This window comes from Phocoena sinus, chromosome X, assembly GCF_008692025.1.
Source record: "Phocoena sinus isolate mPhoSin1 chromosome X, mPhoSin1.pri, whole genome shotgun sequence".
Lineage (NCBI taxonomy): Eukaryota > Metazoa > Chordata > Mammalia > Artiodactyla > Phocoenidae > Phocoena > Phocoena sinus.
The window spans coordinates 110,288,897-110,349,017 of NC_045784.1; the positions used below are offsets into that span (position 1 = coordinate 110,288,897).

Consider the following 60,121-nt stretch of genomic DNA (forward strand, 5'->3'; position numbering starts at 1 on the left):
ATTCTACGAGGCCACCATCACCCTGACACCAAAACTAGACAAAGATGTCACAAAAAAAGAAAACTACAGGCCAATATCACTGATGAACATAGACACAAAAATCCTCAACAAAATACTAGCAAACAGAATCCAACAGCACATTAAAAGGTTCATACACCATGATCAAGTGGGGTTTATCCCAGGAATGCAAGGATTCTTCAGTATACACAAAACAATCAATGTGATACACCATATTAACAAATGGAAGGAGGAAAACCATATGATCATCTCAATAGGTGCAGAAAATGCTTTTGACAAAATTCAACACCCATTTATGATAAAAACCCTCCAGAAAGTAGGCATAGAGGGAACTTACCGCAACATAATAAAGGCCATATATGACAAACCCACAGCCAACATCATTTTATTTATTTATTTATTTATGGCTGCATTGGGTCTTCATTGCTGCCCACAGGCTTTCTCTAGTTGTGTTGAGCGGGGGCTACTCTTGGTTGTGGTGCACGGGCTTCTTATTGTGGTGGCTTCTCTTGTTGCGGAGCGCGGGCTCTAGGTGCATGGGCTTCAGTAGTTGTGGCTCGCAGGCTCTAGAGCACAGGCTCGGTAGTTGTGGTGCATGGGCTTAGTTGCTCTGTGGCATGTGGGATCTTCCCGGACCAGGGCTCGAACCCGTGTCCCCTGCATTGGCAGGCAGATTCTTAACCACTGTGCCACCAGGGAAGTCCCAACATCGTTTTCGATGGTGAAAAACTGAAACCGTTTCCACTAAGGTCAGGAACAAGACAAGGTTGCCCGCTCTCACCACTATTATTCAACATAGTTTTGGAAGTTTTAGCCACAGCAATCAGAGAAGAAAAGGAAATAAAAGGAATCCAAATCTGAAAAGAAGTAAGACTGTCACTGTTTGCAAGTGACATGATACTATACATAGAGAATCCTAAGGATGATACCAGAAAACTGCTAGAGCTAATCAATGAACTTGGTAAAGTAGCAGGATACAAAATTAATGCACAGAAATCTCTTGCATTCCTATACACTAATGATGAAAAATCTGAAAGAGAAATTAAGGAAACGCTCCCATTTACCATTGCAACAAAAAGAATAAAATACCTAGGAATAAACACTCAGTAGGTGTGGCTCGCAGGCTTTAGAGCACAGACTCAGTAGTTGTGGCGCACGGGTTTAGTTGTTCCGTGGCACGTGGGATCTTCCTGGACCAAGGATTGAACCCGTGTTCCCTGCACTGGCAGGTGGATTCTCAAACACTGCACCACCAGGGAAGCCCCAAAGACCAGCTTCTATGAAACAAACTCTTACCTCCAGCCCTGTGGCCAACCCTACACAGGCATGCATGCGCACACACACACACACAACTGAGGCAGGGCTGGCTTTTTGTCAAAGTGGGGCAGATGTGATAGAAGGAGCACCCAAAAGCACCACAGCAGCCGTCTGGGGACTAGACAATTGCCCCCCCCCATCAAGGGCATTCCTTCCGGATTAGGGATGGGGGACTAGTCCCCACATTGTTGGGGTTTAGTGTCAATTCACCAAGCTTGTGTTGAGCCCACTCTTTGCTGGGCTCTGTCTTGGATTTTGCGGTGCATACAGCCATTTATAATAGCAAGCTCCTGCTCTCAGGGATGGGTGACCTAGGAGGGGAGAGTCAGGAAAGCAAAGGGTCACGGCAAGCTTTTAATATAGAAGCTCAAACAAAATGCTATGGAAGCCTCCAAAGTGGAGGGATGAACTTGAGATGGGGGTCAGGGCTTGGTGGACAAGGTCACTTTTGAACTAGACTCTGATGGTTGGAGAGAATGTGGGCAGGAAGAGATGGGTGATGGGACATATCAGGGAGGAAGGCCTTGACCGCTGAGCTATAGAGATTGAATTCTATCCTGAGGACAATGGGAGCCGTGGAGGAACCTCAGGTGGGGCGACAGTGAGGCCCAATGGAGGGAGCAGGGGCTTTGAAGCCCCCAAAACCAGGTTTGAGTCCCAGTTCTGCCACTGATAAGCTTGGACCTGGGCCACGCCACCATTCTTCTCCAGCCTGCCTCCTGTTCTGCAGGTGAGGACTGCCTGTCTCCCAGGATGGTTGACTAACCTGATGGAAGGGTAGAAAGGGGCTTTGGAAGCAGCAGACATGTGCTCTGCCCACATGGCAAAGGGGAGCTGATCTCTCAGCCTTTGAGGTCACATCAACAGCTAGATCTGAAGTCCCCTCCCACCTGCAGAACAGCAGGACCACCGGCTCCCTTTTGAGGTTTCATCCTTAGTATCTTGGGACATCCCCAGTGGGGTATTTCACAGTGCTCGGAGCACGCTTGGGTATCCAACTTTCCCGCTGCTACACACTGCTCCAGGCCGCGGTGCGACCTGCCCGTGCTCTCTCAGGCTTCTGTTTATGTCAACGCCACCAATCTGCCCCCAGCCCACCCCATGACCACTGCCTGCAGTGCCACTTCTGTGCCTCTCCTGCCAACGTTCGCCCCAATGCTACTCCCCGAGGCTGTCAGGATGCCCTCTGCGGCTCTGGCCTGCTGGCTCCCACTTCGCTCTCAGGCCGTCCTTGGCTTCTACTCTTCCAGAGGGTCCCACGGCAGGGCTGCCTGTGGCCCCGGTGCTAGAGCTCCTGGCATGCTGGTCGCTTTACATGCATTTTCTGTCATACACACGAGATGGGCTGTGATTGTGATCGGCACGGTGACTCAGGACATCCGTTTTCACCAAGTGGGAGAAAATGCAAGTTAGGTAGGTGCATTCTGATGAAGTCGGGCAGTCCTGGGTACCCAGAGTGGGCAGACCTAGGTCAGAAGGCAGGATGGCAAGCCTAAGATGGGATCAGGGTGCCAAAAAAGAGGCAGGGACAGCAGTGGCCCTGAAGAACAAATTCTCCAGTTTCAGAATTTGGCCTTTCGGCTGGCCTTGGAGAGATGGGCTGCCTGCACCACCACGGCCAGACTCCAGTGAGCGACAGTTCATCGAAACAACGTTGACACAAGGACTCTTGGCCATCCACCCTTCCCGCACTGAATCACTCCTTTCCACATCAGGCCTGTTACCAACCTGGGTTCAAGTCCCCCAGAGTGATGAGTAAAGACATTGGTTTTGAGATAAGAGAGGAGCTGAGGGTGAAGGGAGGTGAGGTCATCATCGCCACCAGGGCCAAGACAGGGACCCTGGGGACAGAACCAGAGGGCTGAGTCCTGTGTGCAGCCTCCGAGACCATCCCAGGGCAGAGTCCAGCAGATAGGGGAGGGATGCCTGCTCAGGTTACTTTTTTCCAAGGCTGGCACTTCAGCCCAGCTGATCTTTGCTAAAACATTAACTGTCATTTCAGCAGTGTTGGATGCCGGGCAGAAAGAACCAGGTACAGACGAGAATGGTTTGAGTTCTAGTTACGCATTGGATTTAACAAACTCACGCAGCCTTTACTCCTTGTGGCGAGCACGTTCTGAGAGCTTCACAAACATGAACGCATTTAACCCTCATCACATTCCTGAGAAGTCACCACAATTATCACCCATTTCACAGGTGAGGAAACTGTGGGCTCAGAGAAGTGACATCATTTTGAAACTGTGCAACTCAGATTGGGACTTGAACCCGTGGTCTTTTAATTGAGATCACACACCTGGTCTCAGGACGTAATGAAGCTCAGGTTCTTGATGTCTCATGGCAGAAAGAATTCAGTGAGAGACAAAATGATAGGTAAGAAGTGGATTTATTTAGAGAGAAACACACTCCCCAGAAAGAGTGTGGGCCCTCTCAGAAGGCGAGAGGCCTCGAAATATGGCGTGGTTAGTTTTTACCGGCTGGGTAATTTCACAGACTAATGAGCGAGAGGATTATTCCAAGTATTTTGGGGAAGGGGCAGAGATTTCCAGGAACTGGGCTACCGCCCACTTTTTGACCTTTGATGGTCAGCCTCGGAACTGTCTTGGCACCTGTGGGTGTGTCACTTAGCTTATGCTAATGTATAACAATGAGCTTATAATGAGGCTCAAGGTCCACTGGAAATCAAATCTTCCGCCATCTTGAACCTAGCTGGTTCTAACCAGTTTTTGTCATGTCCTATGGCTATGTCATTCTTTTAAAGGTTGTGTCCTGCCCCCTTCCCTCCTGTTTCAGTGTGCCCAAGACTGTGAGTTTAGTGGGTGACGGAGCTGGGATTGAAGCCCTGGCAGTCTGGCTCCCAGGTCACTGGTCAAGGCAGGGCTGTTTGTCCTAGAAGGCTGTCTTCCGGGTCCCTCCCCTGCGTGACCCCATCAAGTCTACCTGCTTGCGGTTGCGGATGGCTAATGCAGTGCACAGGGGAGGGAAAGGCCTTTGAGGGAACATTTCCCCGGTCCTTTGGTCTCTGGGCATAACTTCATCCCCAGTCCTGGGCTGTCCTCTGAGACTCTGGGCTCTGCCTCTACTTTTATTCCTGGAGGTGGAGCTCCCGGAACCTCCTCACTCATTTAGACACCCTTCCTTCAGGGAGTCCCACGAAGGCCCCCCTTCCCTCTTCGAAATGATCTATTTTATGATCCTTGGATGGATTACTTGAAAGCTGCCTTAAACTTGCTATGGATGTAACCCGAGTGTAAATACGTTAAAAATAAGATCAAAAGGAATGGGTGGTTTGCCTCTGGGGCCCTCCAGGCTAGGTGGAGTGCCTGTCCATTGGGTCTGTTTGTCTCTGGGAAGTATTCCTTTCTGGTCTAGGGGTGTAGACGGCTCTGACTGGGAGCTGCTTTGGCGCTGGTGCAGTGAGCTGCCCTCTGATGTAGGGGGTGGACACAGGGCTGGCCTCAGTTTGCCCACTTCCCCCAGAGGGGAGTCATGCCCGTTGGGAGTGACCCACACCACAGGGGAACAAAGACCTCTTCTAGAAGCTATGGTAGAAAGGGCATGTCCAGTTAACCAAATTTGTCTTCTGGGAGCCCCCAAACCTCCTTTCTGGGTCTTCTTCCCTCTTCAATGTCATCCCCCGATCCCTCCAGACAGGCCTTTGGGCCTTCATTCCCTCAGGTGTGTACGGCACTAACAGCTGCACGGACTCCACCATCCCCACCATCCCAAGAGAAGGGCAGTCTTCCCCTCTGCCAGTGACTGCTGCCACTTTTACAGAAGGGACTCTCCTGAGGGGACCCAGCCCTCAGTTCAGGAAAGTCAGTCTCCGGCTGTAATTAACTTCTCCGAGGGGTACAGTGGGGCTTCACAGGCACTGGGCAGAGAGGACACTGGCTTTTTCTGAGTCAGGCCAGCTCAGAAGAGGCGGAAGGATAAACATCCATCTCAAAGCAAAAGTGAGGCTGTAGCCAGAGCCTGGGGTGAGGCAGCTAATAGGAAACAGCTTGCTGGAGGGAGGGGGACAGAATTCGGGAATGGCCGAGGCTGGCTGCTGGAGAGGGGGCTGGGAGAAGCAGGCTGATTGAGACCAGCTGCTCCTCCTCTGTCTCAGAGTACTTTGGACTCTGCCCGGGGCAGGCTCACACCCTGCTCTGGGTGACAGGGAGCCAGCAGATGTTGCCTGGGGCAGTCGAGCCTTCTCCACCCAGCCTGACTCCTGGAACCCTCAGAAACCAAAGACCAGAGGACTCTCCATTCACCAGCTGGACACCTCTTCCCCATTGCCAGCCCCCAACCCTGGCTGCTCCTGCCCCAGAAAGGCCTGGAGGAAGAGGCCAAGGAAACAGCCCTGCCCACTCTCCCTTGACCCTCCATCCACCCAGCACCGGCATCTGAAGACCCCATGGCCCGGGCTCCCTGGGGCTGCTACCCCTGGCTTGTCCTCCTCTGTGGTATGTGCATCCCCCGTCTCTCCCTCCCACGCTGGGAGGGCAGGTCCAGCTGGAGAGCAGTTCTGGCCTCTCCCCTGTGGGCTCAGAAAGGGTTGGAGTGAAGTCTGGGCCTAGGTTGTCTCTTTTTTTCTTGGTCCCTCTCTCTGTCTTGAGGAAGAGGAACCCCAGGGCCAGTCCTGGGGACCCTCAAGACTCACCTCAAGTCTGATTTGGCCTGTTTCCATTCCCACCTGTTAAAGAAAAAATGATTCTGGCTCTTGTTAAAAGAGGAAGGAAGATTTTATTCAAGACTATTGCAATAGGGGCGCTGCAGTAGGGGAGAACGATCAGGCTCAACTCCGAATATAGCAAAGATGGCTGAGGACTTCTTGTCCATGAGCGGAGTGAGGGGGTCAGTGGATGGAAAATTGCCAAGAGGAGACATCAAGGGTGAGGAGATTCTTGCTAAACTGACTTAATAGGATCCTTGCTGAAGGCAGGGTGATCAAATATCAAGGATGGGAGATGAGGAATTTGATCAGATATCAAGGTTGATGAGATACTAAGGGTGGGGAATCCTCTCTAAACTGACTTAGCAGGATTCTTGCTCAAGACTGGGCGATGCAGGCCCAGTAAGGACAGGATGGACTTGGAAGTCAAGGCCTAATGGAGAAGAGGGCTTGATGGAGTCTAGCTAAGGTTTGGTCTTTGTCACCCTATGGTGTCCTGTTTGTACTCTTTAGTCACAGCTAAGTGCCCAGCTCAGCATCTTCCACATCCACTCCACCCTGGCCCTAGGGAGGCCTCCTTCCCTTTGCTCTGTGGCAGCAGGACCCTACTCATTCATTCAGTACCCAGTTCCTGACACCTCCCCAGTGTCAGGCCCCGTGCCAGGGACCACAGAGTGGTTCGGCTGCAGAGCCTGCCCTTGGGAGCCACAGCCCTGACCTCAGAAAACAGCAATTGGGGTGTCTAGAGGGACATGGGTTGGCTGTGTCTTGCTTCTTATGTTGGTGTTTTAGCGCCACCATTTTGCCAGAGATCTGTTCCTACAGAAATGAGCGTTCATTTTCTTAAATCAACAGGGTGGGTCTCATCTCTCCCTTGAGTTTATGTGACCAGGAGAGACAGTGAGGCAGGGCATTCATGGTGTTAGAACCCAGCGGTACTCCTTCCATCTGTAGCTCAACCCACTCAGAAAGGAAAAGTAGAGTGTCTCCCCAAACTCAGACCCCCATTACCTCTGGGGAGATTCCCCCCAAAAGGTGGGGTGCTGGAAGGAAGGCCTATCAGAGACCCCTGGACTTTCAGGGCGTGAAGACCCAGAGCCTGCAGGACTTAGCCCAGTGCGTGGCGCAGAGCAGGGGCTTAGGAAATGTTTGCTCAATGAATACTGGGCGACTCTTCTTGGGACACACCAAATTTGGGGCAGAGCCCCAACTGGAAACTGTCTCTATACATTCTGTCCCTTCTGGGCACCACCCTTCCATGGTTGGCTTTTTTGTACTCAGATGGCCTGGGTTCAAATTCCTGCTCTGCCACGGACTCACTGTGGTAAAACTTGGGCGAGTAACTAAACGTACCTGGGCCTCAGCTCCCGTTTCTGTAGAAAGCAGACAATAATCCCCATCTCCCAGGGTTGTTGCAAGTATCAAAAGAGATACTATAGGTAAATTGCTGAGTTCGGTGTCTAGCACATAGTAGGAGCTCTTTAGATGCTAACCCACCTTTCCCCACCAGGGGACGATGTCAGCCTGGGATTGCTGGCCTCTGTAGCCTGGAATGAGAGGCAGATATTTGGACTGTAAGAAATGGTAGAAGTGGGCCTTGAATTTAAGTAAACCCAATATATATATAATTAGATTTATAGAAGGGTAAAACGAAGATGGGGTTATTATTTAGCGAGATCCTCTAGAGCATTTAAGAGAAAATCTGATTACAAAAATTTAATTTACACACAACTTTTCCAGTTCGGTAGATCCTGAAAAGACCCAATTAGATTGGAAGGAAAAAAATTGATTTAATGAGCACTAAAACCCATCCAAAAGTGGCAATCACTTGTCGATGAAACAGGTTTCTTTGATTGTGACCCAGGGTGCCATCCAATTCAGCCTGATTTCCTATGAAATGTAATTATTTTTATCCTCAAGTAGAGTTGGACAGCATCTCCTGCTTCAAAGGATGGAGGCCCTGCGGGGACCAGGAAGGGGGTTAGGGGAACGTGTTCCCGTGCTCTCTAGGACCTATCCAGTCTCCAAGTGACCCTGGACTTTTCTCCGGTTTCTAGCTTGTGCCTGGGGCCGCCCAAAGTCACTGGACCTGAGAGAGGATGTGAGAAACTGTTCAATCAGCCCTCCGGTGAGGCACTGCCTCCGCCCCGCCCCCGCCCCGCCCCGCCCGGACCCACAGCTCCCACCTTCCTCCCCATCCCCCACGGGCCCAGCTGCTAGCCTCACCCTCTACCAGCCTTCCTCCTGATTTCCGGACTCTGGGGCCACTGTTTCTGATTAACCTCCCTCAGGGCGGGCGGCGCATTCTCAGGTGTCTGACATCCGCCCCCATCCCTCCCTCCCAGCCATTCCCACGGCAGGTCATCTCCTTCCCTCCAGGCCTGAGCCCAGGCAGCCCCTGCGAGCCGGAGGGAGGAGGGACAGCAAGGAGGGAGGAGGCCCCTAGCCAGCCTTTCGCTGAGGATAGCTAGGCAGAGGCCAGGAAGAGGATGGGAGGAAAGAAAACAACAATTCTAGAGGAACGGGGAGGAGGGCGGAAGACAGAGGGCTAGAAGAGCCAGCGCAAGGTCAAGAGGGGGAGGCCTCGGGTGTGAAGACTGTGAGAAGGCCCAGCATATTGGAGCTGGAAGGTCATCAGCTCCCTATGGAGACCAGAGGGGTTCTTTACACAACTAGATGAGAGTGTGAAAGAGCTTCTCCAGACAGGAGCAGGCCAGAAGGTGAGGGCTCATGGGAAGGTGAGGGCTCATGGGCCTGCCAGCAGGTCACTAAAGTCTCAGGACAAATGGGATACATCCGCTTGCCTCGTCCACTTTATGAGACCACTGGGGCAGGCAGGTAGGTGGGCAAACCACATTATTTTTATGTTAAAATAAACATGGATGTATCCTGTATTTTGATTTGCTAAACTGGCAACTCTACCCCAAGGTATCCAAAGAGGGGCCATCCCCTGGCCTGGCCCAGTGGCAGGGCTCAGAACCCTGCAGTTCTTACCCACCCCCTACCCCATCCCAGACTCAGGTCCCATTACTGTCACAAAAAGTCTCTCTCCAAGCTCTTAAACACCTCCATCTCCACTCAGGCCAGGCACCTTAATCTAGACTAATCCATAACATCAGCTTCTTCACCATCCCTCTCCAGGCTGGCCCAGCCTACCCAACCCCAATCCCTGCCTAAGGAGAGGATGGGGGCCCCGGCGACATTTTCTCTAAGCAATGTGTGTCTGTGTGTGTGTGTGTGTGTGTGTGTCTTGGTGTCTTCCTGTCACCTGTCAGTACCTTCCAGTTACTGTGGTCAATACCACAGCGCAGCTCACAGCCCTCCGCCAGCAGATGCACACCCAGAATGTCTCTGCCTACATCGTCCCCGACACGGATGCTCACATGGTGAGGGATGGCTCCTCCCACCAACCCCCCCCCCTCCCCGCCCCGAGCTGGGTCTGGCCTAAGAGAACAGGCCACAAACAGGACACTGTTAAGAATCAGAAGATGGAAGACAGAAAAAGGATTTGACAGGCAAAGGGAAGGAAGTGGGGAGCTTGGACACAGGCGTTTTAGGGCAACTGAAAGAATGTATTCCTTTACATAGGAGAGAAGACATTGCCAAATCTCCTTGACCTCAGGCAGTGAAACTATAAACAACTTCAGAACGATTTTGATCAATTCCTAGATGGTGGATCCAGAATGAATGTTTAGGATACCCCTGCCCTGGGAGGTTAGAATGTGGGATGGGAACTGAATTAGAAGAACCCTGAGCTCCCTTCTGTCTCAGCCCTTCCCATCAGCTGATGGATGGAGCGCTGAAACGATCCAGCATCCAAGATTCCACAAGTTTGGGGTGTAGGCTGGGAGAGGGGAACAGACAGGAAAGAAGATGGTCTGAGCCAGAACTGCTTTTCCCAAAGCAGCACCCCTGCCCACCCATCCCACCCTTTCCCACCCTGGCTCCACCTCCACCCCATCCACCTTCCCAGCAACAGCCCAGTTGGAAGAGAAGGCATTTTCAGTGTCAATACGATTACTTGAATTCATTTTCCCACCTGCCGAAAAGGGCTAAGAAGCTTGGGTAGGTAAGTGTCTGAACTTCTCTGAGCCTCAGTTTCCTCTACTGCGAAATGGGAATAATGAGATCTGTCTCCAAGGATTATGAGAACCCAAACCCAATAATGTGTAAAGCTCTCTGCACAAGTTATTTATGATGTACCCATTGGGCTTGTAGGACTGGTTGAAACTGACTAGACAGAAAGAACCGGGATGTGGTTGGGGGCCTTCCATGTGGGGTGTGACTCCATGAAGAAGGCTAATGACGGTGTTGTTGATTTCCTAGAGCGAGTACATCGGCGACTATGACAAGAGGCGTGCGTGGATTACAGGCTTTACAGGGTCTGCAGGTGACAGCCATTACCCAGCCCTCGTTGTTTCTGGTGGGAGACCCAGAGTGGTCAGAGAGGCCCTGGTGTGGCTAGTTCTCAGCAGCCAGGAGCCCAGGAGCGAGTGTCCAGAGGCCCCTGCTCCACTCTCTGCCTCCCCCTTCACCACTCCGAAAGGGGTCACCAGGGCACACATCTCATAGCCCAGCAGCCACGCTTCTGCATGAGGCAGATGGCCCTCCTGACTTCTTTCCTGTGCTCGCTGCCTCGGCCACAGCCAGGCCCAGACGGCGCTCCCTGGGCTCCATTTCTGGGACAGTTGCTACCTCTATATCTAGCCACTAGGAGCCCGCTGATTCCCTTCACACAATGGCTCGTTTGGGGACAAAGTTTTACTTTGCTGGTCCTTTTATGGATAACATCACTTCACGTGGCCAAATGAGACACAAACATAGAGACCATTTATGGGGTCCCAGTTTTGGAATCGGCCTCCCACCTTGATCCTGGCCCCTTGAATGAAACCTAAGCTTCCCTTGCTGATCCTTAAACATCCCTCCCCTGGGCTTCAAGCTGCCTGGCTTGCCCATCACGGGCCCTTCTTCTCTTTGCAGAAGTCACTGGGTTTGGCCTCTCTGCCTGTCCTCAGCTAAGCCCCTGGCTTAGTGTTCCCATCAGCCACCGCATCTTCATACTGACTGCCACACCATCTTTGCTGAGAGCACCTACATGTAGCATCGACTTTTTGGGATGGCCAAAAGCAGACCCCACTTGTCCTGCTCAATGCTCCCTTAGGAAAGGGCCTCAAGGCAAAGCAGAGATGCCCAACTCAGGACACACTTCCAGCTACCTTCCCCCCAACACTCTCTTTAACATCTCCTGCCTCACTCCCTTCCAAGGGAGGAGAGCAACTCTTTCCAGAGACCCCTTGTGACAACGTCAGAGCCAGCACCACATTGCTAAAGCGCTAACTAAGGCCACGCTCTACACCTTCACCCTCCCCTCCAAGTTTCTCTGTTCTGCCCCAGGAATCGCCGTGGTGACCATGGGGAAAGCCGCTCTCTGGACCGACAGCCGCTACTGGACCCAGGCTGAGCGGCAGATGGACTGCAACTGGGAGCTCCATAAGGAAGGTAAGAGGACGGCATGGATTTGTTCCCCAAGCCCTGGAACCCAGACTGGGTTTGGGAAGGTACAGGTGAGGGGGGTGCATGGAAGGCCGTGCTGGGCCCCTGTGGGAAGCTCAAGAAATTTGGAGCCATCCCTAATCTTTGAGGCGGATATCAAGGAGGACAGAGGTGGAAGAACTGTCACAGACAGAAGCCCAGCTGGAGGGCCTGGGCTAACCTCGGTGTCCCTTCTTGTCTTTTTCGCAGTTGGCACCACTCCTGTTGTCACCTGGCTCCTCACCGAGATTCCTGCTGGAGGGCGTGTGGGCTTCGACCCCTTCCTCTTCTCCATCAGTATGTTCTTCCCTCAGTCCCCGCGTTTATCCACACCAACGAGGGAGATTCAGGCCCTCAGGATGTAAAGAAGCACATCTTGGTAGAAGGAGGTGCAGGGTGACTCTAAAGATAGAGGGTTTGAACTTGTAGTTGCAAAATATTTTGCAACAAGGGTGTATTCCTGGATTGTGTAATGAAAATACACTTAAAAGAATAAACATAGATTTTTTTTTTTTAAGCCAGGAGTGCAGAGACCCAACCTAGAAGACTCAGGGAATCGTTAAGACCTAGCCAGTGGGTAGGCCGGGATGTTCTTAAACCTAGAACCATCCTCTGTGCCCTGGAACTCTAACAATCAGGGCAGTAGAAACACTTGGTAGCCCTCTTCTGGAAGGCAGCTTGGAAGGGTCAAAGGAGTCGAGAGGGTTTCTGAGTAAAGAAGCACAATCCCTGGGACTTCCCTGGTGGTCCAGTGGTTGAGACTCTGCGCTCCCACTGCAGGGGGTGTGGGTTTGATCCCTGGTCAGGGAACTAAGATCCCTCATGGCACACATGGCGTGGCCAAACAATTTTTTTACAAAAAGCAGCACAGTCCCCTCCCCTCCCATCCAGGAACACAGCTCCCTGAGCTCCCAGTGCCCCCCCCCCCCTCCGCAGCTGGCCAGCCTGCCCCCAAGGGTGCCGTCCTCATGAATATGCACTGAAAGGCTCCCACTTCAGATCTGGCTTCTTTGCCAGCCTTTCCAGTGGCCTGAACCTCACCATTCCTTTGGGCTGTGGCATTGAAGTTCAGTCGAACAGACAGGACCGAAAAGAGGGCCCCGCAGCCCTTGGCGCTTAAAAGGGCGAGCTTAGCTAATTGACCGTGGGCAGTACTGGGGCGGGCTCAGGGCAAGCTGAAGGAGGAAGGTGAGAGTGAAGGAGGAAGGCCCAGGCTGCTTGAGCGGAACAGGAGGCAGAGGGGACAAGAACGAGCTTTGCCTGCGTCACAATTTTCCCGGAGGCATACACAGGCCAGGGACAAGTGACTCCTTCCTGCCTCTGCAGATTCCTGGGAGAATTATAACGCGGCCCTCCGAGACTCTGACAGAGAGCTGGTGTCCATCACCGTCAACCTTGTGGACCTGCTGTGGGGGTCCGAGAGGCCTCCGGTGCCAAGTGAGCCCATCTATGCCCTGCAGGAGGCATTCACAGGTGATTCCTACGCCCGTTCTCTTTCCCACCTTGGAGCAACACAGGCCCCCGCTGGTGCTCTTTTGGCTGAAAAATTCGTCCTAAGAGGTCCCAAAGCAATGGTTCCACGTGCACCTGAATAGATTGGGATGCTTTCTTAAAACACAGGTTTCTAGGCCCCATCCCCTCGGAGAGTCTGAATCGGAAGTTCCTCGAAGCATATTTAGAAAATGCTGGAATAAAGAGTGTCAGGATTTGAAGCAAGAGGGAACAGGAAGGGGGGAAACAAGGGAGTCCGAAAAAGATGAAAAAAACCTACCCCTCTGAAGAGAGAAAAAAACATGATATGGGCTGCTTGTCTGGTAGTGAAGACTGGTTTGTATTGAATCATTCAGACCTTGACTTCGGGTCCTGCAGTGATGAGGAATTTAGATGTAAGATGGCTGGGGTCAGATGGGCTGGCATGGACAAAGGAAGCAAAAACTAAGTCAAGCTCAGTCTGTGGCACAGATTAGGGTTCAAGTGTTGGCCGGACCGCAAAGGAAAATTAACTGACCCTCAAAATTCTAACATCGATAATCTTGACCCCGTTGACGCCATCTAAATATGTCATAAAAGAAGTGTGCTCTATAATTCTTGTAAGTGGTAACTAAACTGACTGGACCCAGGCTACTGAGTATGAATCAATGTCTTGGCCACCACCAGCTTCTACCTCCCTAGGAATTCTGAACAAGCCCATAGACTTGGATTCCTAGAAATATTGGGCAATCTGAGAGGTCCCTTTCCACACACAGGTCTATGCACACTTCTTGTTTGGAAAGGAATCCCAAAAACAGGAGAGAAATTTCAAAATAGCGAGTCTGATGAAACAAGTCAAAATTGTGTCCAATTTTCTTTATCCATTCTGATGTAACTTGCAGAAACTTTCTGCATCTTGACGCAGTTTTTAAAGAAACTTGCTATCCAAGACATTTCCATTATAAATAAAACTCATTCCATTCTGTTAAAGAAGGGTGCAGTTATGTCAGGAAGAGGAGTGGATAAAGGGGAAAACCTTCCAGGGACTGGGAGAGAATTCACATGGGTTTTATCACTTCCCACAAGTGAGAGGAAGCCAAGCCATCACAGGCTGCTAGTCTTCAAGAAAAAGCCATCCAGAGCCAGAACTGGGCCTGGAAGCCCAAGAACGGAGTCTCTAAGCTCACAGAGACAAGAGAGACTTTCTCTCCAGCCACGCACAGGTTTTAAAGGGGGCAAAGAGCAAAGGGAAGAACGTGAAAAGTTCAAAGACACCTGTGTGTATCAGACAATTTAAATTGGCTTTCGTTTGTTGTCTCGAAAATGTATCACATCCATGAACCTTGAAAACATAATTCTAAGTGAAAGAAGTCAGTGAAGGCCCCATATTGTAGAATTCCATTTGTGTGAAACATCCAGCATAGGCAAATCCATGGAGACAGAAAGAGGATTAGTGGTGCCCGGGGGCGGGGGGCTGGGGAGAGAGGCAAACGGGGAGAGACTGCCTAATTGCTACAGGGTTTCCTTTTGGCATGATGGAAATGTTTCTGGAATTAGATAATGGTGGTAGTTGCACAATTTTGTGAGTGCTCTTTTTTTTTTTATAAATTTATTTATTTAATTTAATTTATTTTATTTTTGGCTGTGTTGTGTCTTCGTTGCTGCACGCGAGCTTTTCCTCTGGATGCGGCGAGCAGGGGCTACTCTTTTTTTTTTTTTTTTTTTTTCTGCGGTACGCGGGCCTCTCACTGCCGCGGCCCCTCCCGCCACGGAGCACAGGCTCCAGACGCGCAGGCCCAGCGGCCACGGCTCACGGGCCCAGCCGCTCCGCGGCATGTGGGATCTTCCCGAACCGGGTCACGAACCCGCGTCCCCCGCATCGGCAGGCGGACTCCCAACCACTGGGCCACCAGGGAAGCCCAGGAGCTACTTTTCATTGTGGTGCACAGGCTTCTCATTGCGGTGGCTTCTTTTGTTGCAGAGCACGGGCTCTAGCCGCACGGGCTTCAGTAGTTGTGGCACACAGGCTCAGTAGTTGAGGCTCGCGGGCTCTAGAGCACAGGCTCGGTAGTTGTGGCGCACGGGCTTAGTTGCTCCGCGGCATGTGGGATCTTCCCAGACCAGGGCTCGAACCCGTGTCTCCTGCATTGGCGGGTGGATTCTTTAACCACTGTGCCACCAGGGAAGCCCTGTGAATGTTCTTAAAGGCACTGAATTGTGCACTTTAAAATGGTTAAAATGATAACACTTTATGGTATGTGTATTTTACCACAATAAAATAAAATAAACCTAGAAGAAGTATCACACCCAAAGCTTTGGTTCTTGATGAACAGTTTCACCTGTTTGCATAAAGATTTTTTAAATTGAATTATGTTGTTTATGCTAATCTCTCAGCCCAACTAGGACCCTTAATGCTTATGATCTTCTGCCAGCAAATTCCTAGCCCTGCCTAAGGGCAGACTCTTTAGAGGGATTACAGGGAGCCGGGGAAAAAAAAGATGAAAACCAAAGTCCTAGAACCAGGATACAAGCATCCCAGAAAGGACAGCTCTGTGACACAGAGTTTAAGGACAAGGTTAGCAAGATAGTCCAATGTCTATACCGATTAAGAATGTGAGCCATGTAGTCAAACAGACCTGTGTTCAAGTCCCAGTTCCGCCCCTTGCCAGCTACGAAAACCATAGATAAGTCACTTTACCTCTCCGAAGGCTCAATTTCCTTATCTGTAAAATGGGTCAAGTAAGGATTAAAACAATGTACACAAAGTGCTTAGCCCAGACCCAAGTGGCTTTAGTAAGTGCTGGGGTTACTGTGAGGAAGAGGATTAAACATGGCCCAGCCCTATCCCTTTACCCTTCAACTAGGGCTGCTCTCCTGATCTCTGTTTTGCATGCTTATTTGTTAATCAGAAAGTTATACCAGATTTTCTATACACCAAGACACAATTCTACATACATTACAAATATTAGTTAATTCGGACCTCATAACAACTCTATTGAGGTAGACACTATTATTATAATCCATCCCCATTTTACAGATGTGCAGGATAGGACACAGAGGGGCTAATTTTCACAAGGTCAGCCAGCAAGTAATGACAGAGGTAGGATTTAAACCCAGACAGTCTGGGTCAAGAGCCCATGTCCTTAATGATTACACAAGTAAGAGTTTGGTTAAAGAAAGGGTTCTACTGCTTCTAAAGGAATGGAAAACCATTGCCCTAAGGGAGCCCTCTCAGGAACGGAGTGCCAAAGAGAAGGTAGATCACTTCTGCTTTCTTCTGGCTCTTTTGCTTCTAGGAAGCAGCTGGCAGGAGAAAGTATCTGGCATCCGAAGCCAGATGCAGAAGCATCGGGAGGCTCCAACTGCCGTGCTTCTGTCCGCACTTGATGAGACGGCCTGTGAGTAGAGATTTGTGGATGCAGGGGGGTACCTGCGTTCCCCCCAACCCCCAAGCCTCCTGGGCTCTACAGCACAGGACTCCTCCCCCAACGACCACTGACCCATGGGTTCTGAGAGCTCTGTGGTCATGGCCTGCGGGAACTAAGGTGAGGGCAGGAGCTCACGTCTGCTCACTAAGGAAACCAGGAAGCCCCGTGCAATCTGGGGCCAGCCCCCGGGCCATCAGAGGACCAGGAAACCACAGCAGCAAAGGCTTCTGTCTCATGAAGGGGAGGAGGCCCAGCAAACACCTCCCAACCTCCTGGCCACGAGCCCAGGGCACTCAGCTTCCCGGCTTTAGCACCCCGTGCAGCCCTGTTCTATCCCATCGTGGCTCAGCGCTTCTCACCTGACCCCAGCTCTGGGCTTCAGGTATTCTGGGAGCCCACTGACACCGTGTGCAGACTGCTGGCTGGGTATCTGCCTTTCTCTGGGAGAAAGTGCCCCTAGTGCTCATTAGTGCTTCAGAGACCCTCCCCGACTCCGGAAAGACTGAGAAACATTCAGGGGCAGAGGATGCCGGCGTGCGGCTGGGGATCCTTGGAGGCCAAAGCCAACAGTAGAGCAAAGGTGTCATGTGTACTTGCGTCGGGCAGGTCAGCCTCAAATAGTCCCCATCAATTCTCTTCCCCAGGGCTCTTCAACCTTCGCAGCAGTGACATCCCTTATAACCCCTTCTTCTATTCCTACACGCTGCTCACTGACTCCTCCATCAGGTAGGGCTTGTCCTTGGCTTGCGGTAACGGACTTCCTCTAACTCCTCACTGCCCCAACATGCAGCCGTCCCAGAAGCGGGGTGCCTGCCCCAGCAGGACCCTCGAGGAAGCCTCCGATCAGCTTTTCCTGACCCCCTTGACCTCTGTTCCCACGTACTCCAAATCTGGTCTGCTCAGCTGCCTGGCGCAGGCGCACTCTGACCTCCAGGAACAAAGGGCCGCTGGTCTTTTGCACTGTCCTTAGATTCTGTCTGGACCCTCCTGGTGTTCCCTCTCCACCTAGGTTATTTGCAAACAAGAGTCGCTTTAGCTCCGAGACCCTGCAGTACCTGAACTCTGGCTGCACGGATTCCATGTGTGTGCAACTCGAAGATTACGGCCAAGTCCGTGACAGCGTCCAGGCTTACACCTCAGGAGCCGTGAAGATCTGGATCGGGACCAGCTACACGTCGTATGGGCTCTATGAAGTGATACCCAAGGTGGGTTTGCCATGCACCGTCCTCCCCACCCCCCAACAGCCCTGATAAGTCTCAACCTAACGGGGGGTGGGGGGGGGACAGCCCCTGGACCATTCTGGAAGTTGGTCAGTCAGCAGTGGTGCAGTGAGTCCCCTTTCTAGGGTTTCCCGGGAAGAGACAGAACATCTGTCCACAGAGAGCTCAGAGATTGTCAAGGAGGCTGGGGGAGTACAGGCTGGTAGAGCAGAGGCTTTGAGGTCACCAAACCTGAGACTGAGAACTGGCTGTGCCGTGACCCTGGACAAGTGACTTAGTCAATCCGGCCTCCGTTTCCTCACCTGTAAAATGGCACTAAGAGTCACAACCTCAAAAGAGTCACTCTGAGGAGATTTAAAGGAGACAGTGCATGTAAAGCCCGGTGCCTAACGCATGGCAGGCGCTCAATAAGTGGTAGCTGTCATGATATGAGATGTGCAGGAAACACAGTGTCAGAACAGCCTGTGGCTGGCAGGGGCCAGGCTCGGATCCATCCCAGAGTGCTGCTGGGATCCAGGACCAGGGAGGGAGGGAGGGAGGGAGAGAGGGAAGGTTAGGCTGGAAGGGAAGACTAGGAAAGCCCTGCGTAGTCAGAAAGCGGGAAGGGCATTGCCACTCCAGGAGATGGCAAGTCTCATCTGAGCTGGAATTTCCCGCCAATCCTTTTCAAACACCACCGTGCCCTAGAGAGGGCTCCCAGACCGCTTCCTCTCTGCCCCTCACAGGAGAAACTCATAGCAGACACCTACTCCCCAGTGATGGTAACCAAGGCGGTGAAAAACAGCAAGGAGCAGACCCTCCTCAGGGCCAGCCATGTAAGTCCATGGGCAGGCAGACACACGAGCCTCTGGGGAGCTCCCGGTCTGATGGGTTAGAAAGGAGACCCTGCTGGAGGAGCCTGAAGAAGGCCCTCAGTGAATCAGAGACGTGGACGCCAAACTCCTGGGCACCCACTTGTGCTCCACCCTGTTGTTCCCAGGGTGGTTCAGTGGTTTAGAGCCTGGGCCCCGGAGCTATGGTATCTGAGTTCAAATCCTAGTTCCTCTACCCACCTCCTAGCTGGGTGACCTTAGGTAAGTCACTTCACCTCTCTGGGCCTCAGTTACCTCCTCTGTAAAATGAGGATCATAACTGTAACCCATAGCAGAGGGTTGTGAGGATTAAAGATATATATCTACATTGTATAGTTTAAATAATATATAATAAATAATGCATGTTTAAATATATTCATTGTAATACATAATATAAATATATATAGTGTACATATGTGCATTTATATATCTAATATGTACATATAAATATATAATAATTACATAAATATATGATACTTATATAATGATTATATAGTTCTATATGTATAAGTATAATTATGTAATTATATATTTTTAATATATTGCTTTGAGCACTGCCTGGCACATTCCAAGTCTTAAATAAGTGTTACTTATAATAATTCCTTCACCCCAGGGAGAGGATGGCTTGCCCCTTTGGATATTCCTGTTAAAATTAGGATACATTGCCTCATTTTTGAAAACTTTTCTTGTGGAAAATTTTAAGCATATACAAAAGTAGAGGAAGTAGCATAATGATCCCCATCACCATCACCCAGCTTCAATAATCATCAACTCAAGGCCAATCTCATTTCCTCTACAACCCGACATTCATTATCTCCGCTCCCCCGTGTCCTCGGCTGCTGGACGATTTTAAAGCAAATCCCATCTATCATATCGTTTCTTCTATCAACATTTCAGTATCTCTGACAAGAACTCTTTTCAAAACATGACCACACTCTGGTCATATATAAAAACATTAATAAGAATCCCTTAATATCATCGAATAGCGAGGAAGACCCTCGTGTTTTTAAAGCTCAGCTCCCAGAGCCGTCCCCCCATCTCCTTCATCCCTGAGCCCCGGCTGAGACCATTCCTCGGCCCGCCTCTCTGCCTGCCCTGCTCCAGGTGCGGGACGCTGTGGCTGTGATCCGATACTTGGTCTGGCTGGAGGAGAACGTGCCCAAAGGCACCGTGGATGAGTTCTCAGGGGCAGAGCTGCTGGAGAAGTTCCGAGGGTGAAGGACCACAGCCATCCTTTTCGGCTGACTGTCTTAACGTGGGGGTGGGGGCAGGGAGGGGGGATTGGTCTCCTTATGGGGGAAGGAAGACCCTCCTAGTATCTGAGGGCCCCACTGGAACAAGGAGTGACAGGTTCTTGGGTGGTCGTGGTCGGGAAGCGGGGCAGAGGTGTTGGATGACATTCCCCAGCTCTGCAGAAAGTGGGACAACTTGAAGGGCCACAACCCAACAGCGCCCCCTAGTGTCTGCTTCAGGCCAGCTCAGGCCAGGTAGGACCTTGGACCACTTGAGAATGTCAAGGTTGGGGAGGGAGGTTCCCTGAGGGCACACTTAGCCCAGGATGCTGCTCCGGAGTTGAGGGAGTTTTCGGATACAGGGAGCTAGGTTTCTTCACTCTTGCTTTACTAGGAACTCACTTTGGGACACAGGCCTTGGTTTCCCCATCTATAAAATGGAGGTAGAGGAGGAAAAATTGGCCTCTACGATCTCTGCTTCTCTGACCTTGAGTGGTCTATGAGTGACAGGTCAGGGCTTGGGAAGTGACAGGAGGTGGGACTGGGAAGGCCAAATGGAGCCTGGCTGAGGTAGAGGCAGCCGTCACCTTCACTTGCCCTTGTTGGACATCCTGGGCCCAGCCTAGTCCCTGAGCCCATTCATTGATCATTCCTGCCTTGTCCTTTCCAGAGAAGAAGAGTTCTTCTCCGGATCCAGTTTTGAAACCATCTCTGCTAGTGGCCTGAATGCTGCCCTGGCCCACTACAGGTACTTCAGAAGAAAGAATTTTCTGGGGCTCCGTGGAGGACCTGAGTCCACATTTAAGCTCTGAGGCCTTTAGCATTGTGGAGGCTGGAGGTGCGGAATGGAGCCCAGTCAGGCGTTGAGAGTCTCCTTTGAATTAAAAGACTTGATAATCTCCCTGCTCGAGAGGCTGGGACTTTGTGAGCACTCTGGGCAGAAGGATCTGGAAGGGAGATGGTGGGGCTGCTGCTGGATGTGTTTCCTTGGCTTCCTGTGAGTTATTTAATTCTTAAAGCTCACAAGCACATGGGGAGAAGGGCCCATTCACTCTGCCTGAACCAGCCAAGGTGGACCCAAGATGTAGGCTGGCCAGATGTTTGGCTCTGTACAAAACAAACAGCTGCAGGCCTGCCTGATGCAATTTGGGGGTGGGGAGTCGAGCCAACTAGAGGCCTCAGCCTGGCAAGGACAAAGCAGGGAGAGGGCAGACACCCTCCAGTGGCTGGCCTGACCCATCCCAGAATTCCCTCCTCCAGTGTCCCCAAGCCTTCAGCTGCCTTAGCCCAGCCCCTTCTCCCTACTAGAGAGTAACAGGGTAGGAACTCCTCAGCCCTACCAACTCCTGCTCTCCAGCTCCACCCTCGGGTACCCTCCCTTCCTGTGCCCTGGCTTCTTGGGGCCCTCTGCTCCCAGAGGTGGCAAGAAGTTAGAGAAAGCCCTAGACTCAGCATCTGGGTTCAGGCCCAGCTCCCTCACAGCTTTCCCTCGGGGCCTTCTGTAAGCCCTTGCTCTGCAAACCTGTTTCTCCTGATGTAAAAAGAGATAGCTCAGCTGGGTGCTCATTAAAGTTCTCCCGTCTCCCACACTCGGGGCTCTTTCCTTTCTCCCCTCCCTGGGGACCAGGGCCTTGCTCGGGGAGGTGCAGGATGAACAGATGTGCGCTGAGGACATTAGCAGCAGAAGCTCAGTAGTCTCCCAGGGCCCTTTGGGGGATGATGGCTTCCGCAAAGGAGTTAGCTAGAAGGCCGGCCCCCAGGGGGGAGGAGGTTCCTCTGCTTTAACTCAGGACCCCCACCTCACCCAGCTCAGGGTTAGGCTGCTCCTTTCTCAGCGTCTCTCCCCTTCCCAGCCCCACCAAGGAGCTGCACCGCAAGCTGTCCTCAGATGAGATGTACCTGCTGGATTCCGGGGGACAATACTGGTATGTACTCCCCACCCAGCCCTGGCCCGGCTGTCTCAGCTCAGCCAAGAGCCAGCCAAAGCTTTCCCTTCCTGGGCATGGATCCTTCATCTGAGAAAGGAGAGGCCTGGACTGAATGTGCCTGAGTATCCTTCCCATTTTCACACGTGGGGGTCCCTGCCCGGTGGGCAACAGACAGAGGCCAAAACAGTGGGGATGCCCACAGGTGCTGCCCTGTGAAAATCAGGAAGACTCCCCTTGTGAAAGTTAAATGTTTTTTAAGCCCGAACGTTATTACACAGTCCGAACAGCCACGCTCAGCAACCCCGCCTGGCTGCACAAACACAGCGCCCGTATTCTCACCGACTCATGCACACCCTGGACACGTCCCGCACGCCACCAGCGTGATGCATTGTCCTCACCACCTCTTTCCTCATTGTACGGTGAGGTGACCATGTCACGGGGAGTGGGGGCAGGATCAGGCCTTCAAGAGCAGTAGGCAGGTGAGTGAAGCAACCTCAGGGGACACCTGCAGCACAGTTGGGACAGGGCACACCCATCAGCACGCGGATGTGTCTGCGAGTAGACATGTGCATGTTCTTCTGAGTGTGTGCACAACCACAGATAGGGTTATGCGGTGGGGGGGCACTGTCCCGTGCTCCAGGACCCCACAACCTGTGTGTCCACTTGTGTGCTCTCATTGAAATTAGTATATACCCATTCAGTGAATGGCATTTCTTTAGATGTGGTACCTTTGTGCAGTGCACAACCCGAACACCTGGACATGACAGCCATGCAGAATAGACTAGTCCCATTCATTCACATGGGAGCTGAGCTGAGGTGGGCTGGAAGATTTTCCCTTCTCATCTAGGAAGCAGGTGGACTGTGGGAAATTTAGAGTGGGGGATAGAAAGGGGCACGCTGAACTGATGGAGGAGCAAGTTTCCCATCCTCTATCCTGCGGTGAATGTGCTAATGATAATAGCCCTACACTTAGCCTTAACGGGGCTCTGGGAGCCAGCCTGGCAGGCACTCAGCCTAGCAGCCTTCGCAGTCACTGGTGTGGCGCTGTGTATACTTGAGATGGCCAGTGTGGGAAGGGGAAGTGAATTCTTGGGGCGTTGCTGGATTTGGGGCATGCTTCAGCAGGGTGAGGCCGGGTAAATGGCCATCTCACTTCCTCTTCTCTCCTTCTGAAGAAGTCGGCCACGCCCTGTGACCTGCTCCCATGGAGGAGTCCCTAGGGCCCTGGGATCATTCCTCACTGCCCCCACCCCCGGGGGGTGGCCACAGCAGGCATCCTGAGGGAACGGCTGCAGCTGGCGGTTGGGAGTCAGACTATTTGGCTTCTGGCAGCTTTGGTTCACTGGGACTCTGAGCAAATCCCTGGGGCAGATTCATGTTTACAATGGAGAGAACTGTGTGGAGTCAGTGCTTGCCAGACCTGGCCTCACTGAGGCTCAGGGAGGGAGATAGCCTCATGGCCTCAATTGCCTCACCTGTGAAATGGAGATAATGACGTCTGCTCTGCCTCCCTCCCTTCTATAAATGGCAAATAAGTATATGAATGTGGGAGAGTGCTATGATCTTTCTGGACCTCAGTTTCCCCATCTGTAAGAATGGGACTGTCCATTCCTACCTCCTAGGAAGCCTGGAGGAAGCCTTGCTTTTAGAGCCAGCCTGGCCCAAGGAAACCCAGATTTACAAAACAACCAAAATGGCTGGTATGGGGGTAGAAGATGTATGTGGGGAATTGGGACTCTCAGAAAACATAGTGATTTTGAATGTGATAGCTTTGTAGAGCCCCTTCATGCATAGATGCTGAGTTTGGGAATTGCATGATGGCAGCCATCCTCTTCCTTTCACCTCCCTCCCCACCCCCATCCCAGCCCTGCCACTCAAACCCCAGTGGAAAGCACTCGGGAAGCACGTGGCCACGATCCCTACCCCAAGGTGTTCAGAAGAGTTGGACATGTTGATTGTCCTTCTCCACAGGGACGGGACAACAGACATCACCAGAACAGTCCACTGGGGCACCCCCTCTGCTTTCCAAAAGGTAGGCATTGGACCACATTTCCCTACCCACACTCACCCAACGGACACCCAAGCAACCACTCTGCCAAGAGCCATTTGATTGTACAGAGGCTGAAACTGAAGCCCAGGGAGGTTAAGTAGTTTGCCCAAGGTCACACAGCAAATTAGTACCAGAAAACCCAGTGCCCCCAACTACTTCCCCAGAGATATTTCAGGCCCCCAACAGGGCCTCAGCCCAAGCTTATCATCATCCCATTTCAGTAAGTCAATGAACAAATATTTTCTTAGTGCTGTCTGTGAGCCTAGCACTGTGCTGAACAGAAAAGAGGAAGACAGGCATTCCATTCCAGGGGGAGAGAAAGGCACCAGCAGAGTCTCAGAGGTGGAAAGGAGCTGGAGGTTTTCAGGAAGCAGCGAGGGCTGGTCCACTTGGGGTCGAGGCAGGGACATGGTCTGTGTGCCTCTGGGGGCCTCCGGGGGGCTGGAGAGCAGGGGGCCACATTTGTGCATTCAGCAAGGGGACTGTGGCTCAGACATTGTGCCAGAGACAGAGAGAGAGAGAAAACAAACACTGGTCAGGCCTCAAGGAGCTCAGTTTAGCTATTAGATCCAATGCCCCAGGCTATCATGCTCAAGATGACAAGCCTGTGTGTGGCGGGGGCGGTGAAGGGGACTCACCAGGTCGCCACAGGGAGTGACCAAGAGAAGAGGCCACTGTCAGCCCACCTCCCTCCCTCTTACCACAAGGTAACAGCCCCGACAGAGCAAGGCCGACCTGCCAATTATCAGGCCTCAACCCAACCATAAGGCCTTAAGAAAACTAAAGGGTGATCATGATCATGGCAATGAAGGGTGCTGACCTCTATTTGAGCATCTAGTCTGTTGGGAGCACCCGACATGCACGAGGCTACCTAGTCCTCCCAGCAACCTTATGAGCTGGTACTATGACCGTCCCATTACAGACCAGGAAACTGAGGCACAGAGCGGTTAAAATCACTTGCCCAAGGTCAAATTTGTGAGTGGCCACGTCAGGATTCCAGCCCAAGGAGTTTGCCTCCCCAATCCCTACTGTTGCAGCCTCAGCTCACCCCCACCTACAAGCATCCCTGTGGACCAGCCAAAGGGAACCGCATGGACCAAGCCCCAGCTTTGAGCAGGTCCCCCTCGGTCTCCTCCGGCCATCCTCCAGAACCTGGGTGACCACGCATGAACGTGCACTTCCCCCAAACATCCCCCAACCCAGGCCTGGGCCCACACACCGCATTCCCTCGCCCTCCCCCCATCAGGAGGCGTACACCCGCGTGTTGATAGGAAACATTGATCTCTCCAGACTCGTCTTCCCAGCTGCTACATCAGGTGGGTTTTGCAAACCAGGCTGGACCCAGAACCTCAGGCCCTGATTTCACTGCACTCAGACCCTGGGAGGCTAGTGGGGCAGGGATTATATCATCATCCCATCCACTGTATAGATAAAATCCAGACCGGAGAGAGAAAGTGACTTGCCCAAGGTCACACAGAGGGTTAGTGGGAGAGCCAGGCCTTGAGCCCAGGCCTCCTGTCTCCTAGTCCAACTCAGGAGCTGGAGCCGGAGCTCAGAGGTGGGGGCGGTCAGTGTGGGCTGCAGCGGTCATGGGAGGATTCCTGGAGGAAGCGGGTGTCTTCACAGATGGGGAGGTCCAGGTAGTGGGTACGACGTACAGTATACTGGAGATGGGGCATGGTTACCTGCCTCTCAGGGGGCCCTCTCCTCAGGCACCATCCTGGTGGTTGGTCTGGAAAAAGAGAGCAGGAAGGGGCAAAGCCAATAGTCTGGGGTCCAGCCAGCTGACCAGAGGTCACCTCTCTTCCAGGGCGAATGGTGGAGGCCTTTGCCCGCAGAGCCCTGTGGGATGTTGGCCTCAATTATGGTCATGGGACAGGCCACGGCATTGGCAACTTCCTGTGTGTGCACGAATGTAGGTATCTCCTCAGCACTCCCCTGGAGTCGCCCCTTATGAAAGAGGTGGAGCGTTTCACAGGTGTGGAAATGACCATGACCCACAGAGGTGCAGTGACCCATGCAAGGTTACCCAGCTGGTGGGGGGTTGGTGCTCCACAGGGTAAGTGAGAAATGCTGGCAGCTGGCCGCTCCGCTGGCATTTAGGACGGCCTCAGAGAGAGGAGAGGCAGGTCAAGGCCCAGTGGCTGACTGGCATAGACCCCAGAGAAATAAAAGCCAGAGCCAGTCTGGTCTGGACCAGTCGCAGGTAGACGGTGATGCGGTGGACACACGCTCCTAGGGATCCCAGTTACCTGCTCTTCCCCGGAACCTGCTAGTTTCCAAGCTGGTGACTGCAGGAGGGCTGACACTGTCCCTGACTCTCCCTTTCCAGGGCCAGTGGGATTCCAGTCTGGCAACATTGCCATGGCCAAGGGCATGTTCACTTCCATCGGTACGGCTCTCGGGGCTCCTCCAGGACTGCAGTCCAGGGAACGCCAGCCTTCAAGGAGCACAGCCCCACACAGGCCCGCCCCGGCTCCACCGCTGCACTCCCTCACCTCCCCACTCCCAGCCCCGAATGGGTTGTCCCACTCTAACCCCAAGCCCCTTCAGCCCGTACCCTCACTTTGCCCATGGGAGTTGGTTTCCAGCTGTACATCCAAACTCCAGAGTCTCCATTCAAGCGCCGGGGTAACAGGACAGTGGCACACAGGGAGAGGGGAGCACCTCCAGGACCCAAGTGGGCTCTTAAGTCTTCCCTGCTGGGTTACAAGGGAGGGTGGGGAATCTGAAGTCTGGCAGTGGCCTCCGAGTAGCCACGGAGCATCTAACAGGTGCTGGGTCTGCCCAAGCCAACAGCGGGGGGCAGCCGAGCCCTCCAGCCACTCCTCAGTCAGCGTAGGAAACCTGGGCTTGGGTCCCCTCCCCTACTTAATGTCACCAGCATCTCTTGTGCCCCCCAGAACCTGGTTACTATCAGGATGGAGAATTTGGGATCCGTCTTGAAGATGTGGCCCTTGTGGTAGAAGCAAAGACCAAGGTAAAGTGCCACTGAGGTGGGCTGGAGGCGTGGACAGCGTGGCAGTGACTCTGGGCTGCATGGGGGGTAAGGATGGTCAAAGGAGAATTTAATGTAGGGTCATGAATTTATTTGCAGTCTTCCTTAGTGTCAGAATAACTCCATAGATCAGTTTCTCAAACCTGTTTGCACATTAGAATATTAGAATCATCTGGAGATTTTTTTTTTTTTTTTTTGCTGTACGCGGGCCTCTCACTGCTGTGGCCTCTCCCGTTGCGGAGCACAGGCTCCGGACGTGCAGGCCCAGCAGCCATGGCCCACGGGCCCAGCCGCTCCGCGGTATGTGGGATCCTCCTGGACCGGGGCATGAACCCGTGTCCCCCGCATCGGCAGGGGGACTCCCAACCACTGCGCCACCAGGGAAGCCCGTGGAGATTTTTTTAATGCTAATGCCCAGGTCCCACTCCAAACCAAATGAATCAGTATCCTTGCCCTAAATCATTGGTTCTCAATGCACATAATAATCACCAGGGGAGCCTGTTAGGTATAAAGATTCTGTATAATAACAACCAACAAGATAAAATACCTAGATATAAACTTTAAAAGACTTACACGGAGAAAATCTCTACTGAGGGACATAAAAAAGATTTAAGTAGATGGCGGTCTCTGGAAATAAGCCTCAATATTATGAAGATGTCATTTCTCCCTAAGTTAATCTATAAATTCAAGGCAACCTCAATTTCAACACTTCACAAAATGATAGTAGAGTTTATTTGTAAAAATAAACATGCAAAGATAGCTAGATAGCTAGGAGGATTCTGGAAAAGAACAATAAGGGAAACTAGCCTTTGCAGATATTAGCCCACACTACGAAGCAGCCATCACTAAAACAGTAAGACACCAGAGATGGGAAAGACGGAACAGTGGAACAGAATAGTCCAGAAATGGACCCTCTAATTTCCATAAACAAGATGGGAATTTAGTTTACTATAAAGCTGGTGCTTCAAAACAGTAAAGAAGAGGAAGATTGTTTAATAAATGGGGGGGATTAAACTGAAGAACCTCACTGTTACACTAAAATAAAATTCCAAATGGATCGAGGTTTAAAGGTGAAACCATAAAAGATCTAGAAGGAAACCTATCTGAATTCATTTATAATCCCAAGGAGGAAAGGGGCCTTTCGATGTAAGACTCAGAAGTCATGAAGAAAAAGATTGATAACTCTGACTCAGTTAAATAAAAAACATCTATATGGGAACGATACCATATACAAACTCAAAAGATGTATGACGAGTGTAGCACGTGTGTCAGAGAAAGGGGGAATGTCCTTCTTTCACCACAAGCTTTTAAAAATCGAGTAAGACAGAAATAAGGAAAACGGGGGAAAATGGGCAAAAGACATAAAGAGACAATTCACTAAGATCAACACAAATGGTCCATAAATGTGAAAAGATGCTCAACTTTATTCTTAAAGAAATACAAATCAAAGTGACAGTAGAATACCATTTGATTGACAAAAGCGAAAGACTTTGATGACACCCAGTGCTTGTGAGTTTGTGTGGGAAAGAACACTCATACATTGCTGGGGGAAGTACAAATTGGTACAACCTTTTGGGAGGGCAGTTTGATAATGTCTATCAAAATACATATTGAAAATGCCTATACCTTTTGTCTCAGCACTCCCACTGCCAGATGTATCCCTTCTGGATATAGTCCCAAAACGTCACTTCGTATAAAGATGTTTATACGATGATGTTGATTGTAGCAGTGATGGTAATAGTTTAAAAAAATGGAAGCAGACTAAATATCCTTCATTGGTTAAATAAATTATCATCTGCACACTATGGACCCTTAAAATGAGTGAGGTAGGGCTTCCCTGGTGGCGCAGTGGTTGAGAGGCCGCCCGCCGATGCAGGGGACACGGGTTCGTGCCCCGGTCCGGGAAGATCTCACATGCCGCGGAGAGGCTGGGCCCGTGAGCCATGGCCACTGGGCCTGCACGTCCGGAGCCTGTGCTCCACAACGGGAGAGGCCACAGCAGTGAGAGGCCCGCGTACCGCAAAAAAAATAAAAAGAGTGAGGTAGACCTCCCTGCGCCAATATGGAGCACTCTCCTAGGTTTACTATGGCAGGGGGGCGGGAGGTGCAGAAAAGTGTATAGTAGGATCCATTTTGCGTGAATTTTTAGAATATACACATATATATACTATATGTGCCAAAAATGTTTTCAGGAAGGAAACCAGGCAGGGAGGAGACTTTCCATTTTTATTGAGTATCTTTTTGTAGTTTGAATTTTCTAAGCACATATATGCAAGAGCTCTCTGGGAGATGGGAATTATGGGCTATTTCTTCTTCTTTATATTTATCTCCATAGATACCTCAATGGATAGAAACAGAGATATGGATAGAAAGAGAGCTGTAGATAGAAGTCAGATAGAAAGATATAAAAAACTAATACCTTAAAATTATTTAAATGTAGGTTCCCAGCTCTGCTCTAGAGATTCTCACTCCAGTGATCTGGGGTGTGGACCCCAGAATCTATCTACATGTTTAACAGGCTCCCTTGGTGCTCTGGAGGCACACACTTTGAAAAACACAGGCCTAAGTCTAAACTTCAGGGATCATGAGGGAAGCACCAAAGGCGGGTGCCTAAGTGGTAGACACAGGGGTGGCCAAGGGCACTGTGGAGGGTTCAGGCTTGACAAGGTCAGTTCCCCATGCCCAGGGCTTCTGGGTGGAGTGTTCCCTCCATCCCTTCAGCCTAGCTCCTCCCCCTCGCTCACTTCCTGCCTTCCTACCTTACCTGTGCCCCCACCCCAGTACCCAGGGACCTACCTGACATTTGAAGTGGTGTCGTTGGTGCCCTATGACCGGAACCTCATCGACGTCAGCCTGCTGTCCCCCGAGCAGGTGAGCGAGCGCGCCTCGGCGCTGTTTACCCTTCAGCCCTCGAGCCACTAAGTGCCTTCTCCCCAGCCCTGGGCCTCTCTCACCTCTGCTTCCCCTAAGCCAAGACCCTCTGCCCCTTCCCCTCCCTTGGGAGGGTCCACACTGATGGCACCTACAGGCACACACTGGGGCATCCCTCCCCTGCTCACCTGATGATGGCTGGGGACCTGTGGGGACCTGTGGTGACCTGGATGACACCAAGCTCCCACACCTTGACAGCTTGGCCTAGGGAGGCCCTTACCCCTCCTACCTTTTGCAGCTCCAGTACCTGAACCGCTACTACCAGACCATCCGCGAGAAGGTGGGCCCCGAGCTCCAGCGGCGCCAGCTGCTGAAGGAGTTCTCCTGGCTACAGCGGCACACGGAGCCCCTGGCCTCCAGGGCAGCGCCCACTGCCTCCTTGGCCCCTCTGATGACAGTCTCTGCTCTCACCATCCTCAGCTGGAGTGTCTAGCAGCTCGAGACTCCCCTCCTGACCCTCTCACTCAGCTCCCCTCACCCCCTTACCCGTGCCCCAAGAGCCCCTGCTGACCCATTGCCCTTAGCCTCCCTCTGCAGGGCCAAGCCCTAGGGGTGCAGGGCTTCTGGGTCACACCTTCCCCACCCCCAGCTCCCCCCCACACCTGGGCTTTGACATTTCACCCTCAGCTCCCCACCCCCAAACCCCCAGCCCCAGGATACAGGAGCCAGCTCGTCCCTTTCCTCCCATGAGCCCGGTAGGCTTAGGCTGTAACCTGGCAGAGGCTGTTGTCGGCTCCACCCCCAAAAGACCAATATAGGACACTGCCCTAGCCCGCAGGGGCTCCGTGGCCCTGGGAGAGCCCCACCTTGCCAGCACCTGCTGGAGAGAGCCAGACCCACACCGGCTCCTGACTTGTTGGTCTTCCCGCATCCTTGAGGCCACCTCTGGTCACCCGCACTGTCCCTGGCCCTGCAGTGGCCTCCTGGCTGCAGCCTACAGGCTGAAGGGACAGTTGCTGCCCCCAGGCTCCCTACTGTGCCTGGAGAGGGAGAGGAGGGGATGGTGGCTGAGTCCTCTGGCTGTGCTACCGCCACCCCAGGGTCAGGGAGACCAGCCAGGCGAGGGGCACATACACCAGCGCCCCACCCACCCATGTGTGAGCCCATCACTCCTAAACCCTAGGCAGACTCCATGCCAGTTGACAGCATAGGGAGTTAAGCCGTAGCAATCTGGCCATGGGGTAGGAGAGGACGCGGGGAACGACCTGAGGCACAGTGCCCAATCACTCTCCCAGACTTCCCGGCACGTGTGTCACCCTTTGAGCTTTCCAAAGTGCAGCCACTGGGACAAGGCTGTTAAATCCTCCACACTCTTGGATGACCTTTAACCTGTGTGGGCAGAATCTGGTTTCCCCATTTTACAGATAAGAGAACTGAACTCCAGATGGGGTGGGACCTGCCCAGGGACACACCGTGTTTGGTGGGAACGTGGCGGGGCCAGAGTGGGTCAGCAGTCCAGCTCTTTTGCTCTTTGGCACCGTGCAGAATCCCTTAGCCTACCTCCCAGCCCCTTCCAAGTTCGCCAAGCTGGGGCAGGGGGAGGGTGGGGGAGAGCTGTCTTTGGCCAGCCCAGCCGTTAGCCACCTGGGCTCACATCCTGCTGAATGCTTAAAACAGCCTGGCAAGGAAGCCTGCCTCTGGGTTTTGCATTGTCTGCTCTGCAGCCGGGGACTGCTGTTACCTGTGGCTTTTGTGGTGGGAGAGGAAGGGGAGGAGTTGCGGTGACGGCGGGGATGTGAGGCTCCCAGAAGCTCAGTTGGGGAGCACATGTGTTTGAGAATGTGCAAGTGAGCATGCGTGCGCGTACGTGGATTCGCATGAATGCCACGCCCAGCCAACCACCTCCTGTGCTAAAGGACGGGTAGCCTCGTGGACCGGATGAGGGGAGCCCCATGCTGGAGGACTTGGCAAAGGTGGTCACGGAAAGTTGGGGCCAGCAGAAGTGGAGCAGAGTCAGGGGAGGAGAGAAGCAAGTCTCTGGGGACAGAGTGCTGGGCGAAGGCACCAGGCCGAGGAGTCCCCCAGACGGGACCACCAGGCCTAGCTTGCCGAGCGTGAGGGTGACCTGTGACAGTTATCACCACCGATACTTGCACCCAAAGGCCACAGCTCTGAGCCATCCTCACTGAGAGCCTGTAACACCCAACAGCGGGCCTCTGTTTGCTGAGTCATTTGTTCCCCCACAGGCTCACCCCACAAAGACAGCTGCTCATAATAAAATTAGTGGCCATCGTCGCCACCACCATCATCATCAGAGGTACCATCCACTGAGTGTTTACTATGTTCCAGGCACTGTGCTTTACATGCACTCTTTTACATTTTTTTATTTTTATTGTGGTAAGAACATTAAACATGAGATCTACCCTCTGAAATTTTTAAGCATACCATACGTTATCGCATTTTCCCATTTCATCCCCACAACCTCTGAGAAAGTACTTTGATTGTTCCCATTTTACAAGTGAGAGAACAGAGCGAGGCTCATAGAGATTAACCAAGTCACTCAAGGTCACTCGTCAAGGATATGAAAAAAGCAGGAATCAAACCAGGCAAATGACTCCAGGACCCATTCTCTCAAAAAAGGGCAAGGGATCTGGATTTCACTATTTTACAGATGAGAAAACAGACTCAACCAGGATCACATGGCTGATAAGTAGGACTTAGCTCATGTTCTCCACACGATCCTGCTTCCCCAGAGCCTTCCCGCCCAGGCCTTTACCTTTGACCCCTGACACTTGATCCTGGGGTTCCTGGGCAGCAGGAGGGCCTGGGTTCCTGGCCAAGACCCACTCGCAGGCCGTTCAGCCCAGGGCAGCTCACATGCCCCCCTTTCCTCCCTTTAGTGCAAGACCCAGGGCTGCGCCTCATCTCCTCCCCACAGTTTAACTGCCTCTTCTAATCCACCATTTTTGGATTCAGAAGCCTGGCTGCAGAGGGGGCCACAGCCACCCGAGCGCCTCCCCTCCAGGGCCTCAGGTGCCCGGCACACGGAGCATCCTGCCTCAAGGGCTTCCCTCCGGATCAGGCAGGGAAACGGGCAGGGCGCACACAGCGGGGCTCCTAACACGTGCAGGGCACTTGAGACATCATTAGGAACCGGAGATAAATAAATGTCCCCTTGGGCTCTGGTCCTTGCTTTTTCTGCTGGAGAATAGAGCTTACCAAACCCCTCCTCGCCTGCTGATTCCCGCTGTGGAGCAGGCCACGTGGAAAACTCCCTTTTCCTAGGCGTTAGGATTCTAGGGTCCTTGTACCAGCTGTGTGGCCTTGCTCAAGTCACTGCACCTCTCTGGTGTTCAGTTATCCCTTCTGTAAACTACCTGGACCGCCTTCCTCATGAGGTGAGAAGCCCGTAAGATCCAGATGTGATGATAGCGCTCTGTAAGCCAGGAAGCCGCACAGACAAGAGATGAAAATGCTATTACCTGCCCACCTTTGGAGGGAGGTAAGGAAAACGTTTGGGACCAAAATTTTACATACAAATTGTCAAAACCAGACAGGCTTTTGAGCAAGTAATTAATCTGTTTTCCCAGCTATGCTTCCCAGAGCTCAAGGCTCCTCAGAAATGCCACAAGGCAAAGCAGAGCCCCAGTACACCTGAAAATGATGCAATGTTGTCAATCAACTATACTTCAGTTAAAAAAAATAAGCAGCTGGATGGGCTTCCCATAAAGTTGTACTGGAAGCAATTGCAGGGCCACCTCCTGGGTGACTGACCTGTGCAGTCGTGCAAGGCCTTGTACTTAGAAGGGCCCCACTCTTGATGTGATGCTCTGCTGTCACCATCTTGAGATCTTTAAGAATTTTTTTAACAAGGGCTCCCACACTTTCATTTTGCACCGGGCCCCACAAATGCCATAGGCCGTCCTGACTAGGAGCTCCAGGACCAAATAAACAAACAAAAACCAGGTTTGGTCCCTTCAGTGTCCAGACGGGGAAACTGCAACAGCAGCCCAGAGAAAGGAAGGGACTTGCCCAAGGTGACACTGCCCTTTGCCCAGGAGCTGGGATGAAGTCCCCAGCATTCCTGACTCAGCTGTGTGCTGGCTCCCCTGTGCCTCTCAGTGTGCGCCTCTGTCACTCCCTTACTGGCGCTGATGAGCAAAGTGAGGCCCATGGAGACCAGTTTGATGTCACACAGCTGTGACAGCAGTGGTGATGACGGGATTGAGCCACACTTTTGACCCTTTTAATCCTTTTTGGAATAGGAAAGAGCGTGGGTAAGATGACACATACATACATACCTGCATACGTACACAAAGAGTCTAAATGGTTCACTTTCAAAATGATAACTCTCAGGGCTTCCCTGGTGGCGCAGTGGTTGAGAGTCCGCCTGCTGATGCAGGGGACACGGGTTCATGCCCCGGTCCGGGAGGATCCTACATGCCGCGGAGTGGCTGGGCCCATGAGCCATGGCCGCTGAGCCTGCGCATCCGGAGCCTGTGCTCCGCAACGGGAGAGGCCGCAACAGTGAGAGGCCCGCGTACCGCAAAAAAAAAAAAAAATGATAACTGTCAGTTCTCTCTCATTTGCCCACCAGCTGCTCCAGCTGTTCACGGGCTAGGACCACAGAAGGGGCGGGGCTCGCTACTCTTCACCAGCTAAACCACGTCAGCAGTGAATTTTACCAACTCACTGGGCACTTCCTCAGTGGGTGGGCACTCTTGGTGCCAAAAAATAGGAATATGAAAGAGTCAAGAGCAACTGTTTCCTCTCTGTCCATCTCTGTCCTCCAGGGTTCTCTCAGCTGGGAGTGGGAGGCACTCCCCAGCGCCAGCCTTGCCCAGCCCACCCTTGCCCTAAGGCTGGCCCATCTCCTCACTTCCTAGTTTCTTTGTGAAACAGGAACTGAGCAAGCAGCTCAAGTGAGGTAGGCTGGGAGGGTGAGAAAGCCCCAGTGGTCCACGGCAAGACCCTGAAGCTGAAATGCTAATTTCCCTCCCAGTGGTCCCGCGTAGTCCTAGGCCCTCTTGCTTGTCACACCTCCTGTGTTCTAGAATAGCTTGGGCTGAGGGACCCTGCCCCTGATAAGGTGGAGACACACAGGATATGGGCCACCAGGTCACGGAGCAGAGATTCAGCTGGGGCCCAGATGAGATGTAGAAGCAGATGCCAGGGCAGGACTGGAGGCTGGAGTGAACATCAGTGGAGTCCCCCACGGGGGACCAAACTTTCCATGCACTGGGCCCCGGACCAAGAGCACTCTCTCCATACGTGCCATCTGGGTAATGCTGGTTACACTTACACACACACACACACACACACACACACACACACACACACACACCACTCCTCCCCTCCCCCCGAAGCAAGGCCCACATTATCATTGTCATTATCTAGAGCTCATTGCCCAAAGTCACTTGCCCAAGGTCATGCAGTCAGTAGGTGATGTATGGCGATGAATTTGAATCCAGTTCTATCTTACTCCATTTATTGGAGATGTTATCCTGCTCCTCCTCTCCTACAGCCCTAGACAGCTGTCTCCAGTCCCTCCCAGTCTCCCATAGAAAGGCCCTCCGGTGAGTCCCGAGTGTGTTTTTAATCAAGCACCAAAGCCCAGCCTCCTCTTCTGATGCTAATTGCCACAGCTGCCTGCAGGTGTTTGTTTTTATTTGTTTTTAAACCAAGACCTTATCATGAATTCAGAGATTCAGAGATGACTGTCTTTCCCTCCATGAGCCCCTGCTGCCGGGGACTCCCTAGCGTTCCCAGAGCTGCCAGCTCATGTGTACTGTCTGTGTGCGTGGGAATGGCTGCCTCCTGCCCAGGCCCCTTGCTCTCCTCTGCCCTCCTCCCACCTGCACTTCTGCTCTCCTTGCCCTCCCTGCCTAAAATGACCACCATGAAGTCTGATAAGGGCTCAGGCTACCACGATGGACTTCACCTTGGAAATGCCCAGGTATTTCCAAGGGACTATGTGGTCTCTGTTTGAACATTTCTAGAGACGGGGAGATCACTATTTACCAGGGCTGAGCTAGTACCATCTGAATATCAAAAATGTCTCTCTTGAAATGAACCCAAACTCCATTTACCTCTTCCCCGTCATTCCTGGCCACCCAGAATACATCCCCCTCCTCTACACGACAGCTGTTTGAAGTCAACTTGCTTCCCAACGCCAACCCTCTAAGCCAGATAGTACAGATGTTGAGTACTCCCCAGGCTGACAAGGGCTCCCCTACAGATCGCCCCCACTTGATCAACCCTAACTCTCCATCTGTTGTGTATATGATGCCGCTTCCAGATGCTCTCCCCATCCTCTTCACTCCTCTCTGCTTCAAGGTAGCCCTGTGGCACCCCAATCAGCGTAGGGTGTCGATTCTCTCACGTCCTTGTTCAGGAACTCTGCATCAGAGGCACTCGAGCCTAGTGGTTAATAGCACGGGCCCTGAACCTAGACCAAGCCTGTGCTCAAAACAGCTCCCATCACTTCCTAGCTGTGTGGTCTTACACAGTTTGCTGAACCCCTCTGATTCTTGGCTTCCTCCCTGGAAAATGAGGGTGACAGCAGTGCCTGCTTCATGGGTTGTTGTAAAGCCCACCGCCTGCCACTTAGTGCTCTTACTTTCGACTGGTTATGTGTGGGTGGCAGGGGGAGGTGAGAATAAGAATTATTCAGGAAGTTTTCCAAACGTAGATATCGCTTATCCGAACTCTTACTCTCTCAACGCAGGATTGTACCCATTCGCAGAGTGAGGGATGCTTTCATACATGTCTGGGTCCCATCTGCCCAAATATTCCACTCATGATCGTCTACCAAATTAGAATCTCTTGCAGGGAGGTGCAGGTTGGGGGCTGCTCTATGTGAATGCCTACAATGACCTTTGTATCTCTGGAAGCCCGGTATCCACCCTCTGAAGGTTCAGACGAGTCTCACTATTGGTGGAACACCTCCCTACCCCACCACACACACACACACACACACACACACACACACACACACACACACACACACGCAATATTGCCGTTAAGTCAAGGCTCTCCTGCCCCATGTTTATACTAGACACATCTTTGCCATAATAATCCCAATTTAAACTACTTACCCGGGTGGGGTGGGGAGGCTGTGCCGGGATTAAATAACGTTTTAGAAGTGCCTGATGCAGTGCTTGTCAAAGAACAAGTGCTGGGCAATGTAAGCTTGCCGCCCCACCTAGGATGTAAGCTCCCAGGTGCAAGGGACCTTGACAGCTATTTATCTTGCATCTCCTCTGAGTACCTGACACAAGGACCCAGAGCTAGCTCCTGTGTCCTGTTTGCCAGCCCATTATCAAGTTTGAGGTGGCCTTGTTCACTGAACTACTGACCCGGATCGCTTCTTTAGTTAAGGGCTTTATGTACCTGGATCAGAACCTATAAAATGCAAATGTGTTGCCTGGAAGGGAAACCTATTAAAAAAGTGTTTAGGGCCCATTAGCCAGCTGGGGCCTGACCTAACGGAACTGGGGCCAAGGCAATCTGCTGGGAGAGAAAATTCCGGGAAGGCAAGTCCGGATGAGGGAGCCCAGGACCCCCGGAGTGGAGACTTCTTACCAGAAGCGACAGATCTGAAAAGAAGCCAGAAGGGAAAGGCTGAAAACAACCGCTCCCTTCTGTCCCGGGGGCTGGTCGCCTCTCTGTACTTCTCTCGAGGTGCCCCACACCCCGCCCCCACCCCGCCGCCTTTTCCCAGGCCTCGGCGAGGCGGTCGGGGCCGCCCAGCGCTGGGGTTAGGTGGCTGGCTGCCTTTGAAGGCTCTGCGGTTAGTGTGTGAGCTCGGCTCGCTGCCGGGACTGAGCAAACAGGAAGCCGGCACATCCTGCGCGGGGCCGGGACGCGCCGTCGCGGCGCAGGCCGGTAAGGTTCTGCCTGAAGTCTCCCTCGCCGGCCGCACCGGCCGCCGGACCCCCAGGAGCCCCGAGCCCTGCAGCCGCGTCCCCCACCCGGCGCCCCCGATCGCGCCCGCCACCCAAGGCCCGCCGGGTCCCCGACACCACGCCGCGCAGCCTCAGCCGTTCCCGCGCCCGCGCCTGGGGCAGCAGGGGAGGGACTTTCAGTCTGGAAAGCGCAGGCCCGGCGTGGGGGGAGGGGACGGGAGACCGTGGTCTTTTCGCGAGTCTACCCGGCAGGCTGAGTAGGACGCAGCCAAAGAAGTATGGTTTCAGCTTGGGGGAGAAGGACCTCGTCTTTCCTGAGCTCATCCCCACGGATGGCTGCTGGGAAGGCGTAAAGCAGGCTGGAGAGTAGGGGCGAGGAAGTCGCCAGAACATCTTGGGAACAGCCTCAGATTTCACAAGCGTCCCAGAATGGAAAGCCTTAAAAAGATGCACACCTTTCTTTTAACCCAAGGATTCCCCTTCTGGAAATCTATCCTAAGGAAAAATTCGTGGCTATACACGAATATTTACTTTAAGGATGTACAATTAAGAGTAAAAATATCAAGGCAACGTAAGTTCATCTGTAGGGGCCTGGTGAAATAATCGTGATGCATTCGTACAATGGGCTGCTCTGCGGCCATTACAAATCACGTCGTAGAAGAACATTCCATGGCAGGAGAAAATCTTGAGCCTGTGCTCAGTTTGACAAGCAGATGCAGTGTGTGAAGTGGGACTTTAATTTTTAAAAATTTAAAAACAGCTTTATTTAGGTATAATTTAACTACAATAAGCTGCACATTTTAAAAGTATATGATTTGCGTTTTTACATATGTATACACCAATGAAACCATCACCACAACCAAGACTGTGAACTATCCATCACCCCCAAAAGGGTCCTTGTGCCCCTCCTGATCTCTCCCTCCCCTCCCCATCCCCCAAACCACTGATCTGCTCTCTGTGCAAATCATGCTGCAGAGAGAGAGACAGAGACAGAAAGAGAGAGAGGGAGACACACACACACACACACACACACATACGCACACACACGCACACGGAGAGAGAAAGAGGTTAAATGCTCAAAAACAGAAAAATATTCATGCAAATAGTATGGAAGATAATTTCGGAGAATTTTTGAATTTTCTTTTTGTTTATCCTTGTTTTCTAAATTGTCTATGATGCATATGAATTGCTTTTGTAATAAGGAAAAGTAATTAAGGTTATTAAAATATCTGCCACAGATAACCCACAAAGCGAACATTCTAAACTTAGCACATAGACATTCGAGAAATGCCTGCTGAAAGGGACATTTGCTGGTGGTGTGGAGTTGCTTGCAATTGCTTTTTTATTCATGTTGATGGCTGTGGTGGTGATAAATATAAGTGGTGATGGCCAAGGGATGTTGACTCTAGGTGTGACTGCTCTGGTGAGAATGGCTGCAGGTGTGCCGGTGACAGTGGAGATGACTGCTGCAGGGTGATGGCGGAGGAGAGATGGCTCTGGGAGTTATGGTTGTAGGGGTGAGGGCATCAGTGGGCATGACTGGCTATAGTGATAGTGTCTGTAAGGGTGATAGCTATGAGGATGATCACCGTACTGGTGATAGTGGCAGTGGTGAGGCAGATAGAGACAGATGGCCGAAGGGTGTTGACTACAGGGGTGGTTGTTTTAGCAGTGATGGCTATAGTGGTGCTAATGGCAGTGGGAATGACTGCAGGGATGATAGCTGAAAGGTGTTGGCTGCAGGGGTGTGGTGATGGTTGTAGGGGTGATGGCTGTAGGGATGATGGTCGTGGGGTAAGAGTGTCATGGGAGTGACTGGCTGTAATGTCCGTAAGGATAACAGCCGAGAGGATGATGGTTGTGACAGTGATAGCAGCAGTGATGACAACTATAGGGGTGATGGCTGTAGGGATGGTTTTTCTAGCAGTAGTGGCTGTAGGTGTGCCAGTAGCAGTGGAGACGACTTCAGGGCTGATGGCTATAGATAGGAGTGATGGCAATGGGGTGATAGGAGAGGGACTGATAGCAGTGATGACCTTGGCGATGCAAGGTGACTGGGAGCATTGGCCCCACAGGCAGGGAGATGGTCCCACTTCCGGTTTCAGGACTCTGGTCAGTGAGATAAAGGGCTTGAGTAGGCCGTATGTCAGGTTGACTGGCTGAAGGACTGGCAATGGTTGCCATGAGATGGCAGGGTAGGGACTTTTCTCTGCTTGTTCAACCCAAGAGCCGTCTGCATCAGAATCTCTGGAGACTGAAGCTGGGACTTCCTTCCTCCCTAGGGGCCGGCAGGGGCTGCGATTGCTGTAAGAGCAGGTCACGTGACGGGGCTTCCTGTATGCTGCTGCCGCCGGGTGTCCATGGCCTGCACCCCCAAGCTGCCAGTGCAGCAGTCAGAGTGGCAGCCGGAGGCTCAGTCCATGCCGTGCCCCCTGGACGGTGCCGGCGAGGCTGAGCAAGAGGCCTCCGCATCTCAATACCTACGAGCGCAGGGGCGGAGCATCACCAGGGTAGAGGACCATGTTGCGCCGTAAGCCCTCCAACGCCAGCGAGAAGGAGCCCACTCAGAAGAAAAAGGTGAGGAGCATCTTTGGGCGCTCACTGCTTCCTTCCCTCTCTCAACCCAGCCTCTCCGGGACTCACGGAAGTGGGAAGAGCCGAAGGCCTTCTGTTGAGTCTGTAGGTGAGGGCCATACTCCCAAGGGCATGGAATGTGGGCCCAAAGGTAACTAGAGTAACAGAAGTACAGAAGAGACTTCCCAAATTCTAGAGAAACGGAGTTACAGAATGCACTCTTAGAAGTCTAAAAGTTGTAGGATTCAACCCTACGATGATAAGATAGAGACTTAAAATTGGGGACTAGAATCCTAGACTAGAATTCGAGAAGTATAAAATACAATTCTCAAGTTGAACCCTAAGGCCGTACTTAATTCTCTGTTCCCTACACCGGTCCCGCCACCGGGAGCCATCTCACTCAAAGGGCTCCGCTGGGCCACCCAGCCAGGAGCCATGATGCTCCCAGGGCCCCCGCCCTTTGGCCAGAGCCCAGGCTCTGCTCACGTGGTTCAGCTCTGTTGTAGATCCCGGGGCCCAAAGGAGAGGGGGCCCACCTGAAGATGGGGCCCAGCGTGATTTCCAGATTTAAGGAAAGGGCCTCCAAACCTGCAGTGGGATGCTGGGGGCATACAGGTTCTTCCCAGGTGGAGAGAAATTATTTGTGAAGAATGAGAAATGAAGGTGCTGAGACGATGAGTAGGAGGGAGGGCTGAGGAGGAAAAAATTCTGTCGGGGGGCATTTTAAAGGCCAGGAAGGAAAGCAGCTGCCACAGGCAACTGAGGTGCTCATCTTCCTGGAGTCTTGAGGCCAGACTAGAAGATTCCTTGAAGGCTCTGCCGCATTTAGGTTTCTCTAGTTGGATCTGAGGATTTCTAGACTTAATTTTTTGACTCGATCGTCACATCCTCCCGGGCAATCAGCAAGTACATCCCCGCACATCCAGCAGGAGCCTAGGACCATCCCAAAGCAGGCCTGAACCAGGTCCAAGAGGCCAGGCGTAGCCACAGGCCGAGGTCCAGGGCCTCCAGGCCCTCACTGCGCCCCACTGGTTTCCCCTGGAGCCCAGCTCATGTGCTCCATGGGGGAGCCCCTTTGTCAGGGGAGTAGCTTCCAGACGGAGACTGAACCAGCTGAGAAGCCGAGCATCAGGGCACTGGGGTGTACATCCTGCCCCATCTCAGGTCCTGGGGTGGCTGCCACTTCCAGCTGTACTCTCCCCACTCCAACTGCTTCTCTAAGGTTGCAGTGGAGGTGGGCGGGTGGGAAAGAGATTCATGATTCTTCACACAGGCTCTGTCACCCCTGTCCAAGCCCCACACAGCGCCAGCCCCCGGCAGACTTACCACTGGCTGTCACTCCTCAGCGAGTGGGTCCACTTCCCCTTGCTGTCCGGCTGATGGGGGTGGGAAGCAGAGACTGCCCTACACACTGCTGGGCCCCAAACCACAGGGGAGCTGAGCTGGAGGAAAGAGTCTGAGAAAGAGCTAACACTGCAATGCTGGCACCCAGAAATCCCGTCTTCTTTCCCCACTTCCATTATCCAGATTCTGTATTTGGTGACTGGGCCTCTGGGATTTCCCACAGGCCTCTCCCCGGAGAGTCAAGGCCATTGGGGCACTCTGAGGACCATGTCCTCTAGGGCAGCATCGTCCAGGCAAAGCCTACCTCGCCCCTGCAAAGCCTGGGCCAGCCTCCAGAGCCACTCTCCAAGGCCCATCCCATGGAAGTGCCCTTAGAAAAGCCAACTTTCCAGAAGGTGGAGACAGCATCTTCCCCAGGCCCGGAGGCAGCGGCATGGCTCCAGCACTGTGACTTGGGCAAGTCCCTTTCCCTCAGAGGCCAAGGTGACGTGGTGGAGGGAAAGCACAAAGGCAAGAGAGGCCTCCCTTTCCTGTCCCTCTCCTCCTTTCGGGCCTACCAAGTGGAGAATGTGCTGGGCAGGGGATAAGAAAGCAGAGTTGGAATCTACCAGGTTCCAGCTGTAGGACCCTGGACAGTTCACTGACCTTTCTTGGGCCTAAGTTTCGTCACCTCAGAAAAGGGAGATAGTTCCTGATCTGCCCACCTCAGGAGGGTGTGTGGATTGCCTGGAACAATACGTGTGAGTGCACTGTGTCACATGTGTACATGTGTCCACGAGAGGGTGTACGCTACAGGCGTGGGTGGGGGTGGGGAACCCGCTGCAAGGACCGAGCTTCGGTCCCAGCCCTGAAGTGGAGAAAACAACACCTAACAGCTCAGCAGGTGCCAGGTGCTGTGCTGTGCACTCCACCCATCCCTTAGCCCGTTGGCTCTTCACGACAACCTTGTGAAGTAGGGGCAGGCATTGTCTTCATTTTATGCCTGAGGCTCAGGGAGGCGAAGTGACTTACCCGAGGTCACACAGCTAGTAAACTGCAGAGCAGGGATCTAAGCCAAGATTTGTCAGTGTCCAGGGTCTTGACCCCTTCTCCCTCTACTCTCTTGTCTCCCTGCTGATCTCAAAAGCACTGGAAGAGTCTGATGAGCATAAAAGACTCAGCCTATCAGCAGGAGAGCTCTGCAGGTCAGGCCCAGATGGCCACGGGATGAGTGACCTTCAAAGCAGCAGAGCAGAGTCGGGAACAGGCCCTCTAGGATGGTGGGGTCAGGATGTGTCACCTGCTATGCATCATGAAGGATTCGGGAGACACCCGGGATGGGGGGAGCAATACCCCTTGGCTGCCTTTTGGAGACTTTTGCCTCCATCAAGTGTCTCTCTGCACTCTCTTTGGTCTGTTGGAGTGTAGGTGGTCGACAGGGGTTTGTCCTGGGACCTACCTCCCCTAAGGATGGTCCTACCCCATCACACCCCTACTTTTCGCTACATCCCAGACCTCTCGCCAGGAGAAATGGAGAGGAATCAAGGCTCCCATTCGAGTGTGCAGCTGTCCCGTCCTTCCAGTCTCTCCCTGCTCCTCTGTTCCCCAATCCCAGCACACTACTTCCCCCAGGCTCCCTTCCTACAGCACACATCTGGCATCCCCCTCCACACCAGCATGCAATTCATATTTCCAGTGGCTCCTCATTGCCCACAGGCTGATGCCATGGCTGGCAAGGGCCTTCTGTGGCCTTTTATGCTCCGCTGCCCACCCCAAGCACTGGCGTACCCACCATTCCATCGCCACGCTTGGAACATCCCTAACTCTCACTCTTGACAAACCCTTCTCAACTCCGCCTGGAGAAATCCTGGCTCCCCTGCTACAGCCCAGCTCAAATGTGCCTCCTTCTCCACGAAGCCCTCCGGAGCCCTTCTTCCTCCATGCCCCCACCTGCTCTCCTGGTAGCTTCCTCCAAACAACGCTTGCAGTCGCCATTGCCCTTAATCCACTTCTATACTAGGGGGCAACTTCTTGAGCTCTGAGCACAGGAACAAGCACGGGCTTCCAGAGTCACAGACACGGGTTCAAAGCCCTGTTCCTCCCACTGTCAGCTGTGCCACTTCACCTAGGATGCTTCATTTCTCCGATTCTGTGTGCCCAGATGGGAAGTGCGATGTAAAGACAGGGCTGCAGTGAAGCTGAAGTGAGCGGACACACACAAAGTGCTTGGCAGGGCACCGGGCGCAGGGGCGGTGTTTGACCCCTCGTTACTGGATTCCCACACATGCACAGGCCTGTGCCCAGAGCCCAGAGGGCGCTCGGTCTTAGGAAGCAGGGGAAGAAGATGCCAGTGGGGGCAGGGTGAGGCTCTGAGGGGGTGATCAGGGAAGGCTTCCTGCAGGGGGCAGTGCCTTTAAAACCGGATTTGAAAAACCTTTTTTATTGAAGTATAATATCCGTAGAAAAAGTGCATAAATCATAAATGTAGCACTCAGTGGAGTTCCATTAAGTGAACATCCCCATGTAGGCAGCGCCCAGATCAAACAGAACACTTCCAACACTCTAGAAGCTTCCCTCATGCCCCTGCCCAAAGGCCACCACTCTTCTGACTTCCATGGATTAGTTTTGTCGGGTTTTGAACTTTCTGTACGGGGAACCATATGATATACTGTGGTGGTGGGTCCCTTCTGCCCAACGGTGTAGCCGTGAGAGTCACCGTATTGTTGGGGAGAGTTGCACGAAGCTCATTGCCATGTGCTCTTCCCTCATGGGACTCGGCCACAATTCACAAATCCACTCTACAGCTGATGAGCATTTGAGTTGTTTCCAGTTAAACTGGATTCTGAAGGATGGGAAAAACTATGGTTGACACAGAGAAGGGCAGAGTGTTCCAGGTGGGGAACGCAAGGGCTAAGAGCCTGGAGGTGGGCTGTTGGAAAGGCTAAGTAAGCCTTCCTGAACGTGCCTCGCGGGGCTGCTGCGTCCCATGCTCACCCCTGTCATCCGCACAACAACCCAGTGAGGTGTGTGCTCCGGTCTTCATTTCACCCATGAGGAAACGGAAGCCCAGAGAAGTCGAGGAATTGACCCAGCTTTACACAGCTGGTCAATGGCAGAAGCAAGATGTGAACTCTCGCTAGCCGACACCAGGTAAAGAGACTGATGTTCGGGGAGGTCAAATAACTCACCGAAGGCCACACATCCCAGAGTTGAACTCAGCAATGTGTGACGCCAAAAAAGTAGTTCTTTCCAAGAGGCCCATATACTCCCCTTAGACATGAAAAAGTGGCCGACGTGTACGGTACTACCTCCCACCCAGGACCCCCAGGAAGGTCTCACCCTAAAGGGAGGCCAGGCAGAAAATCCAAAAGGGCCCAAGGATGTCCACTCACACCTGGCTGGGTGGGGGGGGTCACTTCAGGTTCACCGAAAGGCATTCAGGATATTTGAGGCCGCCCCTGAGTTTAGAGGTGGGCGGGGCAAGAGGCCCCCCAGGGCAAACGGCCCTCACCCTTAGTCACCCAAAGAACTTGTCTAGTTCCTTCCCCGGCCCTGGGCTGAGGAATGGCCTGCCAGGCCCACTTCCCGGCACCACCCACATGGCCCTTTTAGGTGGTTTTCTCCCATTTTGAGCTAAAGCTGGGACAGAGGGGCCCCGACACAAGGTCTCAGGAGCCAAAATTCACTTTCCCAGCCACCCCCCAACCCCGACTGAGCTTAATGACAGAAAAAGGCAAGAACTGCAATTAGAGGGCAGCCTGGCGGTGAGTCTACTCTTCCTCAGCAAAGCCCACTTCCAGCCCCACGCCTGCCCTCCTGCTGGCTTTCCAGGATCACTGGTCCCTGGGGCTTCAGGGGCGACTCCTGGGATTGGGACGGGTGGAGGGGAGGCCACAATAGGCCCCATCGGCCTAAAAATAGCACCCCAGCCTTCCCTCCTTGGGCCCAGGCCAGCCTGGTGCCCATCCTCTCTCTGTTCCCTCTTTTCCAGGCAATAAAAGGAGGAAGTTATCCAGGCAGCTGCATCTTAGCCATACAAGAGGAGGAAATGAATGGAAGGTGGAGGAGAGAAGGGGAAAAGCAAGGAAGAAAAAGAGGAAAGAATAGCGGGCAGGGAAAACCAGGGAAGGAGGATGGAGGAGATGCAGGGAACAGGAGCGGTCACCCCACCGCCATGCTTTCCCCTCCCTGTAACCCCTCAGCCCCCTTTCCCAGCTCCCCAGCATCCTGCAGAAGAGGCTTTCTCCCTGAGGCTGCAAGTGCCTCACCCAGGAGGCCTCATGGTGGTGGTGTCTGCTTGGCCTGACCACTGACATAGTTTCTGGTCATCTAGCTTGCTGTGACCTCTAGGAAGCTGTGGCCGCTGTCCCTGACTGCTGACTTGCTTTTGGTCAAGACCCACCAAGAGAACTGAAGTGTTCCGTTGCAGTCCCCAGGAGCTGGGGCCAGTTGTGTGTATGCTGAGGGGGCAGGTGACACTGCCCCTGCCCTGGGGGATTGTCACTGGACCCCCCTTTTGTAGGAAAGAGGATGTGAAACTTTCAGCTTTGAGCAGGTTTGGGGCTTCGGTTCCTCAAGCCCTTATCTCTGGTGTCTGCCGCCGACCGCTCTATCTCTCTGGCCATCTGTGAACTCTGGTTCCTGTGTGTATCTCTGGTCTTGACTGTTGATCTTGATTCGGGCTCAGCCTCCACCTCTTGTGTCTAAAGTCGGCCCTCCTCACCTGGCCCGGGTTTCTCCTGCTATTCTGCCATGTGCGTGGCACGTACAGTTAAGAAAAGCTCATTTCCTGAAAACAGGCTTGTCAGCACTGTCGACTGAAAAAAAATGCATAACCTAAAAGGTGAGAATTATGCTTTATTCGGCAGACTTTCTGAGGACTTCAAGCCCCGGAGGCAGCCTCTCAGAGAGCTCTGAGGGACTGCTCCCTAGAGGTAAGGGAGAAGCCAGGAGATACAGGGGTTTTTGCAGCAAAGACCAGGTAGTGGGAACATCAAAAGATTACTGTTAGTTCAAGGAAACCAGATATCCCAAGTAGTTGAATTTAGCGCTTTTCTGTGTATGGGAAGATGCAAGAGTCGGGGCTTATTGAAATCATTCCTTTGCTATGCAAAGATAAGGGCTACTATCTTTCCCACCCTGTGTCTCCTCAGGGTGCACCACTGGGGGCTTCACAGAGGGCAGCCCGTTTGTCTCCATCCTGAGTTCCCTCGGGGCTCACCATCAGGGCAGCGGTAGTGGTCGATGGCTTGCTGGCCGCAGCATCCTTTGTTTGCTGATATGGCCGGCAGCATTTTTCATTCACAGCACAAACAATAGGTGGGGCCTACAAGTCTGTGAACACTGGCACACGTCTAGTGTAGCCAGCTCGTCGCATTAGCGGGTAAGTTAAAAGCAGAGATGAAGACAGAGAAAATGGCAGCTTTCTTTTACTATATTCAACCCAATCATTTGTGTCTCAAATCTGCGGGGAAACCTTCTCTGAATCAGTCTGTCCTGTGGCTTTCCAGAACGCGTAATGCCAGGTCTTACTGGCCCCTGGGGGGATTGTCTTCCTCTTCTTGGGACACAGATGCATCAGCCTGGAGGCCCCAGTGTGTTGGCCCGATCACCGTCACAGGAAACCATGCTTGGGGAAGACAGAGTCTGGAGGCCAGGCTGCGGGGTTTGGGAGGGTTTGCCCTGTTATATAAATAAAGGTGCTGAGATATGTCTCCAGTAGGAGATACGCGTTTACTCAGACTCATTTAGTCTTTCACCACAGGGTTCTGGGGACCAGACTTCAGGTACTGGTGGAAAGCCGGGCTTAGTCTGAGGCCTGACCGGGGTGGAGGCTTCCTGAGGCGAGGAACTTGCTCTGCGGCCTGCTTTAGGGGCCGCTCACAGCTAAAGAACAGGATGAAGCCCGGTAGCCAGCAGGACGTCTTGTAGCTTCACCTCCTCAGCCCCGTGGCCCTGTCCAGCCCTGGGGTACATGCGGTGTGTTGGGGGCGGGGACAGCTTTTTGCTCCTTACTCGGCCACCACTTTTAGTGCCACTGATGGCAACACCTCTGCTTCTTCCAGCTCTCGCTTCAGCGCTCCAGCAGCTTCAAAGATTTTGCCAAATCCAAACCCAGCTCCCCAGTGGTGAGCGAGAAGGAATTTAATCTGGATGATAATGTGAGTTTCAGAGCCTCCTTGGGGGGTCTGGTTGCTGGCCCCGGGTGGGGTAATGGTGGGGAGGTGGGGGGAAGACCCTTTTAGGATTGTTGAGGCAAAGTCTTTTTAAATACAATGGGCCCACATCTCTCACCCAGCAAAATTCTGGGCCCTAAAACCTCACCTGCATTCTTTTCGATTGCAAATTAATTGTCAATTTAAATACAAATGAATAGGGCCTAGGACAGGTCTGGGGCTAAAAGGGAAAGGATGGAGAGCTCTCCTTCCCACCCCTCCAGCATCTGCCAGGACCTAAAAGCCGCCTTCTGCTCCCAAGTCGTGGACCCAGACATGGTCACCAGGGTTCCTGGACTTGCACATTTATTGTCACAGATTCCAGAAGATGACTCAGGTGTTCCGCCCCCAGAGGATGCTGGAAAGAGCAGCAAAAAGCTGGGGAAGAAGTGGAGGGCCGTGATTTCCCGAACCATGAACAGGAAGATGGGCAAGATGATGGTGAAGGCCCTGTCGGAGGAGATGGTGAGGCCTGGGACCCATGGGAGGGGGGACAGGGAGGACAGGCACCGCTCTGGTAGGGTTTGAGCACGGCCACTGTGACAGCCACGCTCAGGTAACGATGCCTGGCCCCGTACAAGCAGGAAGGTCACCTTGGGAAGGGAGCTCCCTCAGCTATGGACATGGCAGGAAGGTATGGTCCTGAGGGAGCAGTAGTGGGGTCTGAGGAGGGATGAAGTTCTGGGTAACAGAAGCTTCCTAGGTAGGCAGGTCTGAGGAGATGAGATCACATAGCGCAAATTCATCCACCGCAAACTTTTGCTTGGAACCAGCCCCTGTGATTGGGAAGGCTTGATTCAAAGAGGCCCTATGAAAGAAAATCGAGAAGGCTGGCTTTGGCCCAGGGAGGGAGGGCAGAATACACAGCTGTGGGGGAGGCGCGTCCAAGTTGCTAAAGTGACACAGCGGGTCTGGTTTGCTCCTGGTTCTTGGAGGAGGTGCCCTGGCAGCAGTGTGCTAACTGGCTCATGCCAGCTCTGGATAGCAGTTGGTCAAATTTTCGGGAATTTTGTGAGCCAGGTGTGAGATACAACCATTACTGAAAATTAACTTCTACCAACTTAGAATTAAATCTATATTTTAAAAATAAAAAGACTAAAGTCAGTCTTCAAAACTCATTTCCTAATTCTTGTACTACCTTCCACTGTCCTCTGTGCCCTTGAGGTTACTGGCATCTACAGTCTTTGGGGGGTGGAAATAGCCGATGATGCTACTCATTCAGTGACACCAGAGTGGTAGCTCTCTGTTGGCCACGGTGGGGAATATTTACAATACAGGAGTTGGCAACTTCTACAGATCAGGGCTTTTATTGCCATTGAGTCATCTGTGAAACTTACCACCGCACTGAGGTGTGGGGAGGCCCAGGAGCCCTAGTGTCAGGCCGACTTGTCTGTGGGCTCCTTCGTGGCCTCGGGAGCGTTCCTCCATTACTGCTCATCTGTAAGCTTGGGACGATGGAGCACATCCTCAAGTGAGGATTAAATGAAATCCTCTGTCTGGCACATAGGAGCGCAGTCAAAAGTAGTGACTCTCCAGCGCCGTGGTCTGCCTGGCTACGCCCTAGTAACAGCTCTGAGTTTCAGTTCTGGCACTGAGGCCTTTTCTGTGTGTAAGTTGGCACTTCGAGCTGACAAAGTGCATTCACACGGCACCCCCGTTGAGCCTCATTCCATGACGTGGGCAGGGCAAGGACTGTCAGTCCCACTTCACGGAAGAGGAAACTAGGGCCCAGAGGGCGCCATGCGGCCCGCAAGAGGCAGAGCTGGGGCTCCTGCCAGGCCCCAGTTCTCCCTGGAGCCCAGGCTCATTTCCTCTGCACCCGGGGCTGCTCAGGGCTTGCTGCCTCTCCTCCCCTCCAGGGAGATACTCTGGAGGAGGGCTCAGCCTCCCCAACGTCTCCGGACTGCAGCCTGGACAGCCCCGGCCCTGAGAAGATGGCGCTGGCCTTTTCTGAGCAAGAGGAGAGGCAGCTCCCAGCACTCAGCCGCCAGGCATCCACAGGTGAGGAGGGGAGGAGGGGCACACCTGCTGAGTCTGGAGGAAAGGGCGGGGTCTGGGAGGGGATGATAAAGAGAAATGAACCTTTACTGTCAGCCTGCTGGGACCTTTCCCAGCCCTCTTCACGTTAAATCTTCACAACAATCTCGTGGGGCCGGTACTATTATTATCCCTACTTTATTGATGTGAAAACTGAGGCTCAGGGAGGTTAAGTGACTTGCCCAAGGTGACCCAGGCTTGAACTTAGTTCTGCCCTAGAGGAGCCCCCACTTGCTGGAGGGCCCCAAGGGTACAGGAAGAACCCCATTGCCCTCTTGGACCAGCCCTCCCCCCACCTTCCAAGGGGAGCTAGAGGCTACGGCTCCCTGGGCCTCTGACGTCCGAGGCTCGGGTGGGGGAATAGGGTCTCCAGCTGTGAAGACTCAGCCTCATGGACACCAGCCCTTGCTTTGCTGGGCTCAGGGTGCCACTTGGCATCTTCTAGATGTCCGTGGGGCTGGACAGGAGCTTCCAGCAGCCCTGCCTGGACCAGGGGCTGCAGGCTTTGCACTGCAGACCTACAGAGGCACTGTCGTTCTCTCCCTTCGGATTAGTTCCAAGTTCTCTGATCTTTCTCTGGCTCCAAAGACACCTCCCTATCCCCATTGAAAGCCACTTAGGCCCTCATCCTGCCCTTCCCAGAGAGAAAGTCTTGAGTTTCCGTGTGCTGTTGTAACTCGACACAGAGTCTTATTAAGTAGAGAAAGTAAAATATTGATGCACGATGTGGCTTCCTGGGTGGAAGGTGGCTTCCAGGAGCACTGGAGTGGGAGTCAGGAAGCCTGGAGTCTAACAGACCCAGTGCTGCCAATTATAAGGTGAGAGGCCTTGGGCAGGTCACTTGGCCTGTCTGGCCTCAGTTTTCCTCATCTGTTCATTGGGGTGTTGGCCCAGTTGTTCTCTAGAGACCCTCCCAATTTGCCCAGTCTTTGATCTGTGAGCCATTCCTCCTTCTATGGTCAACTGTTTTCATGCCTGGGACGCCAGGAGGGAAGCTATGCTCCTTCGGGGTGGCAGAGGGGTTGGGTCAGAATCCCTTCTGCAGTGTGAGACTTACTAGAGCTCAGTTTTCTTCCCCAGCATGTATCCTTGGGATTTCTAGCCAGACCCCGTGGAAGGTACCTGCTGGGCACTGCCGCAGCTGTCCGGGGACAAAGGTGACCTTCCTCCCTGCCCCATTTCCTGCAGGCAGTGAGCTCTGCAGCCCCAGCCCAGGCTCTGGCAGCTTCGGGGAGGAACCACCTGCCCCCCAGTACACAGGGCCCTTCTGTGGCCGGGCACGAGTCCACACCGACTTCACTCCCAGCCCGTATGACCACGACTCACTGAAACTGCAGGTAAGGTTGGCATCCAGGCCCCTGCTGAGCCTGGCAGGCTGTACCCCATACAGGTAGAGGGTACAGGAGGCCAAGGGGCCACCTCGCCCCCGCTCTGTTCTGCTCTGCTCTCCTCCCACAGAAGGGAGATGTGATCCAGATCATCGAAAAGCCGCCTGTGGGCACGTGGCTGGGCCTGCTCAATGGCAGGCTGGGCTCTTTCAAGTTCATCTACGTGGATGTGCTGCCCGAGGAGGCTGTGGGACCTGCCCGCCCCAGCCGCCGACAGAGCAAGGGCAAGAGGCCCAAGCCCAAGACTCTGCATGAGCTGCTGGAGCGCATCGGCCTTGAGGTTTGAGCTGGGACCTAGTCTAGTGTCTAGGAGCAAGGGTTGGGGGCCCGGGCAGGTCAGCTCTGCGGGGAGAGACAGGTCGTAGGTGGGGGTGGCTTGTAAGCGGCCGCGCTGGTGGCCTGCTTCTGCCCACAGGAGCACACGTCCACCCTGCTGCTCAATGGCTACCAGACGCTGGAGGACTTCAAAGAGCTGCGGGAAACACACCTCAACGAGCTGAATATCATGGACCCACAGCATCGGGCCAAGCTGCTCACGGCTGCTGAGCTGCTGCTGGACTACGACAGTGAGTGGCCTTAGGAGCGGGGGAGGGGGCGTGGGCGCTGGAGTTGGGCGTGTTAGGCGGGGAGGCCTGCCCGGGTCCTGCCCCAGCAGCCCTCTGCAGTGCGCAGGCACTTTCCACACTTGAATTCCAGTCTCCGGCAGAGCTTGTGATGAGAAGGGGTTTTAGGAACGATCGGGCTCAACTCCCTTTGGGATCAAACGGGAGACTTGGGGCCGGAGAAGGTACGGCATGGACTCGAGGCCTTCACGTTGGGTAATGACAGAGCCACGATTCAAGAGCAGGTGTCCTGGCTACTAGCTCAGTGCTGAAGAAGTTTGAGCTCCTGGGCGGGAGAGCTGGCCTGGAAACCACTCCCACCAGAAGGGCCGAGAAAGGGCAGGGGTGCTTGGTGGTGGGTGACCAGAAGAAGAGACGGCCTCCAGCGGGCTTCCCAGGGTCCCTCCACCCACATGGGGCCCCCAGGGTTTCTGAAGCCCCTCCCAGCTAAGGGCCAAGACCCCCACATTCCTCTCCCTCCCTGGCCCCTGGCAGCCGGCAGCGAGGAGGCGGAAGAGGGCGCCGAGAGCGGCCAGGAGCCAGTGGCGCACACGGTGGCGGAGCCCAAGGTGGACATCCCACGTGACTCGGGCTGCTTCGAGGGCTCAGAGAGCGGGCGCGACGAAGCAGAGCTGGCGGGTGCCGAGGAGCAGCTACACGGCCTCTCCCTGGCCGGGGCACCTTGAGGCGGCAGTGTGGGCCGAGGCTGGGCCTGAGCAGCCCAGGCCGCGGGGCTGGACCCAGCCTTCCGCGGTGGCCCCGGGCCGGAGGACTGGCACTGAGCCCGGCCCCACTCCCCAGGGGTGCCTAGGTCAGCAGAGGCCAGCCGAGCCCTACAGGCGCGGCTGGAGTGCACGACAAGCTGAGCCGCCGAAGCCGGGCCGCCTCCCTCCAGCAGCTACTTGACAGCACAGCCCTTCCAGCTGCGGCCAGAGCACGGGGGGCACTGAGGGGGCACCGGGCCCATGCCCCTCACCACCAAGGCCTCCAAACCCTCCTTGCCTCCACACCACCTTCCCCTGTCGCGCTGCTCCTGAAAAGGGGGCCGAGTCGGTGGTTCAGGTCAATCTCAATACCCTAGGGAACCTGGTCATCGAAAAGGACTCTTAATTGATCACAGGTGAATCCAGATTCTCTAAATAAGGTTTGAAGCCACATGTACATGTATCTTTCCTACTTTCCTTCACCTTAATTCTCTTACAGGTTTAGCCACTAAATCACTGTGCCACTTGAACTGAGTGCCTTCCTCAGTCTGGGTCTAGGACAGGTCAGGATAAGAACGGATAGTTGCTGAGGGCCAACTCTGACACTCTGTGATATTAAACGTCTGCTGTCCCGTTACCTGTGTGTGGCCCAGGACACCAGTGGGGCTTACTAAGGGGGCTGGAGGGGCCTTGGGCTCCCAAATGAAACATCTCCTGCTCATCCATTCCATACTTCCCCACGTAACTCAAGCCAAGCTGCAACTCCCCCAGCTTAAAACAATGCCCACACCTCAGACAAGCGCCCTCCCCTTCCACTCCCAGCCCCCTTAAATGACACTTCCCCCAAGGCCAATGGCAGATGGCCCGACCCGACTTCCAAGGGCAGACCAGCCCCTCAGAAGCAAGACTTGGCCTCTCATGTGGGTCCTTACAAGCAAAGAAAGCACAAAGCTTGATACTGGGGAGTCCACTATCCCACCTTTACTCTGCTAAAGGTTTTGATGGACCTTGAGCTCCAGAAGGGGAGGGAGAGTCAAGTATCCTGGTACTTGACCCCAGTACCAAGTCTATGCCCAGAATTCCCAGAGTAACCCTTTCCCGGAGCCCAACTGGCCTGAGGGCAAACAGTGCCCGCCATGCCTTGGACTGCCTGTTTAGTGGACACTTTTGGACCTAGTCCCAGGAACTCTGGTAGAAGCCATCTTGGGGGAGCGGTTTGGGTGTAAATATGAGGGGGGTGAAGGGAGATGGGTTGGTAGCAATAAACAGGTAGAACTAAATTACTGTCTCCGGTTATCTTTCCTATGGAGAGAGCGTTGGGCGGGCGGGCGGGTGTAACAGACCAGTCTCCTTCAAAGCTGGACTCAGCGAAATGTTCTCCACTGTCAGGGCCGTCTGTCCCTTCCCCAAAGATGCTCAGTGCCCTTGACCCTGCTGACCACTAACCAGCCCTCCTCAGAGCACTGGCTCCCGTGGCCACCAGCTTCCTGGGGTCTGAGGGTGGGGGGTAGCTATTCCCCTCTTCCTAGAACTATTCATTGCCCACCCTGCCCCCCGCACCCTGTGACAAAGGGCCTGCTCCGAGGGTTGTCCAAGAGAGGGAGATCTGCAGTGAGCAGGACCTTCCCTCTGAGGTCATCTCTTCCTGGGTCCCACCGTGTGCCCACTGAAGCTACACCATCTCCTGGGAGGTGGGCTGGAGACTCCTGGCTTCCTTTGGTTCATCGGCATTAACTGCACTAGGGAGGGCAAACTGGAGTGTGAGCTTTGTTCTCAGCTGCACTTGTCCCACTACCCTTAGTGGCTTCGGGCAGCCCAAATGGCCTCACCGCCCTAGTGGTACTGAATAGTTGCTGTCATTTCGTAAGCAGCGACATGTGTGCTGGGCTCCACGCGCTTTGCATGTATCTCTCCTGTGATCCTCATGCTATCCCCCTCCCACTGAGGTAGTACCATCATCTTCCCAATTTACAGAGGAGGAAACAAGCTCAGACAGGTTGAAGATGTTGAGTGGGAAGCCCAACGAGCTTTCAGAGCCCCGCCAGCCTTCCAGAGGGCAAACTATCACTCCTGTGATGTGCCTCTGACACCCTCTGACCCAGCCATTCCCTTCCCAGGATTCCATCCCTACAAAGAGCCACACGAGTGGCCACAAATATATGGACAAAGATATTCACGACAGCTTTGTGTAAGAAATTGGAAACAACGCAAATGGGGAATTAGTTAGATACCTTATGGTTCATTCATACAGTACCATTAAACATGACGTTGTAGAAAAATATTTAACGACACGGGGAAAATCTTTTGTGATTTTTTTATTGTTTAAATCGAAATTTTAAAATTATACAAATAACGTACAAACGTTCTTGTAAAAGAAGTCTGTGCAATATCATGGGGGAAAAGTGAGTAATAAACTTTATTTATAGGGTGATTCCATTTTTATTTAAGAAAAGGAAACATACACAAGAATAAAGACCAGAAAAATCTGCACCAAATGGTTACCAGTGATCTTGTGAGGGGTTGGGTGGGATTAGGGGAGCGAGGAAGAGAAGTGTTCACTTAATACATTCTTGTCTTATTTGAATTTCAAAAGTATTATTTTTATATCTATAAAAAGGAAAAATATTTAAAAATTTGAAAACAATGAAACTAAATAAATAAATAGGCCTAAGCCTCCAATTTACGGTAGCAGCAAAGTCATGATCCTGCTGCCTTTTGATGGAGGCTTTTGGAAAGATGGGGAGTGGGGGTGAATAAGACCCAAAGTGCTTAAAATCCACATACACCAAGGGGAGCCTATCAGAGGGATTCCTAAACCTTTTAAACCCCCTGGGTAATACCCATCTATTAGCTCCAAGCTGGGGAAAGGAAAATTTCAGAAAAAGAGGAATCACTGAGAAAATGATGTTTTAAAATCCTCCCCTGCCCTGGGTGTGTGTGTGGGGGGGTGTCTCAGAGCTACGGGGCTTCAGTTTGATCTGTAGGCTGAATACAGGCTGAAAGTAGGTAGTTGTGCAAGGGCTCCAATGATCACCAGACTTAGGGAGGGGCCAGTGAAGAGGGGCAATGAGGAAATGTAGACTACAGGCCAGGGCCTGAGGGCGAGGAAAGCAGTGCCTCTGTAGGTCTGCAGTGCAAAGCCTGCAGTCCCTTATCCAGGCAGGGCTGCTGGAAGCTCCTGTCCAGCCCCACGGACATCTAGAAGATGCCAAGTGGCACCCTGAGCCCAGCAAAGCAAGGGCTGGTGTCCATGAGGCTGAGTCTTCACAGCTGGAGACCCTATACCCCCACCCCAGCCTCGGATGTCAGAGGCCCAGGGAGCCGTAGCCTCTAGCTCCCCTTGGAAGGTGGGGGAGGGCTGGTCCAAGATGGCAATGGGGCTCTTCCTGTGCCCTTGGGCCTTTCCAGTAAGTGGAGGCTCCTCTAGAGCAGGAAGGTGAAGACTAGCAGTTAGGATCTCTGGCCAACCTGAGTTCAAGTCTTGGCCCTGTCACTCACTAGCTGGGTCACTTTGGACAAGCCGCTTAACCTCCCTGAGCCTCACTTTCCCACATCAGTACAGTGGGGATAATAGTACTAGCCTCATGGGGCTACACAGATTGAATGAACTAGTGTATGTAGAATACTTAGCACAGTGTCAAGCACAAAATTCACGCTCAGTGAATGATAACAAGTCACCACCCTGCAACCTCCATCTCATTCCCTTCAAGGCTAGTCTCATCTTGGACCCCTAGCTAGTGTAGTGACCCAGAGCAAAGGCTTTGGCATTCTAAAGTGTCTTCAAATCCTGGCTCCACCACTTACTAGTTAGTTGCAGAATTTGAGGTAATTATATACACATATATTTCTCTTCTGTAAAATAAGAACAATGATCTATATTGCGATATATAAATATATCAAGTGAACACACTGCACACCTTAAACTCACACAATGTTATATGTTAATTATATCTCAATTTAAAAATAATTTAAAATAAATAAAAATTAAATTAAACAAAAAAGAATAATGAGCTAATAATACCTACCTCTTGGGGTTATCAGAGAAATAAATGAGATAGCGTATAAAGTTTCTGGCACATAGTGACAATAAATACTGGGGATTTTTGAACTTTTTTGTAACCTCCAAGGTACTGAGCTCAAGAATGGGCACAAAGGCCACTCTGACATGTGCTTGTCTGCAGACTAACTGCTGTAGCTCAGAGACATGCTATATCAAAGCTCCCAGAGGGTGCTAGGATTCAGGGTAGAGGGTGCCAGCTCTGGTGTCCCGAGAGGCCGGTGATGGGGAGAAAGCCCACCTGAGAGCCTGGGACAGCCCTAGCTCTGCCCAGCCTACAGTACGATGATCAGCCCTGGGTATCAGACTTATTTTAGGCAATTCCGCTGGACATCCATGGGCTGCTAGAAAGAAGAGGATAAAGGCTAGATTCAAAAAGAAAAAGTGTAGATAGAGTCCAGTCAGCTCCTCTCCAGTTCAGGATTAGAGATACCTCCCCAGCCCATCAGGGGAAGCAGCTGGGGGTATCAGCACATTCTAGCTAAACCATCGCCCCCGCCTGTCACTCCTTGCCTTTATTTCCCCAGGTAGGTCCTGATCAGCTCCCCCCTCCCCCCAACAAAAATGTCTATCGCCCCCACAAATTCCCTCTCCTGCTCCCGCCCAAACTCTCAAGAAGCATGGTCTGCCTCTCACTCATAGAAACCCCTCCCAGGCTTTTCACAGAAGTGGAGGCCTCAGTGGGGCCACTAGAGACCAAGGGCATTAAAACAAAAGCTAAAAGAGGTTTGTAAGGGGAAAATGGGCACTGATCACGGTAGTCTCAGTGAGGTTCAACACCTTCCCCCCTCCCAAGTCAGGAAATTCAGGATGAGGTATGAGGTTTCCCAGCTGGGGAAAAGAAGTGGCTCTCCCACCTCTCCTTCACAATAGAGGCTACCTTGGCTTCTCATACAATGTCGGCCACATTCTATACTATTCAGCCAACAACACAATCAAGTGGGAAGGAACTGCCTCTCCTCTAGACCCAGCCAACATTCCTCCTCCAGGAAGGTCCTAAATAAACGGAATTCTATAGCACTTGATATGTAGGCTTCACCTTTTCCTAGAACTTCACAGTTACCAATACAGCATTTGTATACCATTGCCTCTGGGACCTGCCAGGGATAGCGTCAGAGAGAGCCCAGGGCAATGGCCCTCACAAAGGGACAGGCGATTTGACTGTGGGAACTCGGCAAGGCAACTTCCTGACTTTCTGTGCTAAAGAAACCCCACCACCAGTTCAACCTAAGTGCAGGGGTCTGCAGAGAGATTTAAGAGATTTAAGTCTAAAACAAAAACCCAACAACTACCCCCATATCAGTCTGACTATATATAGTCAGCCCTCTGCATGCCCAAAAGGGAGAGATCATTGGTAAAATTCATCCAAAATGGCCAAAAAAATCCTAAAATTATTGCTGTTTCTCAACTCACAAGAGAATGGGGTCAGCAATGCCACTTCTCCTAAAGTTAACCCTAGCACATGGTCAGTTTTCAACAAGTATTTATTGAATGTTAAATGAAGGAAAGGCTCATTTCATTCAAGTGACACTTGGAATTATTCAAACTCCTTTCTCTGTCTACACCTGCTCGACTGAGGGGCAGGGGGTTATGCCAGAAAGCTCTCTGGACTGGGAGTGAGGACATCTGGATTCTGGTCTCTGCTTTACCAGTAACTGTCCATGTGACCTTAGATAAGTCACAGTACTTAATTTTCTGATGAGAGAGAGAGGGAGCAAGAGTGAGCACAAGCAACGTGGACTCTACGTGATCAGTGTTTTCCTTTCAGGGATGTCATGGACAGAGGCCAGGTTTTATGACAATCATGTCTCTAATTTGGGGCACAAAACTATCACCTACTTGGCCAAGTTGGAACAGTCAGAAGCTGAAGATGGGCAGTGGCTGGCAGAAAAGGCAGTGGGGAGGGGGGCTTGAAGAGAGCGAAGGGACATGGAACTTTAGGGAGGTAATTCTATGCCATGCTCCAGAGTTGTAAAACCACTTCTAAATCAAGGCCCCTTCACTTCCTGGCCCATGGTGGAGGGTGAGCTCCAAGCTTTCATTTATTAATTGAGTAGAAAACCCCCTAATACCGGAAGAAAGATAAAGGACTTGGAAGGCCAATTCACAGAGTACAAAAAGCAAGAAACATAAAGCAGAGGGGAGGTGTGGAAAATGTTTAACCTCATTATTAACGGAAGAAATAGAAATTAAGAAATGAAGGTATCAAGATACCAGTTTACAGCTAGCTACTAAATTACCAAATGTTTAAATGAGGTGTGTTGAAGGAGGCTCCCTGATACAAAGCAGGCAGGACAAACGACAAACTGGGACAGCGTTTCTGTAAAGCAATTTGGCCATATTTATCAAGAGCCTTTAAAAGAGCGCTCCCTTTGACTCAGTAATTCCACCTCTAGGAATCTATCCTAAGGAAATAAGATATGCCCATATATCAGGAAGTTCATCACAGCAATATTCATAATAATGAAAAACTGGAGACACCTAAATGTCTGACAATAGGGAAAAGGTTATGCACGTATTATGGAGTCATTAAGAAGTATTTTCAAATAATTTCTAATGATATGGAAAACGCTAAGTAAAAAAAGCAAGATTACAAAACTATATTTATAGTTGAATTCCAGTTATGTTCAAAAATATATCTGTACAGAAAAAAGACCAGAAAGAAATACACCAAAACATTAACAGTGATTATTATATTTGGTGATGTGTTTATGAGTGATTTTTCAATCTTCTTACTTTCCTGTACTTTCAAAATTTTCAACATGTGCTACTTTTAAATTTGATGAACATGTGTTACTTTTAAAATTTAAAAAGCACGTTAAAGGTATAAGGGGATGGGGTGGTGTTTGTTGATTTTCTAAATTTTCCAAATATTTAGAGGTAGAAAGGGACCTTTGAGATACTCTAGTCCAACAGTTCTCAACCCTATCAGCCCCAGCCCTCCGTTGGTATATACAATATTTTGCAGCGTACCCTTTGCCACCCTGAAATGAATCTCATAGTTAATATAAACTGCTTATACACATAATTTCCAGAATAGCAATACAATACACTAACTATAGTATAAAGGAGAAATAAAAGGAAAGTCATTTATCATCAGATAATAGATATTTCAGTACACAAATGCCTGCACAAGACTATACTAGAAGATTAACAGTCAGATGCTTCCACTTATATACGTAGATTCACTGCGAATGCAGCTGCTACAGGGGAAGACTAAGTATTGGCAACTTAAAAATCCAGGAATGGCATTGCTACTGGCGACACGATTTTCAAAGATCACAACTCTTGGTAAACTTCTGAATAAAATAAAGTACCATCTTCACTCAATTTACACAACTGTTGCATTACTGGAAATTCAGTGTATGATATTAAAACTATAAAAATATGTTTGTTCCCATTCCCCTTTCGTATTTATCCAAAACATGAAATCCACAATGACTCCCTTTTTTGTGAGTTGGGCTTGCATCCTTTAAAACTAACGATATTTGCAGTTCTAGCCTTTGATACTGTTTCTAAAACGCACTGCTCAAGAACAGCAAGCAATTCCTAGAATGTATTCTCAAAACTGACACAAATGCTCTTTGAATTATTGGAAGTACTGGTCTTCTTTAGTATCACCAAGGCACAAGAGCAAATTATCATTAAAAAAAAATTTACTGTGATCCCTTGGTGATTTTCCCTAGCCTGGCCCCAAGCCTCAAGGGGTACAAAATGAACTGAGCTAGAAGAAAAGGACTAA

General features: G+C 52.3%; 2 protein-coding genes across 5 annotated transcripts; both read left to right on the forward strand.

Annotated features, from left to right (window-relative positions):
* The first annotated feature begins 5,476 nt into the window (after positions 1–5,476).
* Positions 5,477–31,886, forward strand: XPNPEP2 (X-prolyl aminopeptidase 2). 4 transcript variants are annotated; one of them, XM_032620948.1, is made up of 21 exons: positions 5,477–5,783; positions 8,050–8,120; positions 9,268–9,378; positions 10,319–10,382; positions 11,387–11,491; positions 11,735–11,821; positions 12,851–12,997; positions 16,291–16,392; positions 17,067–17,148; positions 17,432–17,627; positions 18,368–18,457; positions 19,598–19,707; positions 20,396–20,473; positions 21,579–21,650; positions 23,625–23,685; positions 24,950–25,019; positions 25,514–25,618; positions 26,036–26,095; positions 26,607–26,683; positions 29,483–29,572; positions 29,871–31,886. In XM_032620948.1, the coding sequence occupies exons 1-21, from the start codon at positions 5,735–5,737 to the stop codon at positions 30,063–30,065; spliced, it is 2,022 nt and encodes a 673-aa protein (XP_032476839.1). In that variant the 5' UTR covers positions 5,477–5,734; the 3' UTR covers positions 30,066–31,886. The 4 variants fall into 4 exon arrangements, 3 of the variants coding, with proteins under 3 accessions (XP_032476839.1, XP_032476840.1, XP_032476841.1); XR_004348166.1 differs by lacking the exon at positions 24,950–25,019 and having other exon boundaries at positions 29,871–29,915; XM_032620949.1 differs by lacking the exon at positions 9,268–9,378.
* A 7,928-nt stretch (positions 31,887–39,814) lies between these two features.
* SASH3 (SAM and SH3 domain containing 3) lies at positions 39,815–53,602 on the forward strand. The gene is made up of 8 exons (XM_032619830.1): positions 39,815–40,056; positions 47,442–47,537; positions 47,910–48,056; positions 49,451–49,592; positions 50,817–50,965; positions 51,087–51,296; positions 51,432–51,582; positions 52,114–53,602. The coding sequence occupies exons 1-8, from the start codon at positions 40,000–40,002 to the stop codon at positions 52,302–52,304; spliced, it is 1,143 nt and encodes a 380-aa protein (XP_032475721.1). The 5' UTR covers positions 39,815–39,999; the 3' UTR covers positions 52,305–53,602.
* The last annotated feature ends 6,519 nt before the right edge of the window (positions 53,603–60,121 follow it).

Excerpts from the sequence above, each read along its gene's own strand:
- XPNPEP2 (XM_032620948.1), top strand. The coding sequence starts at position 5,735 with ATGGCCCGGGCTCCCTGGGGCTGCTACCCCTGGCTTGTCCTCCTCTGT. Across the intron at positions 5,784-8,049 it reads CTGGCTTGTCCTCCTCTGTG|CTTGTGCCTGGGGCCGCCCA; the intron begins GTATGTGCATCC and ends TCCGGTTTCTAG. Across the intron at positions 29,573-29,870 it reads GCCTGCTGTCCCCCGAGCAG|CTCCAGTACCTGAACCGCTA; the intron begins GTGAGCGAGCGC and ends TACCTTTTGCAG.
- SASH3 (XM_032619830.1), top strand. The coding sequence starts at position 40,000 with ATGTTGCGCCGTAAGCCCTCCAACGCCAGCGAGAAGGAGCCCACTCAG. Across the intron at positions 51,297-51,431 it reads TGGAGCGCATCGGCCTTGAG|GAGCACACGTCCACCCTGCT; the intron begins GTTTGAGCTGGG and ends TTCTGCCCACAG. Across the intron at positions 51,583-52,113 it reads GCTGCTGCTGGACTACGACA|CCGGCAGCGAGGAGGCGGAA; the intron begins GTGAGTGGCCTT and ends GGCCCCTGGCAG.